This window comes from Protopterus annectens, chromosome 15.part0, assembly GCF_019279795.1.
Source record: "Protopterus annectens isolate FY-2018-M chromosome 15.part0, PAN1.0, whole genome shotgun sequence".
Lineage (NCBI taxonomy): Eukaryota > Metazoa > Chordata > Ceratodontiformes > Protopteridae > Protopterus > Protopterus annectens.
This window is the reverse complement of record NC_056749.1, coordinates 853,730,598-853,802,686: the sequence shown is the minus strand read 5'-3', so window position 1 is coordinate 853,802,686 and position 72,089 is coordinate 853,730,598.

The following is a 72,089-nucleotide window of genomic DNA, read 5'->3' as shown; positions in this document are numbered from 1 at the left end:
TGCCAGGGGGCAAATAGTGGTATGTCTATATAATACATTGCTTTCTCTTTTATTTTTCATGTCATTCATGTGTTCATAAATTCTCCTTTTTATTTTTCTCTCGGTCTTTCCTACATAAAAACCAGAGCATATCCCACATATTGCAATATAAACCACTCCATATGAATCACAAGTATTGTGTGTTTTACTAGTAATTTCTTTTCCCCTTGATTCAATAAAAATGCTTTGTGTGTTGAACATCCAAGGACATTGTGCACACATACCACATGGGTGTGTGCCAGTTGGCTTCATAGATTTCTTTTTACCTTTGTTTTGAAACATCAACCAATCTTTAATATTTCGTCCCCTCCTAAAAATAATATTCAAAGATTCTTTTTGTTTAAAACTAAGGTCTGTTATTTTAATAAACGTGTCCCACTCTTTGTTGAACACTCTTTGAATTACCCCTGCATCTCCACTGAAATCTGTAATGAAAGCCTGCCTGTATATTTTATCCTTCACAGCAGTAGGATTTGTTACTTCTGCCCTACTAATTCCTTCATTGTTATTTAAGTTAGAAAATCTTTTGTTCAAAATAGGTTCAAATCTATTTTTTCTACCAGTAATTACTTCTTCACTAATGTTGTTACAAAATTCTAAAGGATAACCTCTGTCTAAAAACATGTGAATCACAAAATCACATTCATCAATAAAGTCTTGTTCATTTGAGGTCATTCTAGAAATTGTAACAAGCTGGCCTTTCACTATACTTTTCTTCTAGTGCAGGGGTGTCCACTATTAAAATGTAGATATGAATTAGAAAATGTTTTCTTCCTAAAAACTTTTGACCTAAAATCATTCCCATCCTTGATCAGTGTTATGTCTAAGTAGTTCATTTCATGGAGCCCAATTTCATGAGTGAATTTTAAAAAAATAGTTGATTGATTGATATATTGTATAAATGCATCCAGTTTTTCTTTACTATCATGCCAAAATATAACTATATCATCTAAAAAGTGTTTGTACAAACTCCAACTTTCTTTATATATACTATTATAAATAAATTTCTTTTCCCAAGTGTTTAAGACCATATTAGCGTATATAGGGGCGCATCTCGCCCCCATAGCAACACCACTACGTTGGTGAAAATATTCACCTTGATAAAATATATAGTTATATCTTAAAACCAACTCCATTAAATTAACACAAATGTATATTTCATTATCATTTAATTCACCAAAAGACCTAATAGCCTCCTCGAACCACTCTATACCTATACCATGTGGTATGGAACCAAACAAATCTACCACAACTATAGTTACAAAAATCACCTCACCATGGAATGTATTTTCTTTAACTTTACTTAAAAAATCCCCAGGAATCCTTTAAATAAGATGTTCCTTTCAACATTAAATTCTTCAATTTTACATCTATATATCTGGCTAAGGGAGAAATGACTGAGCCTTCAGCTGCCACTATTGGGCATAGGGGGGGGGGTCATTGTAGTTCTTATGAACTTTCGGAATCCCAAAAATAGATGGAATCTTAGGCTTATTATTATGTAAAAACTCAAACATATCTTTTTCAATAAATCCTTCTAAAAATAAATCATATAGTGCTAAATATATTCTCTTGTAACCTATGTTGATTTCATTTTTAGAAACATTATTGTATTTTGAAGCATCGAGCAAAATGTCAAACATTTTGCCCTCATACATAATAGAATTCATAAGCACTATACCGCCCCCTTTATCAGGTTTCATCACTCTCAAATTAGTGTTCCCCCTTATCTGGTGAAGTAATTCTAGTTCTGCAGGTGAGAGATTTGGTGTATATCTATTTTTCTTTATTGCTTGTCTCAATTCATTTTCTATAATGTTCTCAAAGTTCCTTAATTGTGTATGTATAGGAGGGTTCCAAACACTTCTTTTCCTTAAATCTTTGGAATGATCTCCTTCTGATATACCCCAATAAACCAATTCTAAATTAATTTTTCTTAGAAACATCTTCAAATCTATCACCAATCTACTAATATCACATTTTGTTCTTGGAACAAAGTTGAGACCCTTAGAAAATAACTTAAAATAATTATCATTAATGTCTAACTCAGTATAATTAAATATATTAATTTTTTAAAATTCATTACTAGTGCAAATAACAGTATTTGTAAAATCATAATGATTATCTATAATATTTTGTGTTTTTTTTTGGTTAATGTTCTAGCCATGATTCAATGGGAGGTAATGGACGGTTTGTAGAGTAGAGGTACTTAACACAGAGTAGATGAGAGTTGAATCATCTGCATACTGACCTAAATCAGCATTGCCTAAGAAAGAAAGAATGCCGCTAATGAAAAGATTGTATAATATTGGTCCCAGAATGTGATCTTTGATGAACACCAATAATCACTGGTAGTTATAAGGAGAAGACAGACAACAGCTTTACACAGTATGTCTGATCTGACAAGTAGCTTATAAACCATGTTGAGAAGCTAAGTAAAGACAATATCTGTCCAAGATTAGGATGGGAAACAGCATCAAATGACTTTAAGAGATGTAAGAATATAGATCAGACAATTTTATTTCTTTTTTATCATACTGCGAGAGGACAGTAATGCTATAATTGTGCTGTGACTAGGTCAGAGGTCATATTCAGAGGATAAGAGTGTGTCATTACTTAAGGGATACTTAAAAGTTTTGTGTGAATGCATTTTTTGAGGATGTTTAATAGAGGTGAAAGAAGAACAATTGGGCAGAAACTGGATAATTCTGTGCATTTTCTACCTTTTACCTTTTTTTGTAAAGGAAGGACATAAGTGTCCTTACACAGCGTAGAGGCAGAGGCCACAGAGATGGGCCTTTTAATTAGAACAGATACTAGATATGCTAGAGGTTCAGCAGCAGGTTTTAGGTGTTCAGATGGAAGACCATCTGCAGCAATAATGGGGTTTTAGTTTCCTGAATAACATTTGTGTGGTTTTAGCTGGAGCTGCTTGGAAGGTGAAGGAATGATTTGAAGTGGAATCCAGTTGATGTGCTGAAATAGTTTGAGTTGTGAAGTGGTGAGTAGTGAAATTTGAGTTAATGAAGAGTGCATTGAAAATATACGTTATACTGAGGTCTGCCAGTTTCTGAAGAGGGTTAGGCTGATTAGTTTTTCCAAGTGTTAATACTTTGTTAATAACTGACCAACATTTTTAGGGTTGGAGATTTGGGAGTCTTGCAGTTCAGCGTAGTATTTTTTTTATTTTGTCAGCCTTAATGTGTTTTTGGACTAATAACATAGTTGTCTGTAAGTTCAGAATTGGGACTGACATTTATGAATATGACAGCTTCCAAGGCCTGTCTCTTTTTCATAATATTCTTTGTTTCATGTGTCAACCAAGGTGTGGTATCTGATGACTCTTTTTCTTCTAACAGCAGCATGGGTGTTAAGAAGGGTAAGAAAGATATTATTGAAACTTTAATTTGCTTTGCCTAGAGGCAGTGATTTAAGGCAGGACCAGTTGCCACGTTCCACTTTTTGACGACCTTTATTGTTTAACATAATAAATGATAAATGCATAAAACTTTATTAAACACAAACAACTTCAATTCCTTGGAAGATAAAATGTAAAACTATGAACTATGAACCTATAAATAACTATCAATAAGGGCAGCATAACCACTCACCCTTGGAGTAAGCAGTGCCCCCCGTTTGCTCACTTATCCTCTGACTCACAAGGCAGTGCTCCACTGCTCACCTTTAACATCTCTTCACCAACCCAAATCACCAAGTGCAAAACACCTCCACCAATAATCTTTCACCGGCTCAAACTCCTTCACCAATTATCCACCAGAGGGGGAACAGAAGAGGAGCAAGCTTGTCCCTCTTCTCTGGCCACCAGCCCCACATGCTGTTCTCCCTCACACCTTACCTCACCAACCAGTCCCTCCAAAAACAACCCCACATTCAAATTAAACAAATCAAGCCCAAATTCATTAAGGTTAACCCCATCTGCCCTATACCACATGGGATCACTTTCATCAAACTCACTGTGCCGGATAGTATGCACCCACATCCCCTTCAGCTTTTTTGCTAGCATAAAATTCACATACTTACAAGTCCTTTCAACTGCAGAAAGCTTCTTTGCATCCCTCCAAACTAACCTAAGAATAATCTCAGACCAAACCAGACACACTGATGGATAAAGCTTCCTTAAGGCTAAAAAGTCTTCACAAATATGATAAACTAGCTGCCTCTTCGGTATCATGCACAAATCATTCCCTGCTAGGTGAATTAACAAAATTCAAGGCAACCCCCACTGGATCTGTAACATTGTAAATATCTGAAGTATCCAGTTCCACATCAACCCTCTAATACCATGCTAGGTAACCTTCCATCCTAAAAGCTGCAAGCCCAAATCCATGCCATTGGTCCTAACCACAGCCTGTCTAACTGTCCAATACATGAAAGAATGGCCTAAAATGATAATCCTTTCCCCTAAAAAAAAAAAAAAAAAAAAAAAAAAAAATTAACAAAATTATCATACCAATCTTTATTTTAATATGTCAAAAATGCCTTAGAAGACCACAACCCCACTCTTTTAATAACTTCAATCGAACTGCCTCCTTCTGCTAGATCAGATTCCCTACCCATCCTGAAAGAGTGAGTAGAAAATTTCTCCCCCTCTAAGCCCACACTGAAAAGGGCCCTTCTCATGACTAAATTCAACTGCCCCCCCCATTAATGCCCTACCACCTATGGATGTAAAAACTAATTCATGTGCCCTAGCCTCTCTAGCCACATGCAATCTAATTCCTCACACTACTGGACACATCCATTCTGACCTAACTTCTCCCAGAACTATAGATGCCCATTTGGTTTCAATGACCTCAACCTAATATACACCGCCCTTGGCAAAATCAAATCATCATCCGAAACCAATGACCCCATCAACTCTGACATGCAAAAAGCTCCACAGTACATCCAAACACACAATGTACCCCACATCACATATTCCTCTGAGCTTCTGCATACTCTGCTTAAACCCTGTAACAACATTATTAAAATTCCTGTAGTCACCAGCCATCTTCTATCCCTAGACTGGATTTCCCCTCTAGCCCATCCTTTCAACACTCACCCAACTGTCCAGGACTTAGTCCAGTCCTCTAATTTGACCGACCGAGCAAACACACCAGTTGCTGCCAAAACCACTCTCACAGATCTTACTGCCTTCCCTGTACCCTCAGCATTGCTAAATAATGCAACAATAAATCTTCTGACCACACACATTCCTCTTCCAGTAATTGCCTCAAAAAACTATCAAAGTCATGCAATACCCTACTGTACACTTTCCTGGTGGATACCGCCAATGACTGCTGCACCAACCCGCTGATCACTGCTGCCCAATCTGCCAAATCTCATCTGGTACCACCATGGGGTCCCTTGCTGCTGATGGAGCCACCTGCCAAAACCTGAAAAACTATAAATGAGACAGACTGTCAGCAATCTCATTCTTCAGCCCGGTACATGTACCCCTGTAAAATAAAAATTAATCAACAAACTCTGTAACACTAGCTTTTGAAGAACCAACAGCATCTTAACCTGCAACACTCTCACCCCAGCAATATTGTCCAAAATAAACCCTAGCCTCCTACCCCTCAAATGATCCTGCCGCACCACTGATGCAGCCCAAATAGGCATAAGCTACAGGAAGGCAACATCCTGCTTCTATTCCTCAGGCCAATGAGGAGGCCATGACACTGAAAGCCATTGCCCTGAAAAAAATGCTCCCATACCCAAACCCCCAGCTGCTTCTGTAAACAACTGTAAATCCCCTTGACCTACCCAATCTGTCTGCCAAAATGTGATCCCATTAAACTGCTGTAAAAACTGTAACCACAAAAGCTACGTCCTCCCATGCTAACTTGCTAGCCCTTAACCTGTGGTGCTTACTATTACCTCCTTTCAAAAGGAAGGCCACTGACCTACAAGATGTACATCCAGGATGCACTGCCCTGGAAGCAAAATTCAACAACCCCAACAACTCTATGACATCTCTCACCTGAACCTTACTCTTGGACTTCATCCATGTTATTTTCTCCTGTATTCGAACCCCATTCTCTCCTAGCAAATGAAATAAACTCACACCCGCATCAATCCCAGGAAATCTAGCACCTTCGCTGGGCCCTCCAGCTTATGTTTAGCCAATGGCACTCCCAACTCCTTGCACATCCCCAGAAACTCATGCATCGCTATCCGTGCCCCTTCTTTTCCCTCACCCACTAGCAAGAAGTCATCTAGGTAATGTACTGCTCTCTGTCCTTCCACCCTCTATTGCCATATTGAATGTAAGGCCATACTAAACTTTTCAAAAGTGGAACAAGCCACTGCACATCCCATCAGCATAGCTGTGTCAAAATAAAAACTGTCTCCCACTACCATAACCAATAATAGCCAATCATCCTCCTGAACCAGCAACAGATGAAAGGCTGACTCAATGTCCACCTTTACCAGCCAAGGGTCCACAAAACTTCTAATGATGAGGACTACATCATCCAAGGACATATACGTCACTCTAGTCTCCTCCCCAGGGATGAAATCATTAACAGAACTGCCTTCCGGGTAAGATAAATGATGCATTAAACAAAACTCACTCTCTCTTCTTGGGAACCAAACCCAAAGGTGATGCTTTAAATTGAGTAAATGGTGAACTAAAAGTGGCCCAACCACCTACACACCTGGCACTCCTTCTCAGTGAAAGCTCCCAGCACATCCTCCATCCATCGCACTGACTTCAAATTTTTTCCCACCTTACCCACCCACTAAACTAGACTTGATCGAAAAATCCCCCTCAAAAAACCCTCAACCAATTCCCCGGCCACTGCTGGCAGTGGATACTGTGCCAGCACTTCCTGCAAGACCTGGACCTTAATAGGTGAGTGGGTCCGCTGGGTGTCCCCTAGTTCCCTGAAAGGACCCCCCCCTTTGGCCAAGAAAATTGGCCCTGCCCCACAGCCCTTGCAGTCCCATGGGAGGCCCACTCCATCCTCTATAACCTGGAAAGGAGGGTGCCTGACCTCTAAACTGATTCTCACCCCTACCACATTACATCATTGAATGTGCGCCCATACACTTTGAACAAGCATGGGAGAATCTGCAACCTGTCTTGGAACATCTCCCTGCATTAAAAGCCCAGCATACTCTGACATCCCCTTCTGCTGGCTTACCCATTCTATTTCCCAACCCAAAGCTGTCCATCATAGTGGACAACCAGATATCATAGTGTCTAACCTCCCAGTGCATAGATTTGCCAACAGCCTTCCCCTTGCGAAACTTCTGGTCATACCGTAGCCATGTATTACCTGGCCGTATCCTTTGTGCCTCTCATAGTTAGAAAATAGGCCAGAAGTGGAAGGTCCAAAGTATTATCCCTTTCCAACCACACCACTATGTAATATATAAAACCCAAGACCCAATTCTTCCATGTCCTCTGGTGAAACTTACCCACCCATCTGCAACCAAATGCTGCCAAGGCTGCCAAGAGATCTTTCCTGTTCATTGTCTCAGCTTCCATCAGGCACTGCACCCCATCTGCATCAATTAAGTCAAAAATATCTCCATATTCTCCCTTCCAAATCTTCTCCTTCACCACAAGTGAGATATGAGGAGTCAAAAGGACTGCTGCACCCTCCTGCCCTAAAGCCTGCAACACCAACCAATCTCCTTGACGTGTCCCAAAGTCTGACCCTACATCATCCAAATAAGGGTCCATATCTTCCCTTAGCAATGAAAGAGAACTATCTAAACTCAAATCATGACCTCCCATGCCTGCAACCCCACACCACCATTCCTGCCCACACCAATATCCTGCAAGACCTTGGGCTGTCCGAGAACCCTGCCTTGCAGCCCCCACACGCAACCCTTGGCACTCTCTCCCTGCTACCTGTTCCTCAGTTTCCCTTTCCGCAGAGACTAATATTTATTTATTTATTTATTTATTTACTGGGAAATTCCAACTGGACACAGGTCCTTTTTCAGCAGATACCCGGGGAGAAAAGCTCCACATCAGTGTTGCAGCCTCCATTGTCCTCTCCTCCACTGTCAGTGTCTGACCTGCTCACATATTGTTCACCGTCTGTCGTCTCTTCCAAGTCTTAGGACCCTGCATGCTGGAAGCCGCCTCCTCATTCAGGATCTCCTGGAACAAGTCCTCCTCCTGGGTCATGATTATAACCCATCTCTGCCTCAGATTCTGACCATCTGCCATGATGATTCCACTTGATACCTGAAATACAAACACACACTGTAAGTACATGTACATGTCTGAGGAAAAAAAAAACCCACACACCTTTAAACATAACATAATCTGGAACTTCTATGCATGGACAGGAAAGGTAGTAAAGCCACTCAAGTAGCTTCTTTCCTACACCTAACCATTATATTTCTTTTTTTTTTTTTGAACCAAGCTCCTTTACTTGCCAAAAAATCAGCACTTGCCAAAAGTACGACCAGTCCAAATGAGTTCAAAAGAAACAGTTTTATAAAACACCGGAGTTTAAATTCCCCACTTTCCTGTCACATGGTTACAAACAGCAACATCAATGGATATCCGTATGTCACCTGACAATTAAAACCCCACCTCTCTTTTCTTTTATGTTGCAGAGCTCCGTAAATATTTTAAACATCAAGGATCACCGATCGCATATACAAAACTACCCAAAATAATCAAATTAAAAACATTTCTTTAATGTTTACTTTAAAAATACTTCATGGACTAAATATTACATTTAAATATGTTGGCTAAAAACAAAATACTCTTCAAACTGCCATCACTAAAATTATTAAAATTATATTATTTAGTATGGGATGACCACGATTTATTACAAAACATATATTATAAAATATGTTGGAAAAATATGTTTATATATATATCTATAAAGTGTAAATAAGCAAAAAAACTACTACCTATTTAGGTTTCTCAGTTTTAAAATACACATAATGGAGCTTAGTTAATTTATTCCCGGGTAATGACAAGCATCCAACCTCAATTGCCAGAAAAGTTCACATTTCTCTAGAATAAGTGTATCCGGCTCCCACCCCGTCATTCTTGACTTGGTCTATTGCCGAAATATAAACTGGTGCTGGGGGTACTCAATGATATGTCTGGCAAGTGCATTCTCTGTCCTTTGTCTCCCCATGGCGTACACATGTTTGTATATGCATTCACGGAGTCTTCTGTCAGTCTTCTCAATACAGAAGACTGGACAGCATGTGCACCTTGCCATATATATATATATATATATATATATACTACTTGCTTACTTTGGCAATTAAATTTATCCCTTGTTTTATATTTCTTCCCCTTAATCTCAGATATTTGGCCAGTATCCATGTATTTGCAATATCTGCACATATTGCATTTATAAATGCCCATGACATTCACCAACCTATTTGATTTCTTTTCCAAGATATGTTTCAAATTATTTCTCCGTTTGAAGACAATTCTTGGTTTCTCTTGAAATTTGCCCTTCAATATATCATCATTCATTAGCATATCCAAGTTCTTTTGGATTATAGAAACCACACTTTTAGCATCTAAGCTGTATGTAATTATCAAACTGTAGGGGCTGATATCCTGTCTAACAATTGGTGTTTCTGTAATCTGCTCATTATGTTGGTTAAGAACGGCCAAGTATGTTTCCCTCTCCCTTTTAAACTGAACTTCATCGATCAAGTCCTGAATTAAGGCTGAGGGGTAACCTCTTTTTAAAAATAGTTCCTTCATAAAACTACATTCTTCCTGGAAGTCGTGGTCTTTTGTGACCATCCTCGCAGCCCTAACCAATTGACCCTTTACTACAGATTTCTTTTGTGTGAAGGGGTGACAGCTAGAGTACTGCAGGTAGGAATTAGGGTATGTGCCCCTAATGAATATTTTTGCTATATAGCATGCGTTACCAGTGTCCTTAATTAAACCCACATCCAGGTATGTTATTCTATCCTGGGCAAAACATGATGTGAACTTGTGGAAATCTTATGTAGAATTAAAAAATTCAACTATCTCCTGTGCAACTTGCATATCTCCCTTGACTAAAATAAAAATGTCATCCAGGAATCGTGTATACAATAGGGCCTTCTCTTGGATGTATGTGTTGGTCATGATATACTCCCTCTCCCAGTGTGCCATTACTAAGTTGGCCACGCTTGCCCCACAAGGAGAGCCCATGGCCACACCTATTTTTTGGAGATAATACTTATTGTTAAATGTTATGTAGTTTCAAGATAAAATTATATCCAGGAGCTCCTCAACTAACTTAATTTCATCACTTGGTGCTTCTTTTTGCCTCATAATAGAGGCTACCCATTCAATTGCTTCCAAATGTGGAATGGAGGAATAAAGATCTTTAACATCTATAGTGAGGAAATTAAGTTCCTCACTGTAGGTAATTCTATTGATCTCCTCCAAAAATGACCATGAGTCTTTTGACATCTTCTTTTCACTTTTGACATATTTTTTAAAAATATTTTCAACAACTTTTGCGCATGCATATGTGATGCTGATCCTTGCGTCAACCAATGGTCACATAGGTGGATGGTATAAGTTTTTATGGACCTTTGGTGTTCCAAAAAGAATAGGGATCCTAGGTGCCGGCATGGTGAGGTAGTTATAAAGATCAATATCTATCCTAGCTTCTATAATCATATCATTAATGTAAGACCTAATCCTAGAGTACCCTATGTTTAACTCATTCTTAGATACTTCCACATAGGTGTTAGTAGTGACTATATCTATCATCCGGTTGTTATAGTCTTCATAGGTCATCACCACTAAACCACCCCCCTTGCCCAGTTCCATAATTCTTATCGGAAAATTGCGCAAGGACTGCAACATATATTTTTCCTCTTTACTAATGTTAAATACACATGTTTTTCCTAAAGAGGACTTTCCTGTAACATGACGTACATCCAATTCACATAGTTGGTCAAATAATGCTATTGTGGGGTGTAGGGTTGGGTGATAGGTACTAGGAATGTAGCATTTACCCCTCAAGCTCATTTGTTGCCCCATTAATGCACACAAGTTCAATTTCCTCACAAACAATTTTAGTTCGACTAGGGTCTTTGCTAGGTCAGCTCTCGTGGAAGGCACTAAAGTTAATCCCTTAGCCAATAGTTCCACTAGTTCATCAGGGAACACAAACTCGGAATAGTTGAATATTTTAAAATCCAAACTGGAATTATGAATTACCTTACATTTATGTGTAACATAAAATTCTCTATTAACATCGTCAAGGTTAGTTCCACCTGTTTTTGGTTTTGTTTCGGGCTTTCCGGCCCGAAGAAAGTACATGATTCAAAACTCTATTCTGAAAATTTTATCCATTTGTAGCCTGAGGTTGATTATTATGTTTTGTGTTACTGGTTAAACGTTCACTCCGTCGTAAGGAATCTGACATTGTGCCCCCACTTCCAGTACTTGTTCTACTCACATCCTCTACTACTTCCTCACGCCTTTCTTCCCCCACAGTCTCATATGGACTAGCCAAAAAATTCCCTTGTGATACTGGTGGTTTAGAATAAGCTACTCCATTGTTGTAGTCCTTGATATCCCGATTCAACTTTTTAATTTTAGTTGCATTTATTTTAGATACATACTGGTCTATACTACTATAGATCCGCTTATACTCAAATTGGTATCTCTGGAAGTCTATATCTTTTTTAGTGTCATTGTCCAGTTTATTTGTCTCCCTTAATAAACTATTCGTTGCCTCTTGGTAATGTTTGCACATCAGTTCCAAGAGTTCAAAACCATGCTTATCAAAAAGTTCAATGGGGGGGGGGGGGCATGGCTAGAATGTTGAACTGATAGCTGCACTTCATTTCAGCTCTCTTACCTCAATACATTTCCTGACAGGAATTTTGCAAAATAATATTTAATCTGAAGAAATATTTATTACTAAATAAGCATCTATAAGAAAAATTTAATTGTCAGAACTTGAATAATTCCTGTCAAATTAATTACTGGAAAATCAGCACCAATATCAGCTTCACAGCATGAGTACTCTAAGGAATTCAGCACAAGACTCTTCTCTCAAAAAAGACATGCAATATATCATTACAAATATACAGGGACTAATAAAAATTGACAAGATGGACAATAAAATAGATACTTTTAAAGAAAAGTGCTCACAACAACTAAAAAAGCTTCAAGAAATGTTTACTCAGCAGAAAGGACAGATAGCACTTATTGAACAGTCATTGAATGACATTGACACTAGAGTCCAAATAGAAGAACAACAAACTGAATTCTTACTTCAACAGAATACATATTTACTAGAAAAGCTTGATTATATGGGAAATCGAACAAGAAGAAATAATATTAGAATATATGGTCTACCAGAAAAATCTGAAGGGGACAATATGATAAACTTTCTTACCACTTGGATACCAGATGTAACAAAAATACCTGAAGCTCTTTCATATGGTATAGACCGTGCGCATAGATCACTAGCAGCTTCTGGAAATACTTCTTCTCCAAGTAAGAACAAGCCGAGATCCATAACTGTAAGACTTTTTTCTACACAAGATAAAGATCTTATATTAAGAAATGCTTGGGCAAATTCTCCCATCAAATACAATGATTCATTAATAAGATTTGACAATGATTATTCTACAAAGGTGGTTTCAAAAAGAAAATAATTTCTACCAATAATAAAAACCTTGAAGAAGAAGCAATTGAAAGTCCATCTTTTATTCCCAGCAAGACTGAGAGTTTCTCTACCAAATGGAATAAAAGTATTCTAAACAGTAGATTCAGCAATAAAATACCTTACAAACAATAACATCCTAACACATGAAAAATCTATGGACTGGTCAATTCGTACACCAAAGAGAAATGCTGAAGTAAATAACTGGAAAATTGTTAAGCAAAAAAAAAAATAAATAAAACTAAAGGAAAAATAATCTTATATATGTTATATTCTGCAAAAATACTACTTTAAATAGCCTTAAAAGATGTTCTGTCTTTGACCCATATGCACATATTGATATAGTACAGTGCAAAAATATGCTGTGAGTGATATTTTGCAGCTATGAGTGTGTTATGGCTCCAGACATCCGGAGTTGAGAGATACTTATAAGTAGCTTAGATATCTTGTTGTCTTTTCTTTTGTAAAGAAATAAGGTATAACATGTTTAAAATGCAAAGTTTGATAGATGTGAACACTATTTGGCAGACTAGAGTGCTCGCATGCACACTACATGATTTTGTCATGAAGTAAGAGAAGGGAAAAAAAAAAAAAACACATACCTTTTCTCGCTTGGTTCTCAAGACAATTTAACAGCCACAAATATCACTAGAAACTCGAGTTCCTTATTGCTTGTCGCATTTACTTGTATATGTCATCCCCTGACTCTTTCTAATTGACATCTAGTCAGGAAATAAGCTAGGTTCACTTTTAAAGACACAAGAACCTAAATTTCTTCTAATGAAACGTAAATAATATATGCAGTTCATCTAAGTATACCCAGATCTATTTTTGAATCACTTTCAGCTTATGGCTTCTGATGTCTTCTAGCACCTTGACAGATAAGGACATATGTCTACTTGTCTTTCTGTCAGTTTAGTTTTCCAGACATTTTAGCTATCCCTTACTATGTTTTGTACAGCAGAGTTTAAATTGCAGAAATTAATCATCAGCAAATAGAATCACTGCTGTTTTACAAATTCTCTAAAGAAACTAGTAACTGTCAAGCAATGGGCAGGTTTATTTTTAGGAAAATTGCCATTTACCACACTGGTGCTCCTACAAAAATACTATTAATGTCCTGCTGCCAAACTATGCCCCCAAGTGGACAAATGGGCTGCAACAAGAAGGTTAAATGTACATTTGGCAAATCAAACATTAAAATAACAGTACAATATACTATATAGAGAAAGTAAAGGCAATAATCATATAAACAACTATAATAAGTAACATAACAACAGAGGATTTAACCCAATGTGTCAACTATACAATATTTATATCCCATATAGGTTTGAACTTTGTTGAAGCATCCATGTTCTACACACATATTGTATTGAATCCAATTTGAGTAGCAGAGGGAGTGGCTTAGTCCACACCCTAATTTATTACTAAGTTACCATGCATTGTGAATATACATTGTGGCAGGTGCTCAGCAAGCTATGCTTCCTTAGATGGCTCATGCTGTTCCCATTTACTCATCTGAGTAATGACTGCAGCTGTACTCTTCTTATTATATTACCTGGCTGTGGCTACACCCTTCTTATAATATTACCTAGCTTTTTGCATTATCAAGAATGACACAATACTAGTGTATGTGGGTATATCATGTTACTGTTAGTCTAAACAAAAATGCTTGACAATGCAACCGTAATTCTCAAACCTTTCTGCAGACAAATGTATAGCATTGTCTAGCAGTTGAGAGCCTGATTGTTCCTGATCAGCAGTCCTGTATTTTCACGTTCCAATATGACTACATGAAATGACACCAATATTAGTCTGCAAGTTTAGTAAGCAGCAAACTCATCAGGGATTAATTCGAGGGGACACTTATATTATAGCTAAAGCACTTGACATTTGATAAGTGTATCCTCTCAATGATGCATTCTATCTAGTCATTAACTGTAAAACAACTTTTTCTGAGAAACATTGTTGTAATGCCAGTTAATTATTTAAATTAAATATTTCTATATACAGTCATAAAGCAATTACCAGGATAAATAATACTCTTGCAGTGCATGGATCACCATAGCTATCCTCTGATATTAAAGGAAAAACAAGCTTCCTAATCACCTTTCTGACTTAATTAAGGTATTACCCCATAGTTTAAATACATTTTATCTATTTACTGCAAAGTGGGTTAGGAATTTTAACCTGCAACATTTTCATACATAATAGTTTAAATCTTAGCAGCTTCCATTTTTTTGATATGTTCTTCAGTATACTTTTTAAATACTATAATGAGAAGCTGCTGATGTTTAATTCTAAAATTTTATTCAATCATAAGGTTAAATTAATGGTGTTAAGTAAGCCAAAATTATATCTCCAACACTTATTGTCAGCAGATAAACTCATTGGTTAAGTGTCAGTCTAAGCTGTAAGAGTTAATATGTGATATATATAGATATTTGCATTGAAAATGTGGTCAAGTACACTGTAGTTTTACCTTTGCACTGTGTATTTTTGATTATACAAAGTCCCTATGAAAAATTGATAAAAGTGTTAACAACAAAACACTCAATCAAGTAACAACATTATAAGCAGTCTCTTAGATAAGGGAGACGTCTAAATTTTGATCTTGTTGTCTCCAGCCATGGGAATTGTCTTTGAAAAGCTGAAAAATGCAACCAGAGGAACACATTTAATGTCCACTAAAGAAATATTAATATACTTGTACATTGTATTGCATTTCAGTTTATGTTAAACATGAAATATGATGTGGTTTCAGAACTATTCATGTTTTTATTTCAATGTGGCTTTGCAAATACTAATCTAAACACTGGTTTTGGACTTGAATAGTCTAAAAACATTTACACAACAATCGTATTGTATTGTGCAGTAATGTCAGTAAATAGTTTTCAACAGATGTCTGCAATATACAGTTATATATTTTAACATGAGAAAATGTTTAGTAATACCCTAAACTATTTTGAAATGATACTATCTTAGTCTAAATATTTGTACCTTTTTGAAACCTGATTAGAACTAAGTATTATTGAATTACAATAAGACAAGAGTAAATAATATATTTATATATATTTAGCTGATTAGATTATCTTAATATATTATTCAATTATCTTTATTTAAAAATTAAGAGGATAAGAGAAACTAATCCAAATATTATTTGTAAGGGCAGAAAGTTTGTTTGGTTAGATTCACTAACCAAACAAAGAGATAAATTACCTCATAGTGATAGGGAATGGTTTTTAAGGTTAAGAATTACAAGTTTGGAAGTTCTTTTTTTTTTTTTTTTTATTTTATCACTTTGGTGTCACTCAGAAATATACAAAAACCATACAAGAAAAACCTTTTGAATTCTGTATCCAAGATGGAACTAAGAATAAACAATATTTACATAAACTTGCATATAAAACAAATTCAAAACTAGGAAATGGAATGTTTATCCATAAATGTTAATGGTCTAAATAATAGTAATAAAAGGAGTAGCCTATTCAAGTACATAAACTTACATAAACCACAAATAGTCTTCTTACGAGAGACACACTTATTAGATAAAGATATAAACAACTTAAATATTAATAATTACACAGTACTAATAAACTCTCAATATAAAACAAAAAAAAGAGGTGTAGCTATACTACTTCGCAACTCAACTATAACACCTAAAATAATTACTAGTCATCAAGATACATCAGGTATGTTTTGTCTAGCTTCAATAGAATTAAATAAGAGAATCTATACATTAGTAAATCTATATTGGATCCCGGAACTAGGATTAAGAACAGTTAAACAGCACATTGAAGATATAATTCATTTAATTAAGGGTAGCCTGATATTGGCAGGAGACTTCAACTGTATAGTGAATGAAAAAGATACAGATTCTAAATCTAAAAGAAGAAAACAACCTATGCCTAAAGCACTATTAACATTTATAGATACATTATATTTAAAAGATATAAATGAATTTGCAGAACCATACTCACTAATCTTCACATTTTATTCTCATAGATATAAAACTAACTCTAGAATTGATAGAATATATGTTGCCAATGACCTAATAACAAAAACTGACAAAGTCAAAATTATAAATTGCCCCTTATCTGATCATAATGCCATAGTCTTTGAGATAGAGCTTACACCTTTTTATTCAAATTCCATTACTAGGATGCCTTCCTATATCACAAAATTCACAGATTTCAAAGAATTTTATGAAGAAACAATCAAAAACTTTCTAGAAATAAACTACACAGAAGATATTTCAGAAATATATGTCTGGGATTCATTAAAAGCAGTTATATATGGGAAAATATTATCCTGGTACATAAATAAAAGGAAGTTATGGAATAAAGATATGCTAGAATTACAAAACAAAGCAGATAAATTGAAACTGGAAATACAAAAGGGTAATACTACTCAAGTTCAGTAACTTACGCAAATCAATAAGAAGTATGCAGAATTGTTACATCATAAGATAATGATTAACTTAGAAAAGACAAAAATAAATTTATACTCTACTAATTCAGCACACCTGAGACACTTAACTAATAGAACAAAAAAATAATTAAATCTAAGCAAATAAAAGAAATATGTATTCCTAATACTAACAAAAGAGTTACGGATCTAAATGATATTTTAGAAGCATTCAGACTTCAATTTAACATCGATAATTCCATAAATACTCAAGATACACCTACTAAGGATATAAAAAATACTTAGAAAATAATATTCATATTAAAGTAACACAAGAACAAATAGACATTATAAACAAACCAATCAATATGACAGAATTAAAATCACAAATTAAAAAGCTCAAGACAAATAAAGCATCTGGCCCAGACAATATGCTACCAGAAATGTATAAATTAATACCCAATCAAGCCATATCCTTACTATTAAAAGTATATGATATAGCCTAGAAAGATTTGAACATACCACCCTCTTGGAAATATTCATTGATGTCCCCAGTTATCAAGCCAAATAAAGATGAGAAGCAGTGCTCCTCATATAGGCCAATATCATTACTCAGTATAGACTATAAGATGTTTATGGCTATATATGCAGGTAGGATCAAACACATTCTTCCTTTCTTAATTCACAAATATAAAACAGGCTTTATTAAAGGAAGAAATACTTCAGATAATATTAAAAGAATACTAACATTAATAGACTATAGCAAACATAAAGTCCTAGATTTAAATGCAATCTCATTAGATATTAATAAAGCTTTTGATTCGGTTAACTGAAACTTTCTTTCACTAGTTTTAAAAGAATATAACTTTCCTTCTAATTTTAATAATCTTATCCAAATACTATATGAAAAATCTACTGCATATGTTAAACTAGGATCACATAGATCAGGCCCTATAACAATCAAAAAGGGAACTAAACAAGGTTGCCCTTTATCACCATTGTTATTTGCATTACTCATAGAACCCTTTGCAAATAAAATCAGATCAAACAATAACATAAAGGGCATTTGTATTAATAAAATGTTAAACCTTAAAATCCAACTCTTTGCTGATGACATACTATTAACTCTCTCAGATGCCAATGAGTCTTTGAATGCTCTATTTAACTCTATGAATACATTTCAAAATATTTCATGCTTAAAATTTAATGAAAACAAAACTAAAATGATGTCCTGTAACTGTAAAAAAATATATAAACAAAAGATTTTCCAAATATATAGTAACAGAAAATAAATTATTATATCTGGGAATAAATCTACTCAATGAATTAACAGATTCTCTAATATTTAACTATAATAAAATACTAGACAAAATAGAACAAACAATTGGTTACTGGAATAAATACATCTTTTCAACAGCAGACAGATTATATCTTATTAAAGTAATCATATTTCCTAAAATATTACACTTAATACAAAATTTTTCATTCCCACCTCCCAAATATATTATTCAAAGATACAATAAACTAATTTTAAATTTTCTATGGTTTCCAAATAAACCCCGTATAGCCTTAAATGAACATTTACCAGATTGGGAAGACGGTGGAATTAATTTACCAGATATTGATTTATATATTACCTCATCTGTTATTAAAATATAACACTATGGTTAAATAATTCATACACACCTATATGGAAACAAGCCCATGAGCAGATTTACATAGAAATCAATTACAATCACATACAAGATAATTTAACAATAATATCATCACCCCTTATATGGATGTTAAAAGATTATTTTTTTTAGGGAAAAGGAATAATATTAATAAATTGCCATCAAACTATATAGGCTCTACACTTTCAATGTTTAAAACATATATAAACAAAATACCAGATATTAATTCTTGGATTTTTCTTATTTTCCCTATAGCTTTTACACCCAATATTCTAGATACATCCCAAATCTCTAAAATTAATATATTCAAGAAAAAATCATTATTCTTTTGGCATCAACTTATAGAGAAAGGGAAAATATTAACAAATGAACAGATAACTTACAATTATAAAATAAATAAAGACTACTGGTTGCTTTTACAAAATCTAAGACATTTTCTTATAAATAAAAATAGAACAAATGCAACCTTCAGTTAGACATGAAGCTCCAAAACTTATTGAATACCTTATTCTTATCACAAAACAACCTTATCAGGGTACAGGTTATTTGCCTAATATTTATAAAATTGTTAAAAAAAAACAAAAAATGATCATGAAAAAATCATACTGGGATTATTATACTTTAATAAACAACCATCCTCCAATTGAAGAAGAAAAAAGTAATATTCTAAAATCTTCTAAATTTTCTACATTATCAAAATACTGGCAATTATTTACTTGGAGATATCTACACAGAAGTTTCTATACACCACATAGGCTAGCCAAAATGTATTCTATTGAAGATCAATGTTGGAGATGCCATACCAAGATAAAAGCAGATTGGTAGCATGTCTTTTATGAATGTATATGTCTCAATATGTACTGGAAGTCCATTAACTATTTTTTTCAGACTGTTTATAATGATAATTTTCAGTTGACAAAATCTTTAATTTTATTCAACTCTCCTAGTCCAAACTGTGAACCAAAAAAGACACTAAAATCCTATGGTCACTACTGGCAATTTCATGTAAAATCATAACTATACACTGGAAAAATGAGGCTTCTCCTATGTTCAAGGAATTTGGGAATTTAACATCAACAGTTGCTCATATGGACATATTAACAGTGAAGAACAGAACTAAAAGATTTACTTCTTACTATTACTCTTGGATGAAAGTACTAGAAATACTAGAAAAGATCAATGAAGATATATCATCTTATGTTTCAAACTCTATATAATATAGAATGTCAATGTTATTTCCATAGACACCAATGTAAATAGTTATATAATGGTTTGAAATTAGTAATGTTTTAGAATTGTAAATGTTATTTATCTTTATTTCATGTAATGTTTCTTAAGACATCTTATTTGAAATAATAAAAAAATTTAGTAAAAAAAAAAAAAGTTTAATGAGGTTGCGAGTCCCAACAGGTATTGCCACGATCTAAGACCTTTCGGTATAACCTTCAAGCGTGAGCATTCATGAAAATAGGCTATTTCAAGTTGAATCTTTCTTAGTTTCACCAATTTCTGGTCGAACAGTTGTAATTTTGTTGTAAAGTTGACCCTTTCTTCAGCTGGTTGTTCCGGCATATTATTAATTGATGATTGGACAAAATAAAATGGCCTCCCTATCCATGAAGTAAAGTCTGGGACTCCTAGAGGCTCCGGAGAAACAGACTGTTGGGGTTATTGTTGCCCCATACTAGTATTATTATCAGCTGGTATGTCACTCGATAATGAAGCATTTGTAGCTCCATTGGACCCATTAATACAACGTCCTTGGTCCGTTTGGTCTATTGTGATCGTGCCAGTCCTCACAATGGGCTGACTTGTATTATCTATCTGGTTTCTAATAGATGGTAAAAACGGAAATTGTACCACCCATTGAGGCAGGGTCTTGCACAGTTTGTTGTGACTTGGCCACTCTATCAAGTCTTTGGGATAAACTGTTCACTTTTTGCATAAGCAATTCAATCAGTGCTGGCAGGTTACCCATATTGTCTGGCTGTGTTGATGTGGGCAACAGACTTGAAACTGCTTCAGCTTCCATCCGACACAAAAGACAAACTTGTAAATTATAAAAACACTTTGAATTCTCCAAAGACACCGAAGCTGTGCAAATCAATTGCCCAAAGTACGATCACTCCAAACGAGTTCAAAAGAAACAATTTTATAAAACACCGGGGTTGAAATTCCCCACTTTTCTGTCACATGGTTACAAACAGCAACATCAATGGATACCCACCTCTCTTATCTTTTATGTTGCAGAGCTCTGTAAATATTTTAAACATCAAGGATCACAGATCGCATATACAAAACTACCCAAAATAATCAAATTAAAAACATTTCTTTAATGTTGTTGTGGCTTTCTTTAATGTTTACTTTAAAAATACTTCATGGACTAAATATCACATTTAAATGAGCTGGCTAAAAACAAAATACTCTTCAAACTGCCATCACTAAAATTATTAAAATTATATCATTTAGTATGGGATGACCACAATTTATTACAAAACATATATTATAAAATATGTTGGAAAAATATGTTTATATATATATATATATATATATATATATATATATATATATATATATATATATATATATAAAGCATAAATAAGCAAAAAAACTACTACCTATTTAGGCTTCTCAATTTTAAAATACACATAATGGAGCATAGTTAATTTATTCCCGAGTAATGACAAGCATCCAACCTCAATCGCCAGAAAAGTTTGCATTTCTCTAGAATAAGTGTGTCCAGTCCCCCCCTTCCCTCATTCTTGACTTGGTCTATTGCCTGAAATGTAAACTGGTGCTGGGGGTACTCAGTGATATGTCTGGCAAGTGCATTCTCTGCCCTTTGTCTCCCCATGGCGTACACATGTTCGTATATGCGTTCTCAGATTCTTCTGTCAGTCTTCCAAATATAGAAGACTGGACAGCATGTGCACTTTGCCATATATACTACTTGCTTACTCTGGCAATTAAATTTATCCCTTGTTTTATATTTCTTCCCCTTAATCACAAATATTTGGCCAGTATCCATATATTTGCAATATCTGCACATATTGCATTTATAAATGCCCATGACATTCACCAACCTATTTGATTTCTTTTCCAAGATATGTTTCAAATTATTTCTCCGTTTGAAGACAATTCTTGGTTTCTCTTGAAATTTGCCCCTCAATATATCATCATTCATTAGTATATCCCAGTTCTTTTGGATTGTAAAAGCCACACTTTTAGCATCTAAGCTGTATGTAATTATCAAATTGTAGGGGCTGATATCCTGTCTAACAATTGGTGTTTCTGTAATCTGCTCATTATGTTGGTTAAGAACGGCCAAGTATGTTTCCCTCTCCCTTTTAAACTGAACTTCATCGATCAAGTCCTGAATTAAGGCTGAGGGGTAACCTCTTTTTAAAAATAGTTCCTTCATAAAACTACATTCTTCCTGGAAGTCGTGGTCTTTTGTGACCATCCTCGCAGCCCTAACCAACTGACCCTTTACTACAGATTTCTTTTGTGTGTAGGGGTGACAGCTAGAGTACTGCAGGTAGGAATTAGGGTATGTGCCCCTAATGAATATTTTTGCTATATAGCATGCGTTACCAGTGTCCTTAATTAAACCCACATCCAGGTATGTTATTCTATCCTGGGCAAAACATGATGAGATCTTGAGGAAATCTTATGTAGAATTAAAAAATTCAACTATCTCTTGCATATCTCCCTTGACTAAAATAAAAATGTCATCCAGGAATCGTGTATACAATAGGGCCTTCTCTTGGATGTATGTGTTGGTCATGATATACTCCCTCTCCCAGTGTGCCATTACTAAGTTGGCCACGCTTGCCCCACAAGGAGAGCCCATGGCCACACCTATTTTTTGGAGATAATACGTATTGTTAAATATATATATATATATATATATAATGTACTTATTGTTAAATGTTATATAGTTGCAAGATAAAATTATATCCAGGAGCTCCTCAACAAACTTAATTTCATCACTTGGTGCCTCTTTTTTCTCATAATAGAGGCTACCCATTCAATTGCTTCCAAGTGATCATTGCAGGAAAACTATAGATCTGCAACTTTAACTAAGGATCCATACACAGCCTGCAAACATTCCATGCAACCCTCACACCACCATACCATAAGGCTGTAACCATCTTACTCTGTCTCTTTTTTTTTCTCCTCATTTCTCTCTACCCCCCCACTACCCCAACCCACAGAGACCCAAGACTATCCGCCAGAGAGAGAGAAAAAAAAATAATTATATCTATCTATATATGTCCTCCTGCCTGCTCCTTATAAACCGGGAAACTGTACTCACCTTACTGTCTTTGTAACCACCCAAGGCCTACCTTACTCCCACCTCAGGTCGTCTGGGATGTGATCCTGCTTCACAACAAGTCACACCAAATGTGACTCCCAACAACCAAATCCCACCTCAAAAGCCTTCAAGACACATCTCCCACCTTACCTCACTTCCTCCGTTAGTCTCCAACCTGCTTAACCCTTTCATGCCTACTCCCTTCAAAACTCTTTTAACTACTGACCTTACCAGCTTCTTCCCCTTAATTCCCGGCACCCTCAACCATTAAAGATGTCTGTGTCAACTTTGTCTGTTCCAGACTTCATTTAAACTTCCTTAACAGAAATGAGGAATATTTTTGTTTAAATTTTTTTTTTTTTACTTTCAAATGTAACTGATAAGTTACTTTTATTGATGAGATAATTTACTGAATAAGACAAAGAGGTTATTATAAATTAATTTGTATCATTAAAATGTGTTAATTACATATTGAAAAGTGGATGGAGAGAGGAAAGTACATGTGTGGTGATTCATGCCAGGGGTGTGGGTGGGGAATTGGTGGTAGGAGGGGAGACACTTCCACATTAGCAGAAGACAACAAGCTCATGCATGCACCATCTGAGTCTTGTGGGTACAGAAAAGTTTAAAAAATGTGTTTGCACATTATTTGGCTAGGTCAAATGCTTTGGATAAGTTATTTGCTGTTTTCACTTCATGATGTGATAAGCACCTCCATGCTTGCAGCTGTAAATACATACATGCAGTATCATTCATCTATTGCATTAGTAGTCTTCACAGGAATAATAGAAGCTTTGACATAATGTAATCTCATGACCATCAATACCCACTATCTTGCTATACCCCTTTCTTAAGGAGAGCTAAGTCAGTTAGTTCTGGAGTTAATTTGAATGCACCCATCCAGCCATCCATGTTGTTTCTGAATGGTGATAATGTATTGTTGTGCTTAACCTGCTTATCCCAGAATCAATATCTTTTGATAGAGAAGGTCAAAGTCCTCTTGCCCTTTTTTTGGTAGAATTAGAACCTGGGTTGCCATGATGCAATATCTGAATGTATTCATGCTGCAAGGAAGTAGGGATAATAACTTCTGGACCTTTGAAAATGATGCCATCTTCCATCAGCACCTCAACTCTGTATGGAAAGTAAGGTTGCACTTCTGGCAGTACACAAGATTGCTTTGATGGCCATCCTACATTGATGAAGTGGTTGAGCTTTTGCAAAATTGGATCAGTCTTTGTATAATTTCTTAGCTCACCAAGTCTCATGGTAGAAAAATTACACACTTCCATGACATCAAAGTCAAACATCTCTGCATCAAGCTGTTCCGTGGTATTTCTGGGCAATCTGGATAAGGTATCAGCCAGATTAAGAAGTTTATCTTTTGTATTGACCATTTTGAAATTATACTTTTGCTATTTGAGCATCATTCTTTGTAGTCTTGCTGGAGCCGAATGCATAAGGTTCTTTAAAATAGTGACTAGAGGTTGATGGACAGTTTCTATTTGGACTGTTCTGCCATAAATATAATCATGGAACTTTGAACATGCAAACACAATTGCCAAAAAGTTCCTTCCCAATTTGAGCATACTGCATCTCAGTTTGGGTGAGAGTTCTAGATGCATAGGCAACAGGTATGCCTTCTAGAAGAATAACTGCACCAAGACCATACTTTGAAGCATCACAGGAAAGAACTACTGGTTTGTGGACATCATAGTATCTTAATGTATGTGGGATAGCAATTTGCTGTTTAAGGCTATCAAATGCTCTCTGGTGTTGTTCTAACCATGACCATGCAACATTCTGTGTATCAGCTCTCTTAAAGGCACTGATAACTCACTAAGGTCAGGGATAAATTTTGCCCAAATAATTAAACATACCAAGAAAATGATGTAGAGCTTGGACATTGTCTGGAGCTGGCATCTCAAGAATGGCTGCTTGCTTAGGAGGATCTGGTTATAAGCCTGTACTGATAAATAAATGACCTACATAAGTAACTTCTGGTAGTCTGAATTTACACTTCAGAGGATTGAGCTTTAAATTCACTTCACATGCTCTGTCAAGAACTTGCCTGATGTTTCTGTCATGCTCTGCTTCACCATTACCTCCAACTTCTAAATCATCAACAATTATTGCACATGGGTAGCCTGAAAAAAATTGCTCCATTGCATGCTGAAAGACTTCACTGGTAGACTTCACTGGTAGAATTTATTCCAAAGGCATCCTGAGGAATCTGTATCTATCAACTGGGGTACTGAATGTAGTCAGTGATGAAGATTTGTGATCAAGCATTAATTGCCAGAATTAACTCTTTGCATCTAAGGCAGAAAAAAAGTGGCATTTGGCATTAGGGTGGCAATCTCCTTGACTGTACCCATAGGATCATGAGGTCTCTTTAATGCCTTGTTCAAGTCTCTTGGGTCAAAGCATATTCTGATTTCATCTGAATTTTTCTTATGAGCAGCTACCATGGAGGACACCCACTCAGATGATTCTATGACTTGACAAATCACACCTTGCTGCACCATTCTGTCCAATTCAACCTTGACTTTGTCCTGCATAGGTATTGGAGCTCTCCTTGCTGGTCTGACCACTGGACTGACCTCTGGGTCTACTCTCATGGAGTACACAACTGGAAGTTTGTCTAGCTTGTTGGTAAAAACATCAGCATACTCTGAGAAAATAGTATCACTGAAACTCTGGGACATGTGCTTACGTGATGGACTTCCTTGCTATAAGAAAGCAGCTTCATTCTCAATCTGTCTCTGAGACCTAATAATGACAGCACAGGTCTTTTGACAACATAAAATTGCAAGCTGTAACTTTTCACAGCTGAATAGCATGAAAGCACTTTTGAGTCTTCGCTTTGAATCTCTTCAAATCCATAAGCAACATGCTTTGCACAACTGGCAAATTAAGTTGCTCGACAGCTCTCACTCTAGCATAGGTTTCTGCTGACATTACATTACACTTTGAACCAATGTCTAGTTTGAGCTCTGTGAGGTTACCATTGATCAGGACAGTACAAAGTACTTCATTCTTTGCCAACAAATCCACTGCATCAACCTTTTCACCGACCACTGATACACCATCTGCATAGAAAGTATGGATGCAGCTTTATACATAATCAACTTGCTTCTTTGATTGACCTTTTTTTAATAACTGAATGAGGCTTGCTTGATTTACAAAACGTTGGAAAGTGGTTCCATTTTTTACACTTGTGGTATTGCTGACCAAATGCTAAGCACTTCACTTTTTTAGACTCATGGTTGGCACCACAATTATGACAGTTAACAATAGGACTTGACTTAGGTTTTACTGACTCAGGCTTATACTGTAATGAACATGCCCTTTTTCCTGAGCTAGTCTTGGAACTTGCTAGAAAGCTACAAGGTCTTCCAGGAAAACCTGCAGGAGATGCAGCTGCCATGTGCTTAGGCCTCCTCTGCTTGCCATGTGTTGCATGTTGTCTATGTTTGCTCTAGAGGCTGTTGAAACCATGGACTTATCACTTGTAAGTATATTAGGGTCATAGGTTCATAGGTAGGTACTAGGCTATCTGCCCAAAGGCATTTATAAGCCTAGCCAGAATATGTTGGCTTTTGCCACCCCCTTAGATTAGTTCCCTGTGCCTCTGTCCAGCAGAGCCACTGAAGTGATCCCCAGGGTAAACTTTCTATTTCCCATCCACTCATCAAGGTTTCTCTTGAAGAGTGTTAGGGAGAAGCTCTGCCTAATGTAGATTGGAATCTTGTTCCAAAGCATGGGAAGTCTCTGGGACAGGAATCTATCCCTCTAGCACATCCTATTTATTGTTGTGGTGAGGTTAAGATCCCTAGGTCATGTGGCTCGAGGGGATAAGGTTTTCTTTAGGTGGAGCATGTTCATCAATTCTGGGTTGGACATGGTATTGTATGTCAGGCAGAGATCACCTCTGAGTAGATGGTATGCAGTACAGCTGGAGTTTCTTTAGTGGAGCTGCAGAGGGCATCTGTTTTAGGCCAGTAATCCTCTTGGTGAGGTACTTCTGTGATCTTTCCAGCTGTTGCAGGTATCTTGTAAGGTACATCCCAAATGGGGCATTGTACTCTATGATGGGTCTGATGAGTGATAAGTAGAGGGGCACAATGACCTCTTTTGATCTGGATGCAAACCCTTTTGTGATTAGGTGGGTGACATAGAAGGATTTTATAACCACTTTGGCAATGTGATTATCAAAGGAGAGATTACTATCTACTTGGGTCCCCAGATCCCTTATTATGTTTTCTGTATTTAGGGGGCTACCACCTATGTGGTAGTTTGTGTGTACTTTGCTTTTTCCGAAGGGGATGACTGTGCCCTTTTTGGCATTTAGCTTGAGGCCATGATTTTGAGACCAGGTATCCGTCTCAGTGAGACCCTTTTAGAGGATGTCTGTGTCCGCTGGAGAGTCAATGATAGCCCCTAGTTTGCAGTTGTCTGTGAACTTGGTCAGCCATAGTCCTACTGTGCTTGCCTGTACCTTTGAGAAGTATGTGCCGAACAGGAGGGGCCCTGCGGAATGCCACTTGTAACTGATTTTGAGTCAGACCTAGCTCCCGCAACTCTCACCATGTGGGTTCTGTCTGTGAGCCATTTGGCTACCCATCTTGTGACGTAGGGGTTTATGTTCAGGCTGGTGAGCTTGTCTATAATACCAGAATGGGGAATGGTGTTGAAGGCCTTTACGAGTCCAAGGTATGCTGTGTGTACCACCTTTCCCTCATCTATAGCCTTGGTAACTGTCACAAATAAGTCCACCAGGTTTAGGAGGCATGATTTGCCCTTAACAAAGCCGAACTGGGTAGGTTGTGTGCCTTTCTGTGAACTCATGCATTTGACAAATCTCTATGGCTTTGCTTAATATTAAATCACTGTCATAAAGCAAAATCTTTCTCACTGCAGCACTATTAACACCACACAAAAGCCTGTCCTGTATTAACTCATCTTTCAAGTCATGAAATCTGCATGTTTTAGCATTATTTCTCAAGTAAGTGATATAAGTTGCAAAAGTTTCACCTGGCTTTTGGCCTCTTGTATAAAATAAGTGCCTCTCTAATGTAGGATGTGTCTGAGGGTTGCAGATTTCTCTAAATTTACATTTTAAGCACTCAGGGTCCTCTTGTGATTCAGCCGGTACCACAATATGGCGGCTTTCCCCCTCCCCTGCATACACTGCTGGTGCATACAGAAATGAACGCTCTTTTACAATGACTTCTGACCCTGCTAGTTAAGCAAAATGAATGCCATTCTAAGTGCATCTTTGTCAAAAAGGCTACTTATATGGAAATATATTTCTGCTTGAATAATCTCCAATTTTCTTCTATATTATGATCAAACATGAGTGGACTTGGTCTGCAAAATGCCTCTGCCATATCAACACACAGTAGTGAAGATGCTTGAAATTATGTATGAACATAGACACACACGCACACACACACACACACACACACACACACACATATATATATATATATATATATATATATATTTATATATATATATATATATATATGTATATATATGCCAAAACTTTATGCCAGTACTTGTAGTTATGCCCAATAGCACAACAAACCCTTTGGAATAACTTCACTTTGCCAAATGAATTTCCGTAGCAGAAGAATACTCTGAAATCACTGCACTTTGTGAAACCACTCCTTATCAGTGTAAGAAATAATTCAAAATGACTGTACTTTGGGAATAAACTGTACACAGCAGAAGAAGCTCAGAGTAAGAAACACTTTGAGATGAATGCACTTTGTAAAAACAACTGTACACAGCACAAGAGCCTTTCAAGATGGCTGTACTTTGTGAAATGCCTCTGCACAGTGTAAGAAATACTTTGAAATGGCAGCACTCTGTGAATAAATGCAAAAAGCACAAGAAACGTTTTCAAATGGCTGTACTTTGACTGGACTTTGCAAAATAACTGTACTTTGCACACAGCAAACTCTTTGAAATAATTGCACTGTAATAATACACACACTTTGCAAACACTTTCAACACTCTGAGATACTTAAAACAATTCTAGTTATGCTTTGAATGGCTTTGGTCAATGTGAAATAGTAGTTTGTGCCCAAAACATGCCCCGGGATTCATGAAGCTCGGCGCAAGGCCGGTATAAGGCTTGCGCCGGCAGTGCAGTGAATAATCGGCGTAGCAGCGCCATATGCATAGTAATGAGTGCGCGCCGCAACCACAGACACGTGCGGAGGGCACGTGAGCGAGCCCAAGTAGGATGCGGCCATAGGCGTGGCCAAGCCGGCAGGCGATGAGCAACCTAAAGTGCTGACTTCCACAGGCCGCTTGCAATAGTAACCGCACCAGCCAGGGTCCGTGGATAATGAAACGTATGCAGACTATGCAACATAGTACCCATTCACACAAAATGGAGAACCAAACATTAACCCACGAAGTCCAAAGTGTACCCGCCCAAGGAACAAAGGATACGCGTAATACCGTGTCCGTCACGCAATGCACTGTCAGTGGGCATACCCAGTGAAGGTGTACCACAGCATGTCAGCGCGCCGCACCTACATAGAAATAGCCACATGGGCATGGTCACCAGCAGTAGTGAGAGTACACAGCCGGGTAGCCGTGTCGATATAACAACAAGAAGGAAACTAGATACCCTAAACACAGACAAACATGTGCATAGCAACATGTACTACACCCAGCAACGTGCCCGTCGCATACACATAGGACGGCGTATGCCTAAGCGTAATATCCAGAAGCAGAACCCATGCATGCAAATGTAATACACAACATCCCCGTCATAGCATGTAACCCGCACCCATGTACGACCGTGCACCCAACCCAGCTAGCAGCCTTGCGCAGCTACACACCTACACACAATGGGCATACCTGAAATGTAGTAAGAAGTATTGTCCTAGGCAGTGCCACGCGGGCAAATATGTACCCCACATGTTAACATCCCACCTCAGGTACAGATATCCAAATGGCTGCATGTGAATGTGTCGGCAGAATGTGTACATCCCGCATGTGGTATGGACCTGTCGAAACCCCATAGGCGTGCACACTCCACGGTGCCCATAACAGTACACATCTGGACAAGGCAGTATGTTCAGCCACCGTACTGATGATTAGCTATGCAGACATGTCAAACACAACACATATGGCGGAACATCTGCCCACCAAGCAGGACGCTCCAACAGGGTGCCACAGGCACAGAAGGTGAAGGTGGGACATCACACATTGAGAATAGCATTGCCAGATGGCCAAACACCCACGGCCAATGCAAAGGATGGAATAACATGTATATGCCTGGATGAATGGGTATGTCATAGCATGGGAATAGGCCAAGCTACCCACCATAGTAGCCATGTGTACCAGATACAAACAGCCAGTAACACGCAGTAGTAATGCAGGAGGGCATACACAACTGTGGGAATAGCACAGGACATATGGCACGTGCCAAGTGTTGACGCATGACACAAATGTCCAGGATGGGGCTCCCTGCAAAGAGGAACATGTGCCAACCCCACCCCCCACAGATGTACCGGCAGTGAAAACACATCCCAAACACACACCAACACTACCATCCATCCCACGATAGCAACGGAGGCTGGTCAAAGACCACCATGACGCATGCACAAACAGGGACACATGTAACCATTGCCCTAACAACCCCCCTCAGGCCAATGAATAATAGTATGGACATATGCATGTAATGCTGTGAAGGATGTGTGATAGTCCTCAGTATCACAGAGGTAGGTACACAGATACACTGTAATCAACCATGACGTATGTGCACTGTAGACAGCATACCTGCAGGTAATACATAGTTCAATCATGTGCCACAGAAATATACACATATGAATGAGGATAGGGGATAGACAAGTGTGAATGGGACAAACTATGAACATAGGTTCATAGGTCCATAGGTACATAGTAGGCTATCTACCCAAGGGCAGCCATAACCCTAGCCCATAGTTATGTTTCCTTTGCCAACCCTCCAGTCTGGAGATAAAATGCCTATTATATTGCTGTACCTCTGTCAAGCAGTGACAATGATGTAATCCCTGGGGTATATCTGCAATCCCCCATCCATTGGACAAGATCCCCCTCGAACAAGGCCAGCAAGGTTCTCTGCCTCACATGTACTGGGATGTTGTTCCACAGCATAGTGAGTGTCTGGGTGATGTATCTGTCCCTCCAACACATTCTATTAATGACCGTGTCAAGGTTCACGTCACCTGCCCCTGTGGTTCTGAGGGATGTAGATCCATTAGGTGAAGCATAGTCATCAAATATGGGTCGACATGGCCTCGTATGTCAGGCACAGGTCACCACTGAACAAGTGGTATGTGACTGAATGGAGCAGGAGTCCTTACAGTCGGGCAGCATAACACAAATTCCTGACTCCCTGCATCCATCTGACGATGAACCTATGGGGCCTTCCCAGCTGCTGCAGGTGTCGGGTCAGATACCTTCCGAACGGGGCAATGTACTCAATCATAGGTCTAATGAGTAATGGGTACAAGGATACGATGACCTCCCCTGATCTAGATGTGAATCCCTGCACGATCAGGTGGGCAATGTAGAAGTTCTACCGCACCATGTCAGCAACGTGTGTGTCGAACGAATGGTGACTGACAACCCGGGTCCCCAGATCCCTGGTAATTCCCTCTGTGCTCAGTGGATTGCCACCCATATGGCGGCTAGGGGTGACCTTGTTCTTCCCGATGGGTATAACTATGCATTACCCGACATTTAGCTGTAGGCCATGTCCCTGGCAGCAGATATCCATATCTGTGAGGCCCCTCTGAAGGATATCTGTGTCAGATGTCCGTCCCACTATGGCACCCAGTTTGCAGTCATCTGCAAACAATGTCAGCCATAACCCCCCTGTGTTTGCTTGTACTTTGGAAATGTAGATGCAGAAAAAGAGTGGACCCAGGACAGAGCCCCGTGGGACACTGCCTGTGACTGGCAGTGAGTCTGACATGGTGCCAGCAACTATGACCGTGTGGGTTGTGTCACCTAGCCAGTTTGCAACCCATCCTGCGATGTACGGGTTCACATCCAAGCCGATGGGTTTATCAATGATACCCGAGGGGGGTATTGTGTTGAAGGCCTTTGCCAGGTCGAGGTAGGCTGTATGGACTGCCTGACCATCATCAATGGCCTCAGTGACTGTTCCTAAAACGTCAATCAAGTTTTAAACGCATGATCTGCCCTTGACCAAGCCAAACTGGGTTGGATGCAAAGTATGCAGGTCCCCTATGTCATCATCTATGAGCTCCAGTATGATCCTTCCCCATGTCTTTGCAGATAAGGCTTCTCAAGCTAATGGGACGGTAATAACCAGGGTCAGTGGAGGCACTGCCCCTGTGAAGTGGGACTACAGTCACCGTGCGCCACAACTTGGGTACGTTACCTGAGGTGAGGCTAAGATTAAACAGCTGTCCTAACTGTGGGTCTAATTCCTCAATGAGATCGCGGAGTACACAGCTGGGACACCATCTGGTCCCATGGATGCTGTGTTCACTACCTTGAAGAGAGCATGTCCCACCTGTGCGTTACAGAACATTCGGGGGCCACAATCTTCTGGTACAGACATCTCTCCATGTGGGGGGTGGAGATGTCTTCACCGAACCTGTCAGCCAGTATGTTGGCAATGTGTGTATGTTCAGTAAACTTCACATCATTGTGAACCCAGTCAGAGCATATCTGGGAGTTTCCTCCCAGGTGTCCAACATAGCTAAAGAAGGCCGTATGATTGTCTGTCGAGTCCTTGGTGATATATCTGTGGGACCTGCCCCGGATGATGTCATGAGAGCTTGTAGTTCTTCACATATAATGAGCAAGGGTGTCATACCTCACAAGGAGTCTGCTCTGTCTTGTAGTAGCTACCTCCTCTCATTGTAGAGCTTGTGTATGGCTGGGGTACACCACACTGGATGCTTGGCATTGGTACAAAGACCCACAGTTGGGTAAGGGATTGCCTGATCCATGCAGTCCTGTAGGTGCTGGTAGAAGGCATATGTAAGTGATTCAGTGGCTTGAGTAATGTTCACCACTGGCTCAGGGGCCTTAAAGGAGACCACACTAGTGTTTAGAAATGTGAAGTCGGCTTTTGAGAAAGCCATATGTATGGTAACCGGCACCACCCACAGCATTGTATGTCAATAGCAGAAGCTATTGTCCAAATAACATAGTATTAACTTTATTATTAAAATATGTATTATTATTTATTTAGTTATATGTTTCTGCTAATTACACTTGAAAATGTCCGGTAAGACCGAGCAAAAGTGCTCATGATCTACCTGTTATGGTGGTGTCATTCTGACAATAAAGTGGCGATACTTCCCTATTGGGACTTCTGGGGATTATTTAAAGCAGTTGTTAACCTGCATCTTTGGATGTACACCATTTGGTTTCAGTTTTGAAAAACCTGGTTTTCGTAGCACTACATAATATGGGTAGTCAAACAGACATCCGCGATTGGGGAACATACAGCAGCAGTCAAAACCACTGGCCACATGGACACAGTCCAACAAGTTCTACACTTTACATATGCACATTGGTGTCCATTGTAGGACCCAAAAATTGTTCCATACGGAATACCATCCAGCCGTTATCGTTCAACCAGAAGAAGCGACAGCCGTGACTACGGCACAGCTAGACATATGCACCACCAGCGTGTTTAAGGTTGATGACAAGTGTCCATGAAATGCAGGACATATGAACAGAAATCCCCAGATTGTCGAGTCCATAGAAGTGCGTCCACATCCCAGTCCCGCACACATGAAGGATGTGTAATGGGTACTGTCGAGGGTTGCAGCCATGGGATCGTGGGTATGCAGAAATGGGGCTCGGTGTTGTTTGGCAGATAATCCGTTGTCCCGCCCCGTGGGAGGGATGTGGGTGTAGCACATGCCTTACTCCCCACTAATAATGCAAAGCATCCACCGGATAATGCTAAATGCAGGTGTGAAATGTGTACAGCCCTATACCAGTGTCCAGTAGGCAATTCCCATGGATGGACAAGCGTACGACCAAGATGGCACCCATAACTGCAAACCTGGTGGAATTACACAGCTGCAGTAAGGCATAACACAGGAAATACAGATAGGGACTACAGTAGACACTCCCCATACAAAGTCAGACCGCCGTGCGAATACCGGCGTACACAGCACTCAATCTGCCAGCACCAAAATGGGGATCATTCGCTGCCATACTGCGGAACAAATGGGCGACCTGTGGAACACATACTAATGGCACACCAACAACGTCAACTAGGAAGGTCATAGGATGGTTAAACTATGGCGTGCCCACATATAAAAAACATCTTCCAATGAATTAATAGGATCTACATGGTTAGATGGTGTTATTTTGACTATACAGTGGCGGATATTTCCTATTGGGACTCCTGAGGATTATTTAAAGCAGTCGCTAACCTGCATCTTTGGATGTACACCATTTGTTTTCAGTTTTGAAAATTCTGGTTTTCGTAGCATTACATAATATGGGTAGTCAAACAGACATCCGCGATTGGGGAACATACAGCAGCAGTCAAAACCACTGGCCAGATGGACACAGTCCAACAAGCTCTACACTTGACATATGCACATTGGTGTCCATTGTAGGACCCAAAAATTGATCTGTACAGAATTCCATCCAGCCGTTATCATTCCACCAGAAGATGCGACAGCCGTGAGTACGGCACAGCTAGACATATGCACCACCAGCGTGTTTAAGGTTGATGACAAGTGTCCATGAAATGCAGGACATATGAACAGAAATCCCCAGATTGTCGAGTCCATAGAAGTGCGTCCACATCCCAGTCCCGCACACATGAAGGATGTGTAATGGGTACCATCGAGGGTTGCAGCCATGGGATCCTGGGTATGCAGAAATGGGGCTCGGTGTTGTTTGGCAGATAATCCATTGTCCCGCCCCGTGGGAGGGATGTGGGTATAGCACATGCCTTACTCCCCACTAATAATGCAAAGCATCCACCGGATAATGCTAAATGCAGGTGTGAAATGTGTACAGCCCTATACCAGTGTCCAGTAGGCAATTCCCATGGATGGACAAGCGTACGACCAAGATGGCACCCATAACTGCAAACCTGGTGGAATTACACAGCTGCAGTAAGGCATAACACAGGAAATACAGATAGGGACTACAGTAGACACTCCCCATACAAAGTCAGAACACCGTGCGAATACCGGCATACACAGCACCCAATCTGCCAGCAAGAAAATGGGGATCACTCGCTTCCATACTGCGGAACAAATGGGCGACCTGTGGAACACATATTAATGGCACACCAACAACGTCAACTAGGAAGGTCATAGGATGGTTAAACTATGGCGTTCCCACTTATAAAGAACATCCTTCAATGAATAAATAGGATCTACATGTTTTGGTGGTGTTATTTTGACAATACAGTGGCGGATATTTCCTATTGGGCCTTCTGAGGATTATTTAAAGCAGTTGCTAACCTGCATCTTTGGATGTACACCATTTGTTTTCATTTATGAAACACCTGGTTTCCATAGCACTACATAATATGGGTAGTCAAACAGACATCCGCGATTGGGGAACATACAGCAGCAGTCAAAACCACTGGCCAGATGGACACAGTCCAACAAGTTCTACACTTTACATATGCACATTGGTGTCCATTGTAGGACCCCAAAAATTGATCCGTACGCTATATCATCCAGCTGCTACCATTCCACCCAGAAGAAGCGACAGCCATGACTACGGCACAGCTAGACATATGCACCACCAGCGTGTTTAAGGTTGATGACAAGTGTCCATGAAATGCAGGACATATGAACAGAAATCCCCAGATTGTCGAGTCCATAGAAGTGCCCACATCCCAGTCCCGCACATGAAGGATGTGTAATGGGTACCGTCGAGGGTTGCAGCCATGGGATCCTGGGTATGCAGAAATGGGGCTCGGTGTTGTTTGGCAGATAATCCATTGTCCCGCCCCGTGGGAGGGATGTGGGTATAGCACATGCCTTACTCCCCACTAATAATGCAAAGCATCCACCGGATAATGCTAAATGCAGGTGTGAAATGTGTACAGCCCTATACCAGTGTCCAGTAGGCAATTCCCATGGATGGACAAGCGTACGACCAAGATGGCACCCATAACTGCAAACCTGGTGGAATTACACAGCTGCAGTAAGGCATAACACAGGAAATACAGATAGGGACTACAGTAGACACTCCCCATACAAAGTCAGACCGCCGTGCGAATACCGGCGTACACAGCACTCAATCTGCCAGCACCAAAATGGGGATCACTCGCTGCCATACTGCGGAACAAATGGGCGACCTGTGGAACACATACTAATGGCACACCAACAACGTCAACTAGGAAGGTCATGGATGATAAAAAACTATAGGCCCCCACTTATAAAGATCAACCTTCAATGAATTCATAGGATCTACATGTTTTGGTGGTGTTAATTTGACAATACAGTGGCGGGTATTTCCTATTGGGACTTCTGAGGATTAGTTAAAGCTGCATCATGGACACCATTTTTGTTCATTTTTTAAAAAAAACCTTTTTCGTAGCACTACATAATATGGGTAGTCAAACAGACATCCGCGATTGGGGAACATACAGCAGCAGTCAAAACCACTGGCCAGATGGACACAGTCCAACAAGTTCTACACTTTACATATGCACATTGGTGTCCATTGTAGGACCCAAAAATTGATCCGTATGGAATATCATACAGCTGTTATCGTTCAACCAGAAGAAGCGACAGCCGTGACTACGGCACAGCTAGACATATGCACCACCAGCGTGTTTAAGGTTGATGACAAGTGTCCATGAAATGCAGGACATATGAACAGAAATCCCCAGATTTCCGAGTCCATAGAAGTGCGTCCACATCCCAGTCCCGCACACATGAAGGATGTGTAATGGGTACCGTCGAGTGTTGCAGCCATGGGATCCTGGGTATGCAGAAATGGGGCTCGGTGTTGTTTGGCAGATAATCCATTGTCCCGCCCTGTGGGAGGGATGTGGGTGTAGCACATGCCTTACTCCCCACTAATAATGCAAAGCATCCACCGGATAATGCTAAATGCAGGTGTGAAATGTGTACAGCCCTATACCAGTGTCCAGTAGGCAATTCCCATGGATGGACAAGCGTACGACCAAGATGGCACCCATAACTGCAAACCTGGTGGAATTACACAGCTGCAGTAAGGCATAACACAGGAAATACAGATAGGGACTACAGTAGACACTCCCCATACAAAGTCAGACCGCCGTGCGAATACCGGCGTACACAGCACTCAATCTGCCAGCAAGAAAATGGGGATCACTCGCTTCCATACCGCGGAACAAATGGGCGACCTGTGGAACACATATTAATGGCACACCAACAACGTCAACTAGGAAGGTCATAGGATGGTTAAACTATGGCATTCCCACTTATAAAGAACATCCTTCAATGAATTAATAGGATCTACATGTTTTGGTGGTGTTAGTTTTGACAATACAGTGGCGGATATTTCCCATTGGGACTTCTGAGGTTTATTTAAACCAGTTGCTAACCTGCATCATCGGATTTACACCATTTGGGTTCATTTCAGAAAAACCTGGTTTTCGTAGCACTACATAATATGTGTAGTCAAACAGACATCCGCGATTGGGGAACATACAGCAGCAGTCAAACCCACTGGCCAGATGGACACAGTCCAACAAGTTCTACACTTTACATATGCACATTGGTGTCCATTGTAGGACCCCAAAAATTGATCCGTATGCCACATCTACCAGCTGCGATCGAACGACCCAGAAGGAGTGAACAGCCGTGACTACGGCACAGCTAGACATATGCACCACCAGCGTGTTTAAGGTTGATGACAAGTGTCCATGAAATGCAGGACATATGAACAGAAATCCCCAGATTGTCGAGTCCATAGAAGTGCGTCCACATCCCAGTCCCGCACACATGAAGGATGTGTAATGGGTACCGTCGAGGGTTGCAGCCATGGGATCCTGGGTATGCAGAAATGGGGCTCGGTGTTGTTTGGCAGATAATCCGTTGTCCCGCCCCGTGGGAGGGATGTGGGTATAGCACATGCCTTACTCCCCACTAATAATGCAAATCATCCACCGGAGAATGCTAAATGCAGCTGTGAAATGTGTACAGCCCTATACCAGTGTCCAGTAGGCAATTCCCATGGATGGACAAGCGTACGACCAAGATGGCACCCATAACTGCAAACCTGGTGGAATTACACAGCTGCAGTAAGGCATAACACAGGAAATACAGATAGGGACTACAGTAGACACTCCCCATACAAAGTCAGACCGCCGTGCGAATACCGGCGTACACAGCACTCAATCTGCCAGCACCAAAATGGGGATCACTCGCTGCCATACTGCGGAACAAATGGGCGACCTGTGGAACACATACTAATGGCACACCAACAACGTCAACTAGGAAGGTCATAGGATGGTTAAACTATGGCGTTCCCACTTATAAAGAACATCCTTCAATGAATTAATAGGATCTACATGTTTTGGTGGTGTTATTTTGACAATACAGTGGCGGATATTTCCTATTGGGACTTCTGAGGATTAGTTAAAGCAGTTGCTAACCTGCATCATTGGATTAACACCATTTGGGTTCATTTTAGAAAAACCTGGTTTTCGTAGCACTACATAATATGGGTAGTCAAACAGACATCCGCGATTGGGGAACATACAGCAGCAGTCAAAACCACTGGCCAGATGGACACAGTCCAACAAGTTCTACACTTTACATATGCACATTGGTGTCCATTGTAGGACCCCAAAAATTGATCCGTATGCAATATCAACCAGCTGCGATCGATAGACCCAGAAGAAGTGACAGCCGTGACTACGGCACAGCTAGACATATGCACCACCAGCGTGTTTAAGGTTGATGACAAGTGTCCATGAAATGCAGGACATATGAACAGAAATCCCCAGATTGTCGAGTCCATAGAAGTGCGTCCACATCCCAGTTCCGCACACATGAAGGATGTGTAATGGGTACCATCGAGGGTTGCAGCCATGGGATCCTGGGTATGCAGAAATGGGGCTCGGTGTTGTTTGGCAGATAATCCATTGTCCGGCCGTGGGAGGGATGTGGGTATAGCACATGCCTTACTCCCCACTAATAATGCAAATCATCCACCGGAGAATGCTAAATGCAGGTGTGAAATGTGTACAGCCCTATACCAGTGTCCAGTAGGCAATTCCCATGGATGGACAAGCGTACGACCAAGATGGCACCCATAACTGCAAACCTGGTGGAATTACACAGCTGCAGTAAGGCATAACACAGGAAATACAGATAGGGACTACAGTAGACACTCCCCATACAAAGTCAGACCGCCGTGCGAAATACCGGCACACAGCACTCAATCTGCCAGCAAGAAAATGGGGATCACTCGCTTCCATACTGCGGAACAAATGGGCGACCTGTGGAACACATACTAATGGCACACCAACAACGTCAACTAGGAAGGTCATAGGATGGTTAAACTATGGCGTTCCCACTTATAAAGAACATCCTTCAATGAATTAATAGGATCTACATGTTTTGGTGGTGTTATTTTGACAATACAGTGGCGGATATTTCCTATTGGGACTTCTGAGGATTATTTAAAGCAGTTGCTAACCTGCATCATTGGATTTACACCATTTGGGTTCAGTTTAGAAAACCTTGGTTTTCGTAGCACTACATAATATGGGTAGTCAAACAGACATCCGCGATTGGGGAACATACAGCAGCAGTCAAAACCACTGGCCAGATGGACACAGTCCAACAAGTTCTACACTTTACATATGCACATTGGTGTCCATTGTAGGACCCCAAAAATTGATCCGTATGCAATATCTACCAGCTGCGATCGAGAGACCCAGAAGAAGTGACAGCCGTGACTACGGCACAGCTAGACATATGCACCACCAGCGTGTTTAAGGTTGATGACAAGTGTCCATGAAATGCAGGACATATGAACAGAAATCCCCAGATTGTCGAGTCCATAGAAGTGCGCCCACATCCCAGTCCCGCACACATGAAGGATGTGTAATGGGTACCGTCGAGGGTTGCAGCCATGGGATCCTGGGTATGCAGAAATGGGGCGGTGTTGTTTGGCAGATAATCCGTTGTCCCGCCGTGTGGGAGGGATGTGGGACTAGCACATGCCTTACTCCCCACTAATAATGCAAAGCATCCACCGGAGAATGCTAAATGCAGGTGTGAAATGTGTACAGCCCTATACCAGTGTCCAGTAGGCAATTCCCATGGATGGACTAGCGTACGACCAAGATGGCACCCATAACTGCAAACCTGGTGGAATTACACAGCTGCAGTAAGGCATAACACAGGAAATACAGATAGGGACTACAGTAGACACTCCCCATACAAAGTCAGACCGCCATGCGAATACCAACGTACACAGCACTCAATCTGCCAGCAAGAGAATGGGGATTACTCGCTGCCATACTGCGGAACAAATGGGCGACCTGTGGAACACATACTAATGGCACACCAACAACGTCAACTAGGAAGGTCATAGGATGGTTAAACTATGGCGTTCCCACTTATAAAGAACATCCTTCAATGAATTAATAGGATCTACATGTTTTGGTGGTGTTATTTTGACAATACAGTGGCGGATATTTCCTATTGGGACTTCTGAGGATTATTTAAAGCAGTTGCTAACCTGCATCATTGGATTTACACCATTTGGGTTCATTTTGAAAAACCTGGTTTTCGTAGCACTACATAATATGGGTAGTCAAACAGACATCCGCGATTGGGGAACATACAGCAGCAGTCAAAACCACTGGCCAGATGGACACAGTCCAACAAGTTCTACACTTTACATATGCACATTGGTGTCCATTGTAGGACCCAAAATTGATCCGTGCAATATCTACCAGCTGCGATCGAGAGACCAGAAGAACTGAACAGCCGTGACTACGGCACAGCTAGACATATGCACCACCAGCGTGTTTAAGGTTGATGACAAGTGTCCATGAAATGCAGGACATATGAACAGAAATCCCCAGATTGTCGAGTCCATAGAAGTGCGTCCACATCCCAGTCCCACACATGAAGGATGTGTAATGGGTACCGTCGAGGGTTGCAGCCATGGGATCCTGGGTATGCAGAAATGGGGCTCGGTGTTGTTTGGCAGATAATCCGTTGTCCCGCCCGTGGGAGGGATGTGGGTATAGCACATGCCTTACTCCCCACTAATAATGCAAAGCATCCACGGAGAATGCTAAATGCAGGTGTGAAATGTGTACAGCCCTATACCAGTGTCCAGTAGGCAATTCCCATGGATGGACAAGCGTACGACCAAGATGGCACCCATAACTGCAAACCTGGTGGAATTACACAGCTGCAGTAAGGCATAACACAGGAAATACAGATAGGGACTACAGTAGACACTCCCCATACAAAGTCAGACCGCCGTGCGAATACCGGCATACACAGCACTCAATCTGCCAGCACCAAAATGGGGATCACTCGCTGCCATACTGCGGAACAAATGGGCGACCTGTGGAACACATACTAATGGCACACCAACAACGTCAACTAGGAAGGTCATAGGATGGTTAAACTATGGCGTTCCCACTTATAAAGAACATCCTTCAATGAATTAATAGGATCTACATGTTTTGGTGGTGTTATTTTGACAATACAGTGGCGGATATTTCCTATTGGGACTTCTGAGGATTAGTTAAAGCAGTTGCTAACCTGCATCATTGGATTTACACCATTTGGGTTCAGTTTAGAAAAACCTGGTTTTCGTAGCACTACATAATATGGGTAGTCAAACAGACATCCGTGATTGGGGAACATACAGCAGCAGTCAAAACCACTGGCCAGATGGACACAGTCCAACAAGTTCTACACTTTACATATGCACATTGGTGTCCATTGTAGGACCCCAAAAATTGATCCGTATGCAATATCAACCAGCTGCGATCGAGCTACCAGAAGAAGTGACAGCCGTGACTATGGCACAGCTAGACATATGCACCACCAGCGTGTTTAAGGTTGATGACAAGTGTCCATGAAATGCAGGACATATGAACAGAAATCCCCAGATTGTCGAGTCCATAGAAGTGCGTCCACATCCCAGTCCCGCACACATGAAGGATGTGTAATGGGTACCATCGAGGGTTGCAGCCATGGGATCCTGGGTATGCAGAAATGGGGCTCGGTGTTGTTTGGCAGATAATCCGTTGTCCCGCCTCGTGGGAGGGATGTGGGTATAGCACATGCCTTACTCCCCACTAATAATGCAAAGCATCCACCGGAGAATGCTAAATGCAGGTGTGAAATGTGTACAGCCCTATACCAGTGTCCAGTAGGCAATTCCCATGGATGGACAAGCGTACGACCAAGATGGCACCCATAACTGCAAACCTGGTGGAATTACACAGCTGCAGTAAGGCATAACACAGGAAATACAGATAGGGACTACAGTAGACACTCCCCATACAAAGTCAGACCGCCGCGAATACCGGCGTACAGCACTCAATCTGCCAGCAAGAAAATGGGGATCACTCGCCATACTGCGGAACAAATGGGCGACCTGTGGAACACATACTAATGGCACACCAACAACGTCAACTAGGAAGGTCATAGGATGGTTAAACTATGGCGTTCCCACTTATAAAGAACATCCTTCAATGAATTAATAGGATCTACATGTTTTGGTGGTGTTATTTTGACAATACAGTGGCGGATATTTCCTATTGGGACTTCTGAGGATTATTTAAAGCAGTTGCTAACCTGCATCATTGGATTACACCATTTGGGTTCATTTAGAAAACCTGGTTTTCGTAGCACTACATAATATGGGTAGTCAAACAGACATCCGCGATTGGGGAACATACAGCAGCAGTCAAAACCACTGGCCAGATGGACACAGTCCAACAAGTTCTACACTTTACATATGCACATTGGTGTCCATTGTAGGACCCCAAAAATTGATCCGTATGCAATATCTACCAGCTGCGATCGATAGACCCAGAAGAACTGACAGCCGTGACTACGGCACAGCTAGACATATGCACCACCAGCGTGTTTAAGGTTGATGACAAGTGTCCATGAAATGCAGGACATATGAACAGAAATCCCCAGATTGTCGAGTCCATAGAAGTGCGTCCACATCCCAGTCCCGCACACATGAAGGATGTGTAATGGGTACCATCGAGGGTTGCAGCCATGGGATCCTGGGTATGCAGAAATGGGGCTCGGTGTTGTTTGGCAGATAATCCATTGTCCCGCCCCGTGGGAGGGATGTGGGTATAGCACATGCCTTACTCCCCACTAATAATGCAAAGCATCCACCGGATAATGCTAAATGCAGGTGTGAAATGTGTACAGCCCTATACCAGTGTCCAGTAGGCAATTCCCATGGATGGACAAGCGTACGACCAAGATGGCACCCATAACTGCAAACCTGGTGGAATTACACAGCTGCAGTAAGGCATAACACAGGAAATACAGATAGGGACTACAGTAGACACTCCCCATACAAAGTCAGACCGCCGTGCGAATACCGGCATACACAGCACTCAATCTGCCAGCAAGAAAATGGGGATCACTCGCTGCCATACTGCGGAACAAATGGGCGACCTGTGGAACACATACTAATGGCACACCAACAACGTCAACTAGGAAGGTCATAGGATGGTTAAACTATGGCGTTCCCACTTATAAAGAACATCCTTCAATGAATTAATAGGATCTACATGTTTTGGTGGTGTTATTTTGACAATACAGTGGCGGATATTTCCTATTGGGACTTCTGAGGATTATTTAAAGCAGTTGCTAACCTGCATCATTGGATTTACACCATTTGGGTTCATTTTAGAAAACCTGGTTTTGTAGCACTACATAATATGGGTAGTCAAACAGACATCCACGATTGGGGAACATACATCAGCAGTCAAAACCACTGGCCAGATGGACACAGTCCAACAAGTTCTACACTTTACATATGCACATTGGTGTCCATTGTAGGACCCAAAAATTGATCCGTATGCAATATCACCCAGCTGCTATCGTTCTACCCAGAAGAAGTGACAGCCGTGACTACGGCACAGCTAGACATATGCACCACCAGCGTGTTTAAGGTTGATGACAAGTGTCCATGAAATGCAGGACATATGAACAGAAATCCCCAGATTGTCGAGTCCATAGAAGTGCGTCCACATCCCAGTCCCGCACACATGAAGGATGTGTAATGGGTACCGTCGAGGGTTGCAGCCATGGGATCCTGGGTATGCAGAAATGGGGCTCGGTGTTGTTTGGCAGATAATCCGTTGTCCCGCCCCGTGGGAGGGATGTGGGTATAGCACATGCCTTACTCCCCACTAATAATGCAAATCATCCACCGGAGAATGCTAAATGCAGGTGTGAAATGTGTACAGCCCTATACCAGTGTCCAGTAGGCAATTCCCATGGATGGACAACCGTCGACCAAGATGGCACCCATAACTGCAAACCTGGTGGAATTACACAGCTGCAGTAAGGCATAACACAGGAAATACAGATAGGGACTACAGTAGACACTCCCCATACAAAGTCAGACCGCCATGCGAATACCGGCGTACAGCACTCAATCTGCCAGCACCAAAATGGGGATCACTCGCTTCCATACTGCGGAACAAATGGGCGACCTGTGGAACACATACTAATGGCACACCAACAACGTCAACTAGGAAGGTCATAGGATGGTTAAACTATGGCGTTCCCACTTATAAAGAACATCCTTCAATGAATTAATAGGATCTACATGTTTTGGTGGTGTTATTTTGACAATACAGTGGCGGATATTTCCTATTGGGACTTCTGAGGATTAGTTAAAGCAGTTGCTAACCTGCATCATTGGATTTACACCATTTGGGTTCATTTTAGAAAAACCTGGTTTTCGTAGCACTACATAATATGGGTAGTCAAACAGACATCCGCGATTGGGGAACATACAGCAGCAGTCAAAACCACTGGCCAGATGGACACAGTCCAACAAGTTCTACACTTTACATATGCACATTGGTGTCCATTGTAGGACCCCAAAAATTGATCCGTACGCAATATCTACCAGCTGCGATCGAGCGACCGAGAAGAACTGACAGCCGTGACTACGGCACAGCTAGACATATGCACCACCAGCGTGTTTAAGGTTGATGACAAGTGTCCATGAAATGCAGGACATATGAACAGAAATCCCCAGATTGTCGAGTCCATAGAAGTGCGTCCACATCCCAGTCCCGCACACATGAAGGATGTGTAATGGGTACCATCGAGGGTTGCAGCCATGGGATCCTGGGTATGCAGAAATGGGGCTCGGTGTTGTTTGGCAGATAATCCGTTGTCCCGCCCCGTGGGAGGGATGTGGGTATAGCACATGCCTTACTCCCCACTAATAATGCAAATCATCCACCGGAGAATGCTAAATGCAGGTGTGAAATGTGTACAGCCCTATACCAGTGTCCAGTAGGCAATTCCCATGGATGGACAAGCGTCCGACCAAGATGGCACCCATAACTGCAAACCTGGTGGAATTACACAGCTGCAGTAAGGCATAACACAGGAAATACAGATAGGGACTACAGTAGACACTCCCCATACAAAGTCAGACCGCCGTGCGAATACCGGGCATACACAGCACTCAATCTGCCAGCACCAAAATGGGGATCACTCGCTGCCATACTGCGGAACAAATGGGCGACCTGTGGAACACATACTAATGGCACACCAACAACGTCAACTAGGAAGGTCATAGGATGGTTAAACTATGGCGTTCCCACTTATAAAGAACATCCTTCAATGAATTAATAGGATCTACATGTTTTGGTGGTGTTACTTTGACAATACAGTGGCGGCTATTTCCTATTGGGACTTCTGAGGATTAGTTAAAGCAGTTGCTAACCTGCATCATTGGATTTACACCATTTGGGTTCATTTTAGAAAAAAACTGGTTTTCGTAGCACTACATAATATGGGTAGTCAAACAGACATCCGCGATTGGGGAACATACAGCAGCAGTCAAAACCACTGGCCAGATGGACACAGTCCAACAAGTTCTACACTTTACATATGCACATTGGTGTCCATTGTAGGACCCCAAAAATTGATCCGTACGCAATATCAACCAGCTGCGATCGATAGACCCAGAAGAACTGACAGCCATGACTACGGCACAGCTAGACATATGCACCACCAGCGTGTTTAAGGTTGATGACAAGTGTCCATGAAATGCAGGACATATGAACAGAAATCCCCAGATTGTCGAGTCCATAGAAGTGCGTCCACATCCCAGTCCCGCACACATGAAGGATGTGTAATGGGTACCATCGAGGGTTGCAGCCATGGGATCCTGGGTATGCAGAAATGGGGCTCGGTGTTGTTTGGCAGATAATCCATTGCCCCCCCGTGGGAGGGATGTGGGTATAGCACATGCCTTACTCCCCACTAATAATGCAAATCATCCACCGGAGAATGCTAAATGCAGCTGTGAAATGTGTACAGCCCTATACCAGTGTCCAGTAGGCAATTCCCATGGATGGACAAGCGACGACCAAGATGGCACCCATAACTGCAAACCTGGTGGAATTACACAGCTGCAGTAAGGCATAACACAGGAAATACAGATAGGGACTACAGTAGACACTCCCCATACAAAGTCAGACCGCCGTGCGAATACCGGGCACAGCACTCAATCTGCCAGCAATAAAATGGGGATCACTCGCTGCCATACTGCGGAACAAATGGGCGACCTGTGGAACACATACTAATGGCACACCAACAACGTCAACTAGGAAGGTCATAGGATGGTTAAACTATGGCGTTCCCACTTATAAAGAACATCCTTCAATGAATTAATAGGATCTACATGTTTTGGTGGTGTTATTTTGACAATACAGTGGCGGATATTTCCTATTGTGACTTCTGAGGATTATTTAAAGCAGTTGCTAACCTGCATCTTTGGATGTACACCATTTGGTTTCAGTTTAGAAAACCTGGTTTCGTAGCACTACATAATATGGGTAGTCAAACAGACATCCGCGATTGGGAACATACAGCAGCAGTCAAAACCACTGGCCAGATGGACACAGTCCAACAAGTTCTACACTTTACATATGCACATTGGTGTCCATTGTAGGACCCCAAAAATTGAACCCTATGCAATATCTACCAGCTGCGATCGAGCGACCCTGAAGGAGTAACAGCCATGACTACGGCACAGCTAGACATATGCACCACCAGCGTGTTTAAGGTTGATGACAAGTGTCCATGAAATGCAGGACATATGAACAGAAATCCCCAGATGGTCGAGTCCATAGAAGTGCGTCCACATCCCAGTCCCGCACACATGAAGGATGTGTAATGGGTACCATCGAGGGTTGCAGCCATGGGATCCTGGGTATGCAGAAATGGGGCGGTGTTGTTTGGCAGATAATCCATTGTCCCGCCCGTGGGAGGGATGTGGGTATAGCACATGCCTTACTCCCACTAATAATGCAAAGCATCCACGGATAATGCTAAATGCAGGTGTGAAATGTGTACTGCCCTATACCAGTGTCCAGTAGGCAATTCCCATGGATGGACAAGCGTACGACCAAGATGGCACCCATAACTGCAAACCTGGTGGAATTACACAGCTGCAGTAAGGCATAACACAGGAAATACAGATAGGGACTACAGTAGACACTCCCCATACAAAGTCAGACCGCCGATGAATACCGGCGACACAGCACTCAATCTGCCAGCACCAAAATGGGGATCACTCGCTTCCATACCGCGGAACAAATGGGCGACCTGTGGAACACATACCAATGGCACAATAACAACTTCAGCTAGGAAGGTCATAGGATGGTTAAACTATGGCGTTCCCACTTATAAAGAACATCCTTCAGTGAATTAATAGGATTAATGTCAATTGACCATGGAAAACACCTAATCAACATCAAAGAACCGCACCTTATGGCACACAATCCAAAACACACATAGGTAGATGAAACAGTCAACGTAGACATTGTCCAGGACAGGTCACAAATGGTATACAAAGGTTCCTTCATAGACATGTAAGCGCTTTCACCCGTAGGCTCCGTCAGACTTACACATAACATAAAAGCATCCAGGCTTTAAATATCCCACTTACACTTTCATTGGTCAATTTCTCAGCAAACAATGAACATTTAACCACAGCATATAAAGCACAGATGCAATGTTAACTACACACACATATATTAACATCTCCAAAAACATCCTATTAACACATGTATTATATGATATTGTACTATGCCTAATACTCATCAATCAAAGATCTAACAATATATATAGAAGATATGTATATCATATCAATGTAATACAGTGGTAAACAACTGAAAGAGTGGACTAATGTGTGTTAACTGTATATCTGTACCTAAACTACATTCCTGTTACGTGGGGTTAAGCCACCTGCTTCTCAAAAGAGGCTTCATCAGTGTTTCATCAGTCAGCCCTGGTGTGTGGTCAACCCTCCACCTAATAATCCATCTAAATCCGCATTCTAAAGCATAGTTGATGAGGTCCCCTCTGGTATTATAACCTAGCCTTCAAAACACTGAATGTAAATGTATGCCTTGTGATGTGCTCATAGCCGCGTAGGCATCGCCAATCCTGCGGCTGCCTAGGGCCGCACCAGTAGGGCCACCTGTCTAGTAGGTATGTCATGTAGGTACACCAGGATGGGGGCACCATGTGTTGTGGTGGTGGGTGCCATGGAGCCCTATAGCCTAGGGCAGCGGTCGATCTAAGGCCGCTGCCGAGGGAGGGTACGGTCTGCAGGTATGTGCAGAAGTGCACATGAAACAGCGGTCCACAAGGATTACCCATAGTGGCGACACCTGCACAGATGGCTATAGCGGGACACACACACGACCATGCATACAGCACAGTTAGACATACACACACCATAAATAGGCAATTATACACAAGGTTTATGGCGTAATGGGTACAGTGTCAGTACAGCAAGGATAGCTGTCTGCCACGATATCCAGCAGATGTCTCTAGGGTGTTCTGGAATACGGACGTTGCATGGACAATGAGTGGATATGCATCGTACCACAGTTCTATGTGTCAGCCGTGCAAATATGCGATACATGGGACAGACAGCTGTCCATGCAAGAGCAGCGCTATGGGCACAACATAGGTATGTAGATATACAATGACAGAGATACAGACGGACACATGTGGCAAGGCCGTGAGTGTAACGTACACAGCACCACCCCACCACACCATAGCAGGGTGCACATGGAGAACACGCTACGGAGGTCGCCAACCACAGCAGGCACACAGGCAGTCCACGAGCTGCGTCTCACCATCCACAAACACAGGGATGGCGGCAGGATATGAGTGTTCTGTGGAAACTCTAAAGCCATACCCTATGAACCCATGCGGCTGGGAGCATAGACACACACACACATCTGGCAGGCATGGTGATTGACCACACCCCCACATACCCAACCGCACAACAGTATGACACAGGTATGGAACGCGCTACGTGGACCACCGAACACAGCACCGTCAGAGGCACATGTTCAGGTGGGTGACAACATCCGTTAAGGAATAGCCGCCGATAGCCAAGGTATGTGTTGCCAAGCATCTAAAATAACTACACTCTACTAGTGAAGCTGTGAACACACACACCCCACACGGGGAAGGGCCGGGAGTCGAACCTACACCTACCTACATGAACTCACTACAACATGATGCATTTACAGAACGCGCTACTGAGATTACTGAGCACAGTGCTGTCAGAGGCATACTTCTAGGCGGGTGACATCATCCGTAAGGGAATAGCTGACAATAGCCAAGGTATGTGTTGCGAAGCGTCTAAAAGCATGTTCTTCTGCAGAGGCAGCTGGAAACACACACACACACACCTCACACACACGGGGAAGGGCCGGAGTCGAACCTAGCCTACCTACATGAACTCACTACAGCATGATGCATTTACAGAACGCGCTACCGAGATTACTGAGCACAGCACTGTCAGAGGCATACTTCTAGGCGGGTGACATCATCCGTAAGGGAATAGCTGACAATAGCCAAGGTATGTGTTGCGAAGCGTCTAAAAGCATGTTCATCTGCAGAGGCAGCTGGAAACACACACACACACACACACACACACACACACACACGGGGAAGGGCCAGGAGTCGAACCTACGCCTACCTACATGAACTCACTACAGCATGATGCATTTACAGAACGCTACCGAGATTACTGAGCACAGTGCTGTCAGAGGCATACTTCTAGGCGGGTGACATCATCTGTAAGGGAATAGCTGACAATAGCCAAGGTATGTGTTGCAAAGCGTCTAAAAGCATGTTCATCTGCAGAGGCAGCTGGAAACACACACACACACACACACACGGGGAAGGGCCGGGAGTTGAACCTACGCCTACCTACATGAACTCACTACAGCATGATGCATTTACAGAATGCGCTACCAAGATTACTGAGCACAGTGCTGTCAGAGGCATACTTCTAGGCGGGTGACATCATCCGTAAGGGAATAGCTGACAATAGCCAAGGTATGTGTTGCGAAGCGTCTAAAAGCATGTTCATCTGCAGAGGCAGCTGGAAACACACACACACACACACACACACAGGGAAGGGCCGGGAGTCGAACCTACGCCTACCTACATGAACTCACTACAGCATGATGCATTTACAGAATGCGCTACCGAGATTACTGAGCACAGCGCTGTCAGAGGCATACTTCTAGGCGGGTGACATCATCCATAAGGGAATAGCTGACAATAGCCAAGGTATGTGTTGCAAAGTGTCTAAAAGCATGTTCTTCTGCAGAGGCAGCTGGAAATACACACACACACACACACACACACGGGGAAGGGCTGGGAGTCGAACCTACGCCTACCTACATGAACTCACTACAGCATGATGCATTTACAGAACGTGCTACCGAGATTACTGAGCATAGTGCTGTCAGAGGCATACTTCTAGGTGGGTGACATCATCCGTAAGGGAATAGCTGACAATAGCCAAGGTATGTGTTGCGAAGCTTCTAAAGCACGTTTTTCTTCAGAGGCAGCTGGAAACACACACACACACATGTCACACACACATGGGGAAGGGCCGGGAGTCGAATCTATGCCTACCTACATGAACTCACTACAGCATGATGCATTTACAGAATGCGCTACCGAGATTACTGAGCACAGCTCTGTCAGAGGCATACTTCTAGGCGGGTGACATCATCCGTAAGGGAATAGCTGACAATAGCCAAGGTATGTGTTGCGAAGCGTCTAAAAGCATGTTCTTCTGCAGAGGCAGCTGGAAACACAAACACACACACGGGGAAGGGCCGGGAGTCGAACCTACGCCTACCTCCATGAACTCACTACAGCATGATGCATTTACAGAAAGCGCTACCAAGATTACTGAGCACAGTGCTGTCAGAGGCATACTTCTAGGCGGGTGACATCATCCGTAAGGGAATAGCTGACAATAGCCAAGGTATGTGTTGCGAAGCTTCTAAAAGCATGTTCTTCTGCAGAGGCAGCTAACAACACACACACACCTCACACACACACGGGGAAGGGCTGGGAGTTGAACCTACGCCTACCTACATGAACTCACTACAGCATGATGCAATGCGCTACCGAGATTAGTGAGCACAGTGCTGTCAGAGGCATACTTCTAGGCGGGTGACATCATCCGTAATGGAATAGCTGACAATAGCCAACGTATGTGTTGCGAAGCGTCTAAAAGCATGTTCTTCTGCAGAGTCAGCTGGAAACACACACCCACACACCTCACACACTCACGGGGAAGGGCCGGGAGTTGAACCTACGCCTACCTACATGAACTCACTACAGCATGATGCATTTACAGAACGCGCTACCGAGATTACTGAGCATAGTGCTGTCAGAGGCATACTTCTAGGCGGGTGACATCATCCGTAAGGGAATAGCTGACAATAGCCAAGGTATGTGTTGCGAAGCGTCTAAAAGCATGTTCTTCTGCAGAGGCAGCTGGAAACACACACACACACACACACACCTGGGGAAGGGCCGGGAGTCGAACCTATGCCTACCTACATGAACTCACTACAGCATGATGCATTTACAGAACGCGCTACCGAGATTACTGAGCACAGCGCTGTCAGAGGCATACTTCTAGGTGGGTGACATCATCCGTAAGGGAATAGCTGACAATAGCCAAGGTATGTGTTGCGAAGCTTCTAAAAGCATGTTCTTCTGCAGAGGCAGCTGGAAACACACACACACCTCACACACACATGGGGAAGGGCTGGGAGTTGAACCTACACCTACCTACATGAACTCACTACAGCATGATGCAATGCTCTACCGACATTACTGAGCACAGTGCTGTCAGAGGCATACTTCTAGGCGGGTGACATCATCCGTAAGGGAATAGCTGACAATAGCCAATGTATGTGTTGCGAAGCGTCTAAAAGCATGTTCATCTGCAGAGGCAGCTGGAAACACAGACACACACACACACAAAAACACACCTCACACACACACAGGGAAGGGCCGGGAGTCGAACCTACGCCTACTTACATGAACACACTACAGCATGATGCATTTACAGAATGCGCTACAGAGATTACTGAGCACAGCACTGTCAGAGGCATACTTCTAGGTGGGTGACGTCATCCGTAAGGGAATAGCTGACAATAGCCAACGTATGTGTTGTGAAGCATCTAAAAGCATGTTCATCTGCAGAGGCAGCTGGAAACACACACACACACACACACAGGGAAGGGCCGGGAGTCGAACCTATGCCTACCTACATGAACACACTACAGCATGATGCATTTACAGAACGCGCTACCGAGATTACTGAGCACAGCACTGTCAGGAGGCATAGCCCTAGGTGGGTGGTATCATCTGTAGAGGCAAGGCAGCCGATAGGGAATGAAGACAGAGTGCACAGTCACACAGCATGTTACCATCCCAAGGTGGCCGTACAGTAACACGGTAGTGCTGCAGTCGGGAATACCAACTAACTACGGAGCAGTACATCACGACATGAATACGGGATGCACCACATACAGTATACCCTATGAGAGGGCATCCGGCGTGCAGGATGTAGGCAGCCATTGTGGCATAACAACCACATATGAGTCACCTGGATGGTCACCATGGCTAAGCAGGATGTCATTGGCCATGGCTACATGCCTAGTAGCAGACATCGGTGCCGACTGTAGTGTGTACCCCCGAATGGTGTACTGGCCATGCCTCTCACACCTAGCGGTTGCGAAGGGGAGACAGACATGCACACGGGGTATCAACGCAGATGCGCGCGGTGTGCACTGTACTGTGTGTCCATCTACACAGCTGCTTATTGGGCATGCTCAGACACTTAGAATCTGCAAAGTGCAGACATGCATACACATGGGGCGACGGCATGGGAGGCAGAATGTGGACCATCGTGTGTGTCCACCCACACAACAGCAACCCGGCCATGCCACAGACGTGGCAGTTGTGAAGGGGAAACAGGCATGCACACGGGGTATCAATGCAGATGCACGCGGTGTGCACTGTACTGTGTGTCCATCTACACAGCTGCTTACTGGGCATGCTCAGACACTTAGAATCTGCACAGTGCAGACATGCATACACATGGAGCGACGGCATGGGAGGCAGAATGTGGACCGTCGTGTGTGTCCACCCACACAACAGCAACCCGGCCATGCCACAGACGTGGCAGTTGCGAAGGGGAAACAGGCATGCACACGGGGTATCAATGCAAACACGCGCGGTGTGCACTGTACTGTGTGTCCATCTACACAGCTGCTTACTGGGCATGCTCAGACACTTAGAATCTGCACAGTGCAGACATGCATACACATGGGGCAACGGCATGGGAGGCAGAATGTGGACCGTCATGTGTGTCCAGCCACACAACAGCAACCCGGCCATGCTCACACACGTAGTATGTGCTACGCGCCGTCTGGCATGCAGACGGAGTGCACACACTGCAAGTCATTGCCAGGTAAACCCGTACACATGCACAGGGTGGACACACATGCAGTCACACGTACACACACAGATGACAGCACAGGCGTCATGGATGCAGGCTGAACATGTACACACTGTAGTGAACACTGTAGCTGCTATGCCAACACCATGTCATCGGTGCAGCAGTATGCCTCACAGTCCAGCAACTGCATGTGACATATGTCCAGAAGACTATGTGGCGGTGTACGTCTGTCGTGCAGAGTACACGTGTACTATCAATGATCCCACAGGTGTGATGTAGTCCACCCATACCGGTATACACGGACAGGCATGCTTCACACATACCATGGGCCTGACACAGATATGACACATGACTGCAGCTGTACCACAGTGTAACAATGTCCGGATATGTCACATATGTGATTTCCTGGCTGTGTGCATGGACTGCATGCAGGACACATACGAAGCCTGTGATGTACCACATGCATAACACAGGCGTACGCGGTAATGCACACATGAAGGGAAGGCGGACACATGTCTGTGGTATGCACCCCCTACAGGGTGTAGCAGTGTTCACTGGGACACATACCCTTGTACAGTTTGCCTGTGACAGCTGTGATACCATACCACAGTCCATGTTCCATGTATGTTGACACACATGTCACAACGTAACAATGCATACACACATGGCAACAGGGGATACATGTGACACGTGTACTGTGCATGGTGCAGCCGTGCATGAGCGGTGTCCGGTGTTCGTAACACAGTTGCAACCCCCTACCACATGCATACCCATCATTGGGGCCGTCATATGGTGGCATAGTAACAGCACGTATGGCAGTCTGTGTGTACACCATGTGTTTAAACACCTGTCCACATGCATGTGTGCAGGTGCTGGTCACAGGTGTGTCACACACCATCCTACCCTGCCATGTGCATACAGTCTGCTATGTCGCCTTTACATGACAGCGCTGCCATGATGCATACCCATCGGCCATGCATGATCGACCATATGTCACATTGCCACTGTAACCCCTACCACCTCCCAAGTGCAGATATTGGCACAGCTGCCAGATACAGTGGTAGTACGCAGGATGCACCACATACCGCTGCACGCCTGCACAAATCCCATGTAGCGGGTGTGGCATTCCTAGCACCAACATGTGTGCAGGAATGTGTGCCCATGTATGCCACAGATCGGGGGGACTATGTGCCACGTGCCACACATCACTGTACACCATGGTAGAGATCTGTACCTACCTCAGTGTGGGGTGCATCGATGTGGATGGTGCAGTACATGCAACACGTCATCCCTCCGTGTAGACATGTGTGGCCACCACCATGTCAGTGTGTCGACATGTGTGTATGTCTGCTGCCTGTTGTGAGGGTGTATGCAGATATAGTGTTGTGACTGGACACTGACCACACAGGGTGACCATCCCGTACTGGTGCTGCATTGTACAGCCCTGTCAATGCCATACCTGTGAGCCATACTGGCCACCTGTGCAAGACCACCCCCTGTGACATGGCGCATGGGTGCATTGTCTTGTGAGGGTGCTGACCACACAGACAGGTGTCCCCAACTGCACACAATGGTGTGTGTGCCATAGAGGTGTACGCAATGCGAATGTGGGCATATTCCTGTACCGGTACAGCATCCGACTGCTGCACACCGTGCACCACAACTGACAGGTGACACCTGCGGTCAGTGGCCAGCACACTGCGTACGACACCTGCAGAATGTCACCATACCTGTACTGTGTCATGCCATGTATGTGATGTCTCTGTCCACCGTAGCCTGTTGAACCGACCACAGGCGTCAGGTGCAGTATACGTGTGGACATGTGCGTCATGTACCGTGTAAGCAACGTTACACCGTATCCAGCTCCGTGCTCCGCAGGTGTATGTGTATAACCTCTCTTCTTGCAATCCCGACTGTCTGTTCTCTTTATCACAAAAGCTCTGCACCTGCTCCCATAGTATTCCTACATAGGTAAAGTACATGTATACTAAATGGAGTACTACACTGGCCTAGAATCCCCTTGTGTACCCACTTCCCTATAGGTGCCTTCTGACCCGGTTACACAGCAAATGCATTCACGTTCTCTGGCATGTCGAAGGGTCAATTGCTAGCAACCTCTCCTGTTCAGATGGTGAATTTGGGCGTCCTGGGCACTGTTAGAGGTGCCTCATGGACACGGACAAGCCGCACCTCCCCCAATGAACATAATACATGTGACAGATGCAACTATATGGCCAGACAGGGGGCTGTGCTCTCTCAAACCATGACCGGCAAGACCAAGCAGGAGGGGAAGGACACCATGCACACCACAAACCCAGTGTCACACGTGACTATCGCAAATGCTAATCAAACACATGAACACACTAAGACATACCTGGAGGCACTGTTAAAACATGTCACGAACCTAACGAGCCCTCTGAAGCAGACACACAAGCAACTGCATCCACAAGACATAGGACATGCAACACATAGTTCTCAATGTCAGTGTGCTACTGTCAGCGCCCCAAAGGCAACACACACACTGCCAGACACACTTGTAATGGGTGACGCCACTGTCAGACACACCGACGTCCCACCCACCAGACTGAACTAGGGAATGATCACAGTAGGCCGCCTGCCGGGCGCTGGAATCCGCCACATAACACATGCACTCAGGTCACTCCGCTGCATGTACAGGTATGATGTGGTCATTGCCCATGCTGGTGTCAACGACTGGAGACATACCATCCTGGGATACATTAAAGGAGACATAGAGGGCCACTCAGATTGTGTAGCCCAGGCCGGCATGTCCCTGACCCTGGGCAGTATCCCACCCTCATCAAGTATGATGCCACTATACTGGCTCCAAGTGGTCACCCTTGATAATGTGCCTGGTTACCGGTGTCAGTCTGAGAGGATCCAGATTCCTCATACCTGGGATGACATGCTTGGCACGCCACGCCCCTTTGCAAGGTGTGGCTTGTACCTGTCGCCCCTGGTCTTCAAGGGTTTGGCTAAGGCACCTGCCACCCCCACAGTGCCCACTGCAGGCAAGGCTGGAATGATAAACCTACCACCCTACACTACAAACCTGGAGAACAGACAGGGTAATACTGCTCAGTGCCAGTGGTCTCCGCCCAAGCTGCACACCCTCAAATGCCCTCCTCAGTATGGAGGACATCGATGTCAGTGCTGTGACTGAAACATTGATCAGGGCTGATGAGAGCACCCCAGCACTATCGGGTCATACCCCATATCACGCGTTCAGGACCATAACCCGGACCTAACACAGAAGGAGGGGGAGTCTCCATTTCCATGAAGGATACACACACCTCCAGGTTGGCAGAAATGCACGTAGCAGCGGGAAATATCCAGGTGCAATTAACCATGGGTAGGACTGCCCTACAGTTTGTTGCATACTACAGACCACCCTCCCAAACCCAGGATACCTGCACAGCCTTCCTGAAGACACTGGTGAGTGTGAATGCTCTCACAACACCGTCATATTGGGTGACATCAACCGCCCATACATAGACCGGGAACATTACCCAGGACATAACACCCTACACCAAAGGTCCCAGGTGTTCATACACCTGAATGCTGTGGAACAACCATGCATCATACCCACAAGGGGGGGAAGTATACTAGTTCTGATCATCACACATGGGGACGATATGCTCCACACAGGATGTACATCCCTCAATGGTGAGATCAGACCATATAGTGAACTCACTGGAGATCCGCATCCTGTACCCAACACCGGCATGGGAGACCACAGTGATGACCTCTCCACAGTGAACCACACATGTCATATGACCGGTGTGGTACCCTACAAGGCCTCCATGCCAGTGGTAAACACAGGCCACACTGCTGAAACCCTTACAAATGCCTTCTATGAGTACCCCCAGGAATGTCTGCACCAAGCGATCCTGATAACATCAGGACCTTGTCCACCGAAGGCAGGCACATGGTCTGGTGGACCCCAGCCATTGACAAACCGTACAACAAGAGTTGAGAGCTGATACATGACAGAGCAATATTAGTACCAGGAAAGGCATCACTGATTAATACCGGCGTTAACATACAATCACTCATACAATCATCCAGGGGCGCCTGTGGGACTGGTACTGCAAAGGACACATAAGACAACCATAGGGCCTTCCTTAGCTATGGTAGGAACGTGGGTGGAAGCACACAGTTATGCCCGGAATTACTCCAGAATGGTACAATGATCACGGAACCCACAGACATTGTCAACAAACCAGCGGACATGTTCCGTGCATACATCTACCCTCCCTCCCCCCCAAGAGGGGACGTATCCATCCCACCAGAGTCTAGCCTCCCAAACATCCCGTATGCCCAAGAGAGAGCTGATATCTGTTAAGCAGTGAACACAGCATCAATGGGACCAGATGCTGTCCCCGGCTGTGTGCTACACAACCTCATTGACGCCCTCACACCGCACATAAGGCTGCTGTTTCATCTTAGCCTTACTACGGGCTACGTCCCCGATGGATGGCATATGGCAACTGTGGTCCCACTACACCAGGGTAGTGCTCTTGTGGACTCTAGACATCCCTGCCCTATCAGCTTGACAAGCCTTGTCTGCAAAGCTGTGGGGAGGTCCATACTGGAGCCCATAAATAAAGACATTGGTGTACAGCCAATACCGGAACATACCCACATCGGCTTAGTCAAGGGCAGATCCTGCCTCCCAAACCTGGTCAACCTGTTTGGAGGAGTCACTAAGGCCATTGATGGGGGTATGTCGGGTTGCACAGACTACCATGACCTGGCGGGAGCGTTCAAACCACACTCCACGTGGGCATCTTAGAAAGGATCACCAGCGTAGATGTGGAGACATATGTCACACGATGGTTTGCCAACTGGATGGAGGTCAAACCACACAGGGTTTGTGTTCCTGGTGCCATGTCAGACTCCAAGCTGGTCCCGAGTGGTGGCCCACGGGGCTCAGTCCTGGGCCCCCTCCTGTTCGGCATTCAACTTTCCAATGTGCATGCAAACATAGGGGGATTGTGGCAGACAAGGTATGCAGATGACTGCACACCGGCCACCATACTCAACACCCCATCAGACACGGACATCCACCTGGGGTCTCATAGAAATGGATAACTGGTGCCAGAGTCATGGCCTGATGCTACATGCCAGGGAAGGTATAGACCTACCCTTTGGGAAAGACATGTTCACCCCGACTTACCATATAGGTGGTAATCCATCAAACATGGTGGACGTGATCAGGGACATGGGTACCAAACCTGTCGGTAACCTCTCTCGACACTCACATTGCCAATGTGGTTGGGAAGACATTCCACTGTGCCCACCTGGTCATGAAGGGATTCACGTCCACATCAGGGGAGGTCATTATACCCCTGTACTCTTCACACATCAGACCAATGATTGCGTACAACGCCACATTTGGAATGTACCTAGCCTGACACCTGCAGCACTCGGAAGGACCTCAAATGTTCCACAACACAGGGATAAAGGTGCTGAGACATATGTCACATGCTGGCCGACCGAGGGGACTCCAGCTGTATACCTTCTCAGCCCGTCTGCTCTGTGGTGATCTGTGCCTGACATACACGGCCATGTCCGACCTGGGTGACATGGACATGTTCCACCTCCTAGGCTCCAAACAAACACGGGCACAGAAGCAACTGACAGAAACCTCAACACGGACATAAATAGGACATGCTGGGGGGACAGGGTCATCGCCCAGAGACCCCCTACAACATGGAAAAGATTCACAGTCCATGTGAAGCAGAGCCCCTGACTGACTTTGTCCAAGAGTAATCCTGACATGTGGATGTGTGATCGTAGGTCTGCGCCAGGCATCATCTCTGTGTCACTGCTGGACAGAGGGACAGCGGACCGATGGATGTAGTATCCTCATCCTAAGGGGTGGTGAAAGACACACACACTCTGCCTAGGCTTACACATGCCGTAGGGCACATAGCCCGGTATGTACCTATGCGCCTATATACCTATGTAGGGGTCCATGCAGGTTGCGGATACCTGTGGTATGCTGATATTGCCAGATATGCCTGTGGGTAACCCACAGCTACACGTGGGGGACTGATAACAGTGCTCCCAGTAGGCACATGCAAGTACACCATATTTGGCATACAGGTTAACAGAACCAACATGGTGCTACACATGTAACCTTCATGCATACCGTGTACACAGATCAATGTATGCTGCACCTGCACTACATGGTATGTCTGCTGCATGATGTCAGTACACAACCCACGTCACATAGGTTCATAGGTTCATAGGTTCATAGGTTCATACTAGGCTATCTGCCCAAGGGCATTTATAAGCCTAGCCCATAGTTATGTGGCTTTCGCCACCCCTTTAGTTTGAATAAAAACTATGCCTATCATTTTTCTGTGCCTCTGTCAAGCAGTGACACTGAAGTAATCCCTGGGGTATATCTGCGATCTCCCATCCATTGGTCAAGATTCCTCTTGAACAAGGCCAGCGAGGTGCTCTGCCTCACATGTACCGGGATTTTGTTCCACAGCATAGGGAGTCTCTGGGTGATGAATCTGTCCCTCCAGCACGTTCTATTTATAACCGTGTCAAGGTTTAAGTCTCCCGCCTTGTGGTTCTGAGGGATCTAGAATTTTTGAGGTGAAGCATATTCATCAAATCTGGGTTTGACATGGCCTTATATGTCAGGCACAGGTCACCTCTGAGCAAGCGGTATGAGACTGAATAAAGCTGGAGTTCTTTCAGTCGGGCAGCATAAGACATATTTTTGAGACCCTTTATCGTTTTGGTGAGGAACTTTTGGGCCTTTCAAGCTGCATCAGGTGTCTGGTCAGATACATTCCCAACGCGGCATTGTACTCAATCATAGGTCTAATGGGTGATGGGTACAGGGGATGATGACCTCCCTTGATCTAGATGTGAATCCCTTCATGATCAGGTGGGCGATATAGAAGGTTTTCCTAACTACTTTAGCAACATGAGTGTCAAGCGAAAGACTACTGTCAACTTGGGTCCCCAGATCCCTGATGACTTTTTCTGTGCTCAGTGGATTGTCACCTATATGGTAGCTAGGGTAACCTTGTTTTTCCGAAGGGTATGACTATGCATTTTTGGCGTTTAACTTCAGGCCATGGCTCTGGCACCAGTTATCCATTTCTGTGAGGCCCTTCTGGAGGATATCTGTGTCAGATGTGTTTTCGACTATGGCCCAGTTTGCAGTCATCTGCAAACTTTGTCAGCCATAACCCTCCTGTGTTTGCTTGTACTTCAGAAAAGTAGATGCGAACAAGAGTGGACCCAGGACTGAGCCCTGTGGGACACCACTTGTGACAGGCTTTGAGTCTGACATGGCTCCAGCAACTCTGACCCTGTGGGTTCTGTCGCTTAGCCAGTTTGCAACCCATCTTGTGATGTATGGGTTTACATTCAAGCTGATGAGTTTTTCGATGATACCTGAGTGGGGTATTGTGTCAAAGGCCTTTGCCAGGTCGAGGTAGGCTGTATGGACTGCCTTTCCTCATCAATGGCCTTGGTGACTGTCTCAAAAAGTCAACCAAGTTTAAGAGGCAGGATCTGCCTTTGACAAAGCCAAACTGGGTTGGATCCAAAGTCTGCAAGTTCCCTATGTCTTTATTTATGAGTTCCATTATGATCCTCTCCATGGCTTTGCAGATAAGGCTTGTCAAGCTAATGGGGCAGTAATTTCCAGGGTCTGTGGAGGCACCGCCCTTATGAAGTGGGACCACAGTCGCCTTGCGCCACTCCTGGGTACGTATCCTGAGGTGAGGCTAAGATTAAACAGCTGTCCTAACTGTGGGTTTAATTCCTCGTTGAGTTCATGAAGCACACAGCCGGGACACCATCCGTCCCATGGATGCTGTGTTTTTGCCTTAGTGAGGGCAGTTCTCACCTGGGCGTTGGAGATGTTTGGGGGCTACAATCCTCTGGAATAGATATCTCTCCTTTTGGGGAGGGGGAGAAGTTTGCACTGAACCTGTCAGCCAGTATGTTAGCAATGTGTGTAGGTTCAGTAATTTTCACATCATTTTGAACTAATTCTGAGCATATCTGGGAGTTTCCTCCTAGGTTTCTAACATAGCTAAAGAAGGCCTTATGATTGTCTTTAGAGTCCTTGGCGATTTTTCTCTCAAAATTTGCCTTGGATGATTTTATGAGAGCTCTTAGTTTTTACTTATAATGATCAAAGGTGTCTTACCTTTCAAGGATTTTGCTCTATCTTGTAGTAGCTTCCTCCTTTTGTTGTAGAGCTTGTTTATGGCTGGGGTCCACCAGACTGGACGCTTGCCTTTGGTACAGAGAGTCTTAGTTTTGTTTGGGATTGCCTGATCCATGCAGTCCTGTAGGTGCTGGTAGAAGGCATTTGTAAGTGATTCAGCAGTTTGAGTAATGTTTACCACTGGCTCAGGGGCCTTAAAGGAGACCACACTAGTTTTTAGAAGTGTGAAATCGGCTTTTGAGAAGTTTTTCACTGTGGTCTTTTTGTTTCAGGTGGGGGCGGGATGAGGACCTCCAGCGAGATTAGTTTATGATCTGATCTCACCAGTGAGGGTATACTTCGGTGTTGAACATTTTGATCCCATGTTCGTGATGATGAGATCAAGTATGTTTTCACCTCTTGTGGGGATGGTGACTAGTTGTTCCATGGCATTTGAGTTTATGAACTCCAGGAATCTTTGGGTTAGAGTGGGGCTTGAGTAGTGTTCCCAGTCTATATTAGGGTAGTTGAAGTCACCTAGTATGATGGTGTTTGGAGATACATTTATCCCTCCAATGTTTTCAGGAAGGCCATGTGAGGTTCCTGAGTTTGAGAGGGTGGCCTGTAACATGCTACAAATTGCAGAGCAGTCTTGCCTATGGTTAATTGCACCTGGATGGTCTCCGATGCATCGTGCTGCCACCAACCTTGAGGTGTGGGTGTCCTTTATGAATATGGACACCCCCCCTCCTTTCTTGGTGTTGTCCGGATTTTGGGGCCGGAACGTATGATATGAGGTGAAACCTGTTAGTGCTGGGGTGCTCTCAGGAGACTTGAACCAGGTTTCTGTCACAGCACAGACATCGATGTTCTCCATATTGAGAAGGGCCTCGAAAGTGCATCTTGAGATTGAGACTTCTGGCATTGAGCAGCATTACCCTTAGTTTTTTTCCTTTTTGGTGTTCTAGGGTGGTAGGTTTAGAATTTCAGCCTTGCCTAAAAAAAGGCACTATGGGGGTGGCAAGAGCCTTTGCCAATATCCGGAAGCCCAGGGGTGACAGGTGCAAGCCGTCCCTTACGAAGCAGCGTGGCTTGTCCAGCATGTCATCCCAGGCAGACAGACATTGGATCCCCTTTGAATGACACCAGAATTTAAGCCAATTATTAAAGCTGATCATCTTATCACTGTATTGTGGCATCATTCTAGGTGAAGGTAGGATACTGCTCAAGGTCAGGGTCATACCTGCCTGGGCTACATAATCAGAGAGCTCCTCGACGTCCCTTTTCATGTAGTCCAAGGAGGTATGCGTCCTCAGGTCGTTGACACCAGCGTGGACAATGACTGAGTCGTACTTGTACCTGCTGTTGAGAGACCTGAGTGCTTGCGTTATGTGGCGGATTCTAGCGCCCGACAGGCAGCTTACTGTGACCTTCTCCTTACTCAGTCTGGTGAGCGGACGTCAGTGTGTCTGACTATGGAATCACCAATGACAAGTGTGTCTGGCATTTTGTTTGGCCTTAAGGGCTGTGACTGTTTGACACTCTGACTGTGTGGTCTATGTGTTGCATGTGTTGGGTCGTGAGGTGGTAGTTGTTTGGGTGTCTGCTTTGGTGGCCTCTGCTGTTTTGGTTAAATTTTTGACCAGATCCTCCGAGTATGTCTTTGTGTGAGTATGTGTATGATTTGAAGTTGTGATGGTACCATGTGTGACTGGGTATGTATTGTGTGTGGTTGCCTTCTCCTCCTGTCTGGTCTTGCCAGTCCTATGTTGAGAGAGCTCAGCCTCCAGTTTGGCCGTATAGTTGCATCTCTCGCATGTATTTGTGTTTTGTGGGAGAAGGAGAGGATTGTCTGTGTACATGAGGCAATTGTAACATTGCCTCAATATTCCCAGGTTCACCAGTTGAGCTGGAGGACACTAGCAACTGATCCCTCGACATACTAGAAGTAGTAGATAAAGAACTTTCAAAGGACTCCGGGAAGTGGGTTTTGGGCTGGTGGGGTACTATCTATAATAAGAGTGCTTTATTCAAGGTGCAAGTACTGTAGGAGTAAGTGCTAGGCTTTACAGATAGAGAATAGTCTACTTGGGAATCAAGTAGAGATGAACTTTTCAGTTATAGGATATGCTGGTTAGATCAGCAGTACAGTTTAGCGTGTTTTATAGCAGGGGCTGAAGGGAGCTAGGAATTGGCCCAAACGACCAATGGACTACTAGTTTCTGGCTGAAACTTCACCAAATCGGACAAAAAGGCTGCTCAGTGCTTCCCACTCCCACTGGTAAGCAAAGAAACTTCCCTCCTTCCTAATAAGGCAATGGATCAGTAACAGGAACTAAAACAAAGCCCAGGGATCAGCAACTCTGAAACTGGACTACTCTAGTTCAGTAAAGTGGGAAAACAAGAGATTTTTTGTTTTATTACAGAGATAAGGAAAAAAACAGACAGTAAATGCTATAAATGCTGTAAATCGGCTAGCGCACTTTAGTGTGTAGCCTACAGAAACAATTTGCAACAATTAGTAACTTAAAGTGCAATAAACAGTGTAAAATGCAGAAATCACTTAAAGTAGCAGTAAAACAGGCGAAATGCAGTCGCTAGCTTAATAACAGTGGGAAAGCCACAAAAAATACTTATATCTGGTAGAAAGTCACTCTTTTAGCTCTCTGCTGCTTGGATCACTCTGCAGGCCACCACGAGGATCTGTGCAGAGTTGGTACAAGCTTATACGCACCTGTCACCTGTCATACACAACCACTGCAACATACACATCACGCACTATGCGGACACAGGTGTCACATACACCTCTCACTATCTTGTCCACCCTGTGCATCAGAATATGTTTGCATAACCGTGCACCGATGGTGTGGATGACAGTGCTGCGGCAGAGGCTTCATCATATGCACAGGGTGATATGTGTGGCAGGGGCATAGGCTGTACCAATGGATGACATCATGTGTGTGTGTAAGGGCCGGTGCATTTACTGGACATGACTGTGCAGAATGCATGTGGATGTGGTGGAGCCCTACAGTTGTGTCTGCTGTGTGTGGGTATGTGTGTACACAGTTCAGCCATCTGTGATGCCTACACGGGGTATACTTGGCAGCCCCAGACTGTACAGTGCAGGTTGTATGGCTCACTGTGTCCGCCTGCGGCCACGTGACCCGTGCCTGCCTGGGGTCGCACGGGCACTACCGGGTGGAGGTATGGAGTGGCCACTCTCCGATGACACATGTCCGCTGGAACAGTGTCCACGCTGGGACCAGCCAGGGCCACGTCCACGTGGCCTGCTGTGTCCTGGTGTGGTTGGTGTAGCACCAGCAGCACTGCTGCTGCTACCAGCACTGTGTGAGTGGGCATGAGAGGTGGCACGCACACGTCGACCTGCACTAGGTGGTGTTGTTGGACTACGGCCACATGTCCTACTCCTCACCCCTACCAGGTGTTCCAGCACAGACAGCTCACGCTCTCGGATTGACATGCCTCGTTCGAGGATTCCAACCATCTCACCTAATCTCCTATCCAGAACATCGGCAAGCTGCTGTTGAGCATTCACCAATGACTGGATGTTCTCATTTAGGGAATGGATTGCGGCCCTCTGCAGCCTCTGCCCTTCTTGGTTCTGCTGTTCAGCACGTGCCTGTGCCGCCATTACAGTCTGGAACATGCATCTGGTGATACCAGCTGCTGCACCCTGTACGGCAGGTGCATGCCTACCAGAGCTCCTCCTACAAGCAGCACCAGCCACATGCCTGTGTGGCACATCACCAGTCATTACACTGGCAACATGGTGTGTACCCACACCTTCTGTAGCCACCACACATTCCTGCTCAGTGCCAACAGACGTTGACTGTCCTTCTTCTATGTGCAACGGTGATGTGGTATGTGTCGGCATCTGAACCGTGTGCGGAGATGAAGGGGACATAGGTGGGATGTTAAACAATGGCACAGCTTCTGCCCGTGATGACCCTGCCTGTGCCTCATGCATATGGTCATCACCGCTAGTATCTGTGGGGACACTAGCATCAGATGGACCGCAGGAGGGGAACGCACCTACAGCACCTGTGAATACAAAGACATACTGTAAGATACATTACACACACGCAGACACACACACAGACACACACACACACACACGCAGACACACACACATGCAGACACATCATGCATGTGATATTGCAGATGGCATGCAGCATTCCCACACCACAGCTCAGTGAATGCAGGCCAGACATTAATAGTGGTAGTATGCATACTGCCCTGGGGTGCACACTACATCAAGCAGGTGTCATTTCAGTAGGCATGTAGTACACACATTCATGGTAGTTTGCATGCATCACCGTGGTACACCGTGTGGCCACAGGCGGGTTAACAGTACACATGGCTGGCGTCACTTTGTCATGTACTCCGCCAACATGTGCGATAACATGTGGACATGTGACAATGGTGTCCCACCACATGCACCACATCAAACTGGATGTCACAGTGCAGTGTTATGTGTACAGGATACAGATAGAATGCATGTGTAACAAGGATGTCTGTGCAGGTGTGGTTGGTGTGAGCTGTGTACATAGCTGTACAGTGGGGAGTACGGGCACTGTGCCACTGCATGGCAGCAAGACACAGGTATGTTTCTGTGCGATGCGTAACATGGACGCATTGCATTGCCATGTGTGCAACACAGTCATGCTGTTCCACAGCACGTATATGGTAGACATTGGTGGCACATCCAGTGGCTGCAGACAGGCATTTCATTTGTCTGGTGTACCACATCAGATGTACAGGGGGTCCACTACAGCTATGATCGCACTATGTGTGGACAGGGTGCAACGGTGACTACCCACTGCAGATGTACTGTGTGGCAACATGCCTGTGGGTATCACCCATGGCCATGTTTGACTGGGTCATGGACAATTGTGTGTGGTGGGCATCATGTACACATCCCTGAGGTGGCCCATGTGACATACACCCATACTGGTCTGAGGTGTCACAATCCCAAAGGCTATGCAGACATTGTGGATGTCTGCTATGTCATGCATAGGTCATGTCATGGTGTGACATTGTTGCAGACAGAACACCACGTGCATGGGACATGTCATGTGCCATGTCACAACGTGTGCACACAATGCAGGGGCATAGGTCACATTGGTAACACCTGTGTGCTGGCCAGATCACAGCTCACTATGTGGTACTGTGTGCGTACTGCAAAGGCATTCCGATGCATACTACACATGCAGCCATTGTAGAACACCTCCACCATTGTATACATAGCTGACTGCACATATCACACCGATGGGTTATGTGGTGTCATGCCGGTGTATACTAACGGTTGTATCTACTGTACATGGGTGGCATGTGTGTCGGGTGGTGCAACCTGTATACCGTGACTGGAGCAGACCCAGGTGTGCATGTCATACCTGGACACATGGGGAATATCTATACATTGTAACATGCCTATTACTAGCAACAGTCTCACCTGCGACGGACCCATGGCTGTGCGACACACCAGACGTACCTGTATAGGGGCGACACAACAGTATACACATTATCCATTACTGTAGCCACAGTAAGCACTGTGCATGTCACATCATGTACCTGTGTGGTAGCATGTGTTATGCACATGTCTGCAAACACAATGTAGCATACTGTAGTATGCAGCTTGTGTGGCCATATACCTGGCATGTGTTGGTACATTATGTGGTGTACTATGACACCCACACCTACGTCAGTTATCATACACACATGCAAGACTGACTTACCAGGCAGCTCCAGGCTCGTTGGTTGGGAGACACCCACCTCCACGATGGCAGCGAGTGTTTCTGCATGTTGTTCCCTGGGTGTCCCCAGACTGGCCAGGAGCTCCTCCGTGTGTGTGAGTGGGTGATGGGTTGGTGGACCACCACCTGTCCCACCTTGTTGTCTGGCGATTGCGGCGGCGTGCTGTTTCGCGTGCTGTATTAGGTCTGTGCAGTGTCGGCGGATCTGCTGGTAGGTGCTGTTGTTGCCACCCACGTTGTTCACCCTCCTGCGCATATCCTGCCACACATCGTCCTGCTGCTGTGCTTGTTGTGGCACATGGCTGAATAGTAGCTCGGAGTTGTCATGGAGCAACCGTATAATCACGTCATCCTCCTGGCGGCTGAAGGCTGGCAGCCGGGAACGTGGCATTATCTGTAAGACATAATGATGATGACAGGTCACATTCACACTGATGTACTGGCATACTGCTGGACATACATTGCTATGACATGTACAACATCTGCCCAGTGATCTCTGCGATGCATCATGGCAGTGACACAGCTGACGTGTTGCCATCACACCATTAAGCAGTGGGTTTCATATCATATCTGTGTGTCAACTCATCACACTGTACACACACCATGTTGATGGTAGCCTGCTGTGGACATGTGTACCTGCCTGCACCTGTGTTCATACCAGTTGGCACGTGTCCCAATGTGACAACAGTTCTACTGTTCACCTGGATGCTGTGTATATGTCACTAGGCATCACGTACGTGGCCATTATGAACGTCAGCGGTGGCACTGCACACATACACATGGACACCTGTACATGCATGTGTTGTGCCATGTACATCTACACAGCACTGTACAGGTGTTGGCCAACCTGCCACGGCTCACCTGTATTGCACATGTGATACACATGGGACATTGTGTAACCATGTGACATTAGCAGGAAAGGTCATGCATAGCATGTGCGCGCACGTTGTTCACACCAACACACAGCACCTGTGACACCACAGGGTGCATCAGTGCCACATTACTGCTGTGGATGGTTGATAGTGCAAGTGCCATTTGTCCATCGCACCATGTAGGACTGTGATAGCACGTGCAGCCTTGCTGGGCAGGGCTGCATGGTATTGCAGGGTATGTCACATACATGGCACAGGGATGTGTCCCACCTGGGGTGTACTGATGTTGGCAGGGTGGCTGTCCATTCCATATGTCATTGCTGTGTGTATATGGACATTACACATGTCTATCATCATGGTGTGGACAATGGCCTTCTGCAAGGTAGGCTGCACGCTGCTTGTCGGGGGTGTGCATGGTTCATGCAGGTATCGCACATCCATGCATACACATTACCACTGACAGGTGCTATGTGCTGCGATATTGTTTAACACAGTGCTGTATGTGCCCACACACTGCTATCCCGTGCACATGGATGATTGCCTGGCCTGACATGGGTACCACATATGTCTACATCCAGTGCCTGCTGCCACCCCCATGTCAGCTGGTGCACCACACAGTGCCATCCCTCCCACAGGCAGCGTGGTGTTGGGCACAGCATAGGTATCCATGTATGGGGACAGGGATGTTCACATAGCAGGGGCACTGATGGTATCATCCATCGGACCATACACGTATGACGCACACCTCACACACACAGCCCTTTCAGTATGTTGTTCGCAACACTGACACAGCTATACTGCTAGGCCAGGGACATTCCTGGACGTAGATACGCAGATGCGTGAACATCTGTCTGTGGCATGGGCTACAATAATGGTGGGGTTCGACACATGACGTGTTTGAGTGTGGCTGGTGCAGACCTTCTGTGCACATGTCTACACAGTAAGCCTGTTCTACAGTAGCCAGCGGTGATATGCTGTGCACATGTCAATTCTGCACATTGTGTTGGTGTCTGTCTGTCCACGGGCCAGTGGTGGGACACACAGGGGTATTAGTGAACATATATGCATGCCACCCGGTACTGCTGTACTGCTAGCTTCTTGGGTGCTAATGTGTCATGAACATGCACACCTTACCCGAACAGGTGGTAGTGGGTTGCCACCCGTACCCATCTCCTCTTGTGGGTTGCTATGATCCAACACCCTCTTTGTATTGTATGTTCAGGCTATGCACCTGTGTGGGGCATGTGGGCATGCAATGCACTACTGCGTACCTTTGCACCCATTGCAGAACATGTCACACAGGTACACTGGCAGCCATACACTCCACAGCTTGATGACGGTACAACACGTGTTGTACACACGTAACACATATCCTGTGGGACATGGTCATATGTACAGGCATGTCCAACAGTCACGTACCACTGCTACCCCTACATGATGGATATGCAGTACATGTGGCGTTACAGCAACTGTCACATGTAGTCGTGCAATGCCCCCCTACCTACATGGCGTGGTACTGCCTGTGGGGAATATGCGTCTGCATCCATGCTATGGCCATAGCTGACAGTTATACATCGATATGATCAACATACCGCATTTGGTGTTTTCATGGGTGCATGTTCAACATGGCTCCACATTGTTTGTGTCTGTCACACAGTCATTGTTGTACATGGTTTACATGCCGGCCATGGCGTACTATGTGTGATTCCATGTACTTCATTGGGATACCGGCATTATACATTATAACGGCGTATTCCAGCCATCACATAGCCTTCATAGATGACACTGTTAGCCAGCCAGTAGGAGGTGTTCCGCCATCTGCACATAGGTCACACAGTACGAGGGCGGCTGACACCCATTCTGGGGACAGGGTTCTGACAGCTGTGGATGGGTGTGCTGCTGTCGACAACCATGACTGTGCCTGATGGTCACATCTGGATGGGTAACATTCACAACACACACCTACCTTCACGTAGTAACACATCATCCACAACAATGGACATTCCTGCCAGAACAATGTGTGCAGTATGTCTGCATGACCACTGCAGGCACCACTGGTGGCCCCCAGCATGGCAGCCAACAACACCAGTGTATATCCCGTGGAAGCATGGGTTACACCATTCACAACACACCTGTCTCAGATGACCCTGTTGTGGATCACATTGCAGTTCCACACATCATGTTACACTTGGCATCATGCACTGATATGTTGCGGACGTGTGAACGGCTGTGCAACTCAACATATGCACACATGACACATCACCTGGTACAACATGTCTGCCATACCACATGTTATTGTGACCCCCCTGTGATGGCATTATACAGGCTACGTGTACTGGGACATGTGATGGCTCACCGGTATATTCACCCTCTGGGTGTGTGTCTAGCCAGGTGTACAGTAGGCAGTGGTCTGAACACAGGGACACTGTACACTGACCTACTCTGTCACTGCAACTGTTGACTATGCTCATACTGTACTTATACAGGCATGTGGTATCTGACCACTATGACAGTCCTGGTCGACCACACTGCTGTGGCACACATGACCTGCGGACATCTGCCTGGGGTGTGGAGCACACATGTACATCTTCACATGCTATACTGCCTCTGTGGCGGTGTCACATGACTGTCTCCGGCAGGGCTGTAACAGGCAGACACAGCATGGGGTCATGTGGGACAATGCTTGCACCTTCCACTGTGCTGCACACAAGCAAGGCACACACACTAGTGCACGACTCACATTTATCTGCAGTGCCTGGGACCTGCCTCCATGCTCTGCACAGCACACCTGCAAGTACAGATTGTACACGGATCATACCTCCCAGGCACATACCTGGACTGCAACACACACAGGTGAGGGGATCCCACATCACACAATGTTTTGCACACATACTGGATATTTGACGAACACAATGCATCGTAGGTGCTCCATGTTCAGATACCCATGTTTGTGACCGCTAGACACATTGTAACACACAACAGAGCTTACACTGTACACCACAGGTTACATGCTGTCTGTGTTGTCATACTGTACATTGGGCCTCGGACAGCTGCTACTGCCATGTGCTGACAGCAACCCACACTTCCCCAGAATGGACACCCATGTACCCAC